Raw genomic sequence first — 72089 nt, 5'->3', positions numbered from 1 at the left:
GAAGTGTAGTGTTTGATCATATATTTTGAAGCCTATGCATGAAACAGTGAACCTTAAGTACTCCTTTGAATCTGCCCTTTTATGCAGTGCAAAGATAGCACCTAAATTATAGCATGTAGATGAGCAAACAGATGAAATATTAAAAGAAGGAAATGGTACCAAATGTAGATTATCTGAAGTTACATATTGTCTTTGGCGGGCAAAATATAAATATAATCTGTTCTGTAGGTTTTGTAGCTAAGATAGCTTCAGCTTTGTTCTGACTTTATATAGTTGATATGTTTATTGTCTCCTTTCCGGCTATGAAGTGCAAATACAGTAGAGTCTCACTTACCCAACATAAACGGGATGGCAGAATATTGGATAAGCGAATATGTTGGATAATAAGGAGAAACTTATTAAACACCAAATTAGGTTATATTTTACAAATTAAGCACCAAAACATCATGTTATACAACAAATTTGGCAGAAAAAGTAGTTCAATATTCAGTAATGCTACGTAGTAATTACTGTATTTATGAATTTATCACCAAAATATCACGATGTATTGAAAACATTGACTACAAAAATGCATTGGATAATCCAGAATGTTGGATAAGCGAATGTTGGATAAGTGAGACTCTACTGTACTAGATAAGAAGCCCAGCAATGTTGAGAAAGCTACTGCAGGCAGCCAAGGTAAGAGTTAGAAAGGACTGCATGAGTCAGTTGCCTGCAATGCAGGAATATATGAACTTAGAATGAGTCTACACAGGTAAGAAAACTTGTACTCATTCCAAAATCACTTCCTACTGTCCCCATAATGTTTGCCTACTTCTGGCAAGTACCATGGGATCCACAGCATCAAACCTACTTTATTCCACTTTGGGCAATGTTGGGGGATACAGGGTATTCCACAGCTTCAAGGCAGTTTGGACAACAACATCAGGTACAATTCACATCTTCCCTGCACTCTACGGCTAAAAAAAGCCAATGCAATTCTAGGCTGTATCAATACGAGTATAGTGTTGAGATCAAGGGGATTCATAGAGTCCCACTCTATTCTGCTTTAGTCAGATCTCATCTGGCAATTATTATTGTTATTATTATTATTTGCATCTCACTTTTGCTTTCTAAAAAAGAGACTCAAGACCTCTGAAACTGTCCAATTTTGGGCACGACAATTCAAGGAGGATATTGACAAGTTATAATGTGCCCAGAGAAGGGCAACAGAAATAATACAAGATTTGGAAGCCATTGCCAAGCCCTAGGAGAAAGGACTTAGGGAGCTGGGTATGCTTAGAAGAGAAGGCTGACAGGGGACATGATAGGCAGAGAGGGGACATGTGAAAGAATTTCATACTGAGGAGGGGAGCAAATTTGTTTTTTGTTACTCTGGAGACTTGGATGTGGAGCAATAGTTTCAAATTTTGGGGAAAACTGCATGACCATAAGGACTGTTTGGAAGTGGAATGTCCTGCCAGGGAATGTGGAAGAGTTTGTTTCTTTTAAGCAGAGGCTGGAGGGCCATCTGTCGGGAATGCTTTCATTCTTTGTTCCTGCATGGGAAAGGAATGGGACTGGATGGTCTCTTCCAATTCTATAATTCTATCTGAAAAATACTACCTGTACTCTGAGGCTTGAAAAAACGTGCTATTGCTGCTCATATGACTATCGCAGAATAGCAGCTTCATGTGCTAGTCTTTTGATAGCCAGTGCTAAAATTGTGGAATTAGAGATTCCACAAGAAAATAAATAGGTGCTTCTTGTTCTTTTCCTTTGCTACACACAGTGGTCATTCCCAAGATACATTTCAAATAAGATACTATTTGCATATGATTACGATAGGCTACAGGTTCAATAAAAAGTGAAATCGTAACACTTTAGCAATCAGCAAGAGACTAGGAATAGAAAGTATTCAAAGTGGCTCCAAATTCTGTGCCAAATGTACTTTACATTCCAGACACTTTACTGCTTGACTAAAACCTCCTCTGCCAAGGACTTTGAGGTCACGTTCACCTTTAAATTGCCTCATTTCTATATGCTCATTTCCTCTGAAAGTTGTTAGTGGGTAGCAGTTTGTTAATGCTGCATTACTTTGACACCATTTGCCAAAAGACATAATGTGCAGAAGCGAGATACATGAATAGTTTGGTGGAAGAAACCTCTTTAGGAGGATGCGCTGAAGATTGAAGGCATGGAGTGGATTGAAGACTTGTCACTCCTAAAAGAAAATGTAAACTGTCTGCAGTTAGGGCAAAATAGGCATGTCTTCAACAACAAAATAACACCAGGGAGCTGCATGTGGCCCACAGGTCACACCTTGACCTGTCAAATAGCATGGTGAAGATTTTGGTAAAGCAGCCGATGTGCCCGACTACAGTTTACCTGGTCATGCTCCTCCTTAGTTTATAAGATGAGAAGCAGTTTATTGCTAGACTGGAATTTTGCTTGTGGTATAAATATGTACATTCCCTTAGGAGGCTTTACTTATCAGGGCATACGTAATTGAGGTAGAACTTTATCACACAAAGAAGGCAAGCCAGGATTGGATAACATCCTGTTTCCAGTGTGCCACCTCTCTGCAATAAACCCGTGTCCTGCTATTAATAGTAAAACTTGTAACTAGCCAGTAGCCACAGATCATTCCAAGTTCCTGTTGCCTACCTGGTGTGAAGAGGCATTCCACTTATGTGCTAGCATGCTAATATTTTGTATTCAGATTGCTCTCTGTTGTCACTCTGCTTCCTGGGTGCTAACTGCTGATGGACACATTTAAGGTCCCTACTCTATCTTCTTATTGTTCCTTTTATTTCAATTTTTTGAGTCCTGTTTTGTTGTGGTTTGCTTTATTCTTCTGTAATGTCTGACAATTTTTTAAAATTGTTTTTGCTATTAGCACTCAGCCCTTAGATCTGCAATCAATTGAAATATTTTAATAATCTGATACATCAAATAAAGTACACTAGGCAGCCCTTCAAATGATCCAGAGCTCATAGCTTTTGGAACAGTGATGCACATAATGGAGGTTATATGCTAACCCCACTTCCTACTATAGCTGGTCATGAATCTTAAAAAGCCACTTTTAGAAATCAGGAACCCCCCCCCCCCCCAGAGCAGAAACTACTTTGAAGCATCTAGTGATTTCCATGTCTGTGGTATAATAAATCCAGGTTTCAGCCCATTGTTTAAAGGTTCTATCCAATGTGCTGAAGCTGTGGTGGGAGATATGGTACCTCATCTTGGATAGCAACTGTTAGGTATAATGTAAATCCTGTCTCTGCACATAGAGTTAGAAGGGAACACAAAGTACATCTTGTCCAATCTCCTGGCACTGGAGGGCCGGGCTGTGGTGCAACTGGTTAGTAGCCAGACGCAATAAATCACTACTGACCGAGAGGTCATGGGATCGAAGCCCAAGTCGGATTGAGTTCCCGACCATTAATAGCCTAGCTCACTGCCCACCTAAGCGGCTTGAAAAACAGATGCATCTGTTGAGTAGAAAATTCTAGGTACCGCTTATGTGGGAAGGCTAATTTAACTTAATTTGCACCAACATAAAAATGCCAGCAGCATGCAGAAAGGAATGAGGAAGTATCAAAGGACTTGGTGTCACAAGTGGACGATGAAGCAGCAGCTCCCCCTGTGGCCGGAATCAAGCATACCCTCACGAAGCCGGAAGCTGGAAAAATGTTAAATTGCCTCTGTGTCTGTCTATATGTTGTATGTCTAATAATGGCATTGAATGTTTGCCATACATATGTGCATTGTAATCCGCCCTGAGTCCCCTTCGGGGTGAGAAGGGTGGAATATAAATAGTGTAAATAAATAAATATCCATTTATAGTACTCCTGAGAGATAATCATTTTATCTTTGTTCAAGAAGAATCTACCAACCTCTGGGTCAATTATTTCACTTTCATTTGCGTCTGGAGTACCCTTCCTTGCAGTTGGAATTTATAGGCTCAAATCCTGCTCTCTGGACCAATAATGTATGTAATTAAACAATAGACCCTATCCATAAAATGGTGGTGAAATGAATGTGGATGTACTGAAACCTCCATGTGCATGCTGTCACCACTGAATAATACAGAACACAATCATTTTTTAAAATGAGACATCCTGGAACTGAAACACCATGGATCTAGAGGACTGACAGTACAGTTGGGCATCTGTTTCTAAAGATTCGGTATCCAAAGATTCCATAAGTAATGGCTTGAAGATTTTCCCAAAAGGTAACTTTGCTTTTTCCATTTTATATAAGGAGCATCATTTTCTTATGCCATTATATATAATGGGACTTGAATATCCATGGATTTTGGTATCTATGGGGGTTCTGGAACCAAACCCCAGAAGATACCAAGGACTCGTTGTACATGTCAGAGCTTTGGATGATATAATTCAGAACCTCCCCACTGACATGGTCTGGAAAAATAATCCCTTAAACAACATTTCTGAGCCTTATATATGTGAAGGCCGCTTTGGGAATTCTTGTCTCTGTTGCCTAAGAAACATCATAACCACAAGATGACTGCTTGGTGACAAATGGAGGGATGGTATTTCTAGAGTGAACAATATGATATGAAGAACCCTTTACATCTGCATGCTAAGAAAAAGCACTGCACAAGGCCATAAATGAGCTAATTCTGAGTTGTGCCTGAGATGCATCTCATATTGTACAAAATGAAACTTTCATTTAAATAGGGACTGATGTTCAAACAGTAGTCTAATCAGGAGTAATGGTTGACATGAGTGAGATGAATATTTAATAGGCGATTTCTTTCCGAATAACTTACGCAGTGTCAGCCAGACATAACCTTCCCCTGGCTTATTTTATCAGTTTTATTCCTACAGTGTCAATTTAGTTTGTGTTATTCTGACACAGACACCCCAAGAAATATAGATGTACACCCATTGATTTTAGTTAGGATAAACTGGCTTAAATACATGTATGGTAGGATATGCCAAAAGTAGATACTGGAATACTTCTGGGTAATTTGTGAAAATTTCTGTCTCTCAATTATCAGTTTTGTTTATCCCCAATTGTATGGTAGGATATGCCAAAAGTAGATACTGGAATACTTCTGGGTAATTTGTGAAAATTTCTGCCTCTCAATTATCAGGTTTATCCCCAATTGCTTCATAATAACAACAGCAAAATGATTTAGTATGTCTACATTAGCTTTCTAAAATGAAAATTGCTTAGGGTAACCAGGACCAATTTTTCTGAGGAGAAAAGACTGGAGATCGATAACACTAATTGGCTAAGTCAACAGACCATACTGCATACAAACAAGCTACAGAACATTAATCATATAATAGGAAACCTATTACTGTATATGATTTCAACAAAGATTTTCCTCTTCTTTTTTCTGTTAAACTGGCTGCTTTAATCACACAAAGAATAATGTTCTATATCAGTAATGATTAGAATAAAGTTCAGTTCAAAATTAAAAACTGTAAGATCGGTTCAGTTCTGGAAATACAAACACATTGCTAGAATCAGAATCTACTTAGAAGTCCATTAATTCTTTTTTTAAAAAAACATTCTAAGTACATGATCCAGATGGCAAATCTTGGGGCTATAATAAAAATGAAGCAGACACAACACAGCTGTTATCTGTGCAACTTTATGCATTCAGGTCTTACCTGTGACTTTGATTTGGTTGCTGCTGCAAAATGAATCCTTGTGTTCTCAACTCATAATAACATTGGACTTTACTGTGGTACAATAAGTCTGGGTAGACCATTAATTCTTGAGCTGCCACAGGACTTAGTGTCATGGATTTGCCATGAAGAAATGATAAATGTGCACAACATCTCACTCCTCAGCTCTAAAACCACAGGGATCCAGTTTCATCTTGCTACTAGGAGCCTAGATTTTATCTTCTGATATCAGCAGGCATTCAGGTTCAATTATTGTTCCCCTTGGCAAGAACTCATTTGGATAAAAATAAAGCTGTCCCCCACAATAAACAGAAAAATCAGTACTGTATAGCCGAGAGCTTTTTCATTGCAAATCACTCTCTTCCCTCTGCAGGGGTGGAACAGAAGCCCACAATGTTTGTATGAAAAGGTAGTCAGATTAACACGTTTGGTTGGTCCCCAGCTGATGAAAGTAAGTGGTTTATCAGTCTTCCCTGTATTTTCCTCCTATGCTTGTGGTTTCTCACAGCATCTCTGAACACTCATTTTTCCTGCAGTGTAAGATTAGTTACAGAAAGCCTGAGTCGGAAGCATCCTCTTCACTTTCCTCTGATTACGGATGAAGAGTGTTTCCTGCACTATTTTCCAATTTTTATTTGGGGCAGATATTACATACAATGGGTGTGGTAGGAGGACAAAAGCAGAGGAGGTATGAAAATCTACCAGCAGGTATTTTGGCAAGTTATATAAAATGGGAAGTAAATGAGAGAGTACTTAATGCTGAGCACCCAGCAGGTAATGAGAAGATGAAGGGAGGTTCCATGGGCTCTTAGTTAATGATCTGCAAATCAAAAATGTCATTGTTATGTTTCAGCAAATTTTTTTTTTTGCTCCAGTGACTAAAGTACCTTATTTCATATTCCCCTTGTTCTGCCATGCAAGCAGATTTTGGGTAGAATAAAAGGGCAAAGTTTCTTTCCCCATCTTTCATTTGCCTCTCTTTTATTATCACCTATTGCTTTCAAAAGCAACAGTGTTTCTCACATGCACATATTAATGAAAAATTTAATGGAGCTTCCTTCTATTTAATGTTCCCATTGATAACATAATATTTAGGTAAGATAGCAGCAGAAACTGACATCCCACCAGCGTTTCCACTTTGAGGGGGCAAGGTGCAGCTCATAAACTACACTCAGCCTCTTGGCCCTGCTTTGAAGTCTCTGGAGTGTCCCACCAATCTCCCAAAGCCACCAAATTCTATTTTTGGTACATCTTTCAGGTGGTTTTCACACAGACCCCGGTTTCTCCAGGTCCCACAAACACCTTTTTTTTCATTGGAGCCCTCCTCAAAATGGTTACATTAGGTGATATGACATTACTTTTGGTCACTATTTTGGGAAGGACTGAAATGAAGAATGTCCTTATTAAAAACAGTTGAAGTGACTTTTCTACAGAGAGGCTCACACTGAAAGCCCTTATTAAATATGGTCACAATTTTTTGCTCTATCTCAAGGGTGTGAAAAAAAGAAGGTGAGGCAGGAGGGAAGGAGGACATGCTTCCTTTCCTTCTCTCTCTCTGAGCAAGGGAGTGGTGAAAGCCCTTCTTGCTTCTGCCTTTTATCACTGCTGTCACAGGTGTTTTGGGGTATTTTTTAAAACTTATACACAAATATATCTGATAAGTTCCCTTTTGGATGGTTTCAGAGGGGTGTTCTCTTGCTCTTGCACTACCCACCACTAAGCAATTGTCAAGTCTCATTGCTGTCACTAATTTTGAGTGGAAGGGAGGGAAAGGGAGGCTGTTCAGATCATAGAATCATAGAATAGTAGAGTTGGAAGAGACCTCATGGGCCATCCAGTCCAATCCCCTGCCAAGAAGCAGGAAATCGCATTCAAAGCACCCCCGACAGATGGCCATCCAGCCTCTGTTTAAAAGCCTCCAAAGAAGGAGCCTCCACCACAGTCCGGGGGAGAGAGTTCCACTGCTGAATAGCTCTCACAGTGAGGAAGTTCTTCCTGATGTTCAGGTGGAATCTCCTTTCCTGTAGTTTGAAGCCATTGTTCCGTGTCCTAGTCTGCAGGGCAGCAGAAAACAAGCTTGCTCCCTCCTCCCTATGACTTCTCTTCAGACGATGAAGTAGTTGCTCCAGAGCCTTAGGAAAAGTATATGCAGGCATAGTTGATAGAGTACTTTCATTTCTTTCCCCTGACATGGCTGAAACCACCAGATTCCCTATGATCTGTATTACCTCTCCCTTCTTCCCATCTCTAATGGTAAGTACGAGACAGCAAACAGGCCCCTCCTAGGGCTTGACAAATGCTGAGTGGAAGAAGAACCCACAATTGCACACATGGATCTATGCACAATTGTAGGATCTAAGCCAGTGGTTCCCAAACTTATTTGGCCTGCCACCCCCTTTCCAGAAAAAAATTACTCAGCGCCCCCTGGAAAGAGGGGTGTGGCTTAGAGGGGTGGCCGTGGCTCCTGCTCAAGAGGGCGGGGCTGAGTCTCTCCCCTAGTCCAAGATGCAGGTCTGCGAGGGGGAGGGGGAGGTGGGTGGGGCAACCAATGGGCGGCCAGGACTGGGATGGGCGGAGTTACGAGCTCTGAGGCAGGGCTGAGCTTCTATCCCTGTCCTGCGGTGCCTGCCAGGACACAGGGGGCGGTGCTAGAGGAGGGGGCGTGGCCTCTTCCCAAGTGCCTGATGGGGCTGAACCTCTATATTCCACCCCCATGTTCTAACAAGTGCCTCAGGGGAGGTATACAGAGGCTCAGCCCTGTCTCTTGGGAAGAGGCCCCGCCCCTGCCCCTAGCCCCACCTTTTAGTTCTAAAAGGCCTCTCAGGAGAGGTATAGAGGCTCAGCCCTGTCTCGGGCTCTTGGGAAGAAGCCACGCCCACTCCTCTAGCTCTGCCCCCTGTGTCCGAACAGGCGCCTCAGAGGCTCAGTCCGCTCTCCGGCACTGGGGAAGAGGCCCCTCCCCTGGCCCCGCCCCGTGTCCTAATAGGTGCCATCACCGCCCCCCTGGATCTCTGCAGTGCCCACCAGGGGGTGGTAGCGTCCACTTTGGGAATCACTGATCTAAGCCCATAAGTCCTACCTCTGTCTTTCTTTATTCGATTTCAATGTCTTATGGTATAATCTCAGTGTACTACTAATTCATATTCTTTTTTGGAAACACAAATAAAATTGTGCATTTATTATGCTTGATTTTTTTGGTCTTGAAATAATTTCCCCACTGAATCAATTACAGCAAGCATCTGAGTATTACGCACCACGTTTCAGGCCAAGGTCTAGTTACTTTTATGTTTATTGATGCATATGTCATGTAAATAGCTGCATGTTTGTTTACAAATGGGTACAATCTCCGTACTATGGAGAAGTGGATAATCACTCCAGAGACCCTGCTTATACACCACAATTTCCTTGCTCTACGGCTCAGTTTTATTGTTCATCAATTTTTGAAAAGAATTATTGATGTTAAAAAGGGCAACCAAGATGATAAAGGAAACTCCCGCTGGAGGAAAGATTACAGTGTTTTTGGCTGTTTAGCTGAAGAAACAAACTGAGCCAAAGAAGTTTTGAAAGCGATGTATAAAACGAAATCTGATGCAGAGAAGATGGGATATGCTTTTTCTCCCACTTTGATGAAAATATAAAGAAGGATCATCCAGTTAAGATGAATGATGTGAGATTCAGAACACACAAAACAAATTACTTTTTTATGGAGCTTGCCACCACAACAAGTAATGGAGGCATCTAACCTGCATAGTTTTCAATTAGGATAGGAGAATTAATGGAGGGCAGGGCTTTTAGGCCCTGTCCATATAGCTGTATAAATCCACATTGAACTGGATTCTATGGCAGTGTGGACTCAGATAATCCAGTTCAAAACAGATATTATGGATTATCTGCCTTGATATTCTGGGTTATATGGCTGTCTGGAAGGGCCCTTAGTGGCTACTAGCTGGACTGAATATATATCCCAACTATTGTTAGTACTGTGTATCACTTACTGCAGGGGTGTCAAACTCATTTTCATTGAGAGTCACATCTGCCTTATGATTGTCTTCAAAAGATCAGTTGCAATCGTAAGAATGTATAAATATAAGACTATGTTGCTCTGGCAATGAAAACATCACAGGTAACATAAAGTGATGTGGTGGGCCAAATTCGGCCTGTGAGCCTTGTTTCTGACATGTGATTTCCTGGAAGAACAGAAAGAGGGTACTGTTCTTATGCTTCTGAATTTTCTTGAACATAAGAGAATGAATTTTGAGGAGGAGTCTGGAGGAATAAACCTTTTTTCTTTTCTTTTCTTTCTTTTTTATGCATGTATATTATCATTTTTCTTTTACACTGCATTGGGAAGTCTCTGCTAAAATATTTAAAAAAGAAGAAAGACCCTCTATCCATCTCAACTGCCACTGCCCTGGCTTCAAAGAGAGAAAGAGACAAGCAGAGCTTTATCATGCCTAGGCAATCAAGGCAATGCAGGTTGATGTTTTTAGTATATTCCAATCAGCAAGATGTGCTGCAATAAAGAATTGTGATGGTGCACTGCTTCTGACTGCTGCACCACAACTTATTGGTAGGAGAGATCTGGAAACATCAACTTACTGCACCCCAACTATGAAGGTAAATTAGGAGTTGCATTTGTGACTCTGATAATAATTCCATGATTGTAAACATGCATATCAAACAGTTGTGAATGCTGTTCATAACTAGCATCCTGTTGAGTTGTAACTGCTTTGTAGGATACTAGTCAATATAAATAAATCAATAAAAAAACTTGTGCAAAGCCTTTGCTATAAGAAAAAAAGAGACCAGGCATTAATGAGTTATGTACCATGTCTTAGCTAATGCACCTTTGAAGAATGGTCTGGAATGAGCGGTACCAAGCCTCCTTTTCCCCCTTTTAACTTCCTTCCATTACTCTAAGTGCAAGCAATTTCTTAACTGGACAAACATAGTGTTATAGTTTCTTAGATCGAGACCATTTTTCATTTAGGCTGAAAATGACACATAACTCATAAACAACTGTGATACGTCATTTAAATCAAAGATAGAAATGAAAACAGGTCAAAAACAAGTTGAATCACAAAGAACAGTCGATATACACAGGCCTGAAAGCTTTCTCATACCAAGGGTCATATTTGATGTGACCTCACTGAGAGATTTCTTATCAGAGCAAACCTGAGTCCTTGAACTGGAAAATGCAGTTGGGGTGTGGCAAATGGGCAGAGATATGAGTCTGGATTCAAATTGGGGTAGTTCCATTGATTGAAAATGAATGGGGTTGTTGTATGTTTTCCGGGCTGTATGGCCTCATAACCTCTGAGGATGCCTGCCATAGATGTGGGCGAAACGTCAGGAGAGAATACTTCTAGAACATGGCCATACAGCCCGGAAAACATACAACAACCCTGTGATCCCGGCCATGAAAGCCTTCGACAACACATTGAAAATGAATGACTTACGTGCGGGCCTAACACTGAACAATTGATGCAGTGGGTTTGCTCTCCTTGGGACTCCTCCATAGGATTCAGGCCTTGGAATGCAGAGCTATAGGAAGAGGAATTGCATTCTTTCCCACTATGTACTCACGGACCACCCAGTTACAATGCAGCAAATTGAATATGTTTTCTTTACAGTAGAAATAGCAGTTTTGGAGGAAACCAAGGATGGGAATAATGTTTAATTTTTTTAAAATTTGGCTTTGATGTATGCAATTTGTAACTTTGTCACATATAAAGGTAAAGGATTTCCCCTGACATTAAGTCTAGTCATGTCCAACTCTGGGGCTTGGTGCTCATCTCCATTTCTAAGCCAAAGAACCGGTGTTGTCCATGGACACCTCCAAAATCATGTGGGCAGCATGACTGCATGGAGCGCCATTACCTTCCCGCTGGAGCGGTACTTATTGATTTACTCACATTTGCATGTTTTTGAATTGCTAGGTTGGCAGAAGCTGGGGCTAACAGTGGGAGCTAACCCACCTGGATTCGAACTGCCGACCTTTCAGCCAGCAAGTTCAGCAGCTCAGCAGTTTAACCTGCTGCACAACCAGTGGCTCCTGTCACATATATACAATGATATATAATTATTTTTTACTCCATATAACGCATTCAATTGATTACATTGTATTCTTTACAGTTCTATAAATCTATTACTTATACCTATGCATTTTCTCCCTCCCTCTTCCTCCCTCCCTCCTCCCCCCAGGAACATTTATGACCCTACTCATTGGTTTATAGTACTTGTTTGATCATAAAGATTTTTTGGTTCAGTTCCTTATATTTTCCTTTTCCTTTCGCTCTGGCTATAAGCTCTTGCCTCTTCAACTCCCAGTTCTCCTTTGGATGACAATTTATATATTTTATTCTCCTTTTCAGTTATATAATCTTGGAGCATATACTCTGATAAATAGTCAAGTCATTTTTACAATTCCTACTTCCCTTCATATTTCCATCCTAAGGCAGCAATTGCTTGGGTAGCTGGTATCATGTATTTTACGATTTCGATCTGATCTTTATTCTTCCCATTGCCTTCAATTTGTTTGGTTAAGAATTGTGTTTTGTTTAGTTCAGTTCTTCTCCTTAATAATTCTTCCGTCTTCATCCTTTTTGTAGAAATTTTGTAGCTTTTCACAGTCTCGCCACTTATGGATAACCCTCCTGACCCTCTTCTTTAGTTCTTAGGGGAGGGAGGGGAGTCTCCCAATTAAATCACTGCCTTGAAAAATGTGTGCAATTTGTTAGAATTTGTATTTTTGGTTTAAGGAATATGCTCTGTGCAGTGATGATTAATGCGAAGGGTATCATGCTTAATGATATCTCTACAGACTTCGTCTTGGAACATCATCACAGAACCACTGTAGCAAACTAACTTTCAGTGTCATGGTGTTCTCTGGGCAGTAGTGATGATGTCATGAATGGTGACTCATCTTTTAAACAAGTTAGAATCTACTTACACAATCATAGTATTAGAGAGTTGGCAGAGACCCCAAGAGCCGTCTAATTCAAACTTTTGCCATGGAGCAATACACTATCAATGCACCCCAGACATCTAAGCCCTCAAAAGAAGAAGAAGATTCCACCATCCTCTGTCTAGCACAGGCATGGATAAACCCAGGCTCGTGGGCCAGGCATGGCCCCTTGGGCTCTTTCTCTTAGACGAAGGGTTAGAAGGCACGATCATCAAGTTTGCAGACGACACCAAACTGGGAGGGATAGCTAACACTCCAGAAGACAGGAGCAGAATTCAAAACGATCTTGACAGACTAGAGAGATGGGCCGAAACTAACAAAATAAAGTTCAACAGGGACAAATGCAAGATACTTCACTTCGGCAGAAAAAATGGAATGCAAAGATACAGAATGGGGGACGCCTGGCTTGACAGCAGTGGACAACACGTTAAACATGAGCCAACAATGTGATGCGGCAGCTAAAAAAGCCAACGGGATTCTGGCCTGCATCAATAGGGGAATAGCGTCTAGATCCAGGGAAGTCATGCTCCCCTTCTATTCTGCCTTGGTCAGACCACACCTGGAATACTGTGTCCAATTTTGGGCACCGCAGTTGAAGGGAGATGTTGACAAGCTGGAAAGCGTCCAGAGGAGGGCAACTAAAATGATTAAAGGTCTGGAGAACAAGCCCTATGAGGAGCAGCTTAAAGAGCTGGGCATGTTTAGCCTGCAGAAGAGAAGGCTGAGAGGAGACATGATAGCCATGTACAAATACGTGAAGGGAAGTCATAGGGAGGAGGGAGCAAGCTTGTTTTCTGCTGCCCTGCAGACTAGGATACGGAACAATGGCTTCAAACTACAGGAAAGGAGATTCCACCTGAACATCAGGAAGAACTTCCTCACTGTGAGAGCTTTTCAGCCGTGGAACTCTCTCCCCCGGACTGTGGTGGAGGCTCCTTCCTTGGAGGCTTTTAAACAGAGGCTGGATGGCCATCTGTCGGGGGTGCTTTGAATGCGATTTCCTGCTTCTTAGCAGGGGGTTGGACTGGATGGCCCATGAGGTCTCTTCCAACTCTACTATTCTATGATTCTATGATTCTATGATTCTATGATTCCTCCGGCCCTTCTCTGCCTCAGCCCTCATCTTAGCTTGCTTCCTATCTCCCTGACTGACCCAGTCCACCTCCCCTGGCCTGGCCTGCAATGCAGCCCCGCCACAAAACGTTTGCCCATGCCTCATCGAGCAGCTCTTACTAGCAGAGAGTTTTTCTTATTATTTTGGTGGAATCTTTTTGGGAAATGGGTGCTTCTGATCTATCTTCAATGTTTTATTTTATGTCTGATATAATGTAAGTCATAATTTGTTTTCATTTGTTGGGTTATCAATTTTTCGTTATTATGCGTGTATTGTTGTTGTGTTTGAGCATTGAATGTTTGCCTTTTATGTTTGGAATCCACCCTGAGTCTCTCCGGGAAGATAGGGTGGAATATAAATAAAGTTTTATTATGATTATTATTACTATGTCCTCGTTTCCAGAGCAGCAGGAAATGAGCTTGCTCCATCTTCCATGTGAAACCCTTTCAAATATTGAATCATGGCCATTACCATTTTCTTAAGTTACATACTATAATATTTCAACATGACAAAATAAAAACAAAACACGAAAAAGCCAAATCATGTTAATAAATTTCAATAAACACGGACCACATGTTCAAATAGGTCTATTTGTAGCTATCATGTGTACATTATTATTTCAAATGATCCAAACATTGTTTGAATTTCTATCAATTGAAAATCAAAAGTGGAGAAAAGGTTTCCAATAGTGAAATATTTAGCATTTAAAGGGATGCCAAAAAGCCCACCTTACTAGCCCGTTGTTGTTGTTGTTTATTTGTTCAGTTGCTTCTAACGCTTCGTGACCTCATGGACCTGCCCACGCCAGAGCTTCCTGTCGGCCGTTGCCATCCCCAGCTCCTTCAAGGTCAAGCCAGTCACTCCAAGGATACCATCCATCTATCTTGCCTGTTGTGGCCCAGCTTCCATTTGAGCTGTCGAGTGACCCTGAGGTAAGGTCCGTTCAGCCTGTGATTACCCCTGCACCTGCCTTGCCAGAAGTACAGCCAGAGTTTGTCCCTGCACCTGCTTTGTCAGAGGATTCTGGATTTGGGCCTGAGATGCAACCAGAGTCTGTCCCAGTGGATTCTGGGACTAGAGACAGAATGGTTGCAAGTAGACAGTTTGAACTGCATTCCTCTATGCAGTCAAGACCAGACCTTCGGATGCCAGATGGACATTCCAGTTCAGATGCTGAAAATGATAACACGGGAAGAGCTAATGAGCTTGACAGGAGAGGAGTGATAACTTAACACTGGTCAGAGAGGGAGTCTGTGTGAAGGAGTAGATGGCTGCTTTTGAAGCAAACTAAAAAGCACTGTTCTCATGCTTTGAGGTCTTGAAAAAGGTTTGCTTTCTCTGACACAGTCAGAGATGGCAACATTACTAATTCAAGAGAGAAAGATCTTTGCTCCATGTTCCTGTGTATTCCTGCAGCTGTGTATCTTGCTTCAAGTTCCAGCCTCGCTGGAAAATCCAGTTGAATGTTTCAGTGACTTTGCCGTTTGGATTTCTATTCTAGCCAAGACCCTCACCTTGTGTTCCATATTGATTTTCAATAAATTCATAATGGCTCAATAATAAATAACAAAAATACATCATTTGAGTTCCTTAAACATATGAAACACCTTGAGAGCCAATGTGGTCTAGTGATTTGAATGCAGTTCTCTTACTCCAAGAGTCCAGATCTCCATTTAGCCATGGTAACTTACAGGGTGACCATAGGCAAATCACACTCTCTCTGCCATAGAAGATAATGGTAAATCCCCTTTGGGTAAATCATACCAAGACAGGTTCATTTTAGGGTCATGATAAATCAGAAGTGCCTTGCAGCCATGGCAAAACAATGATGTATAGCCTTACATGTGGCCATAGGAAATGTTTTATATGTATGTGTGTAAGTATGCCATGTGCAGAATATCAAAATTTCTCAGCATTACAGTTATATGATTGTTGATAGACAGACAGACAGACAGACTGTTTTAATGGACTCTAATATCACATCCATTTCACAGAGTTGGCTTTGTCAATGATAAATCAGCTGCATATGCACACGCTGCTATAGAATCACATACCACAATAATAGAAAACTATTTCAGTGTAATTTGCAATGTTCTAGTATACAAATGATATAAAATCGCACTTTTATGAAAAAGTGAGCAACTGATTACTACCCACTGGGCTAAATAACTTTGCCAGAGGAGATTTCTGTAAGAATATGCTAGGTATTCTGTCCCAGAATTCATTTTCCTTCTTTAAAACAAAAGATGCCAAATGATACATCTAGAAAAGGCTATCTGAATTTCTTCGAGAGCTGCTTTCAGAAGGGCAATTTAAATTTTATCTACAAAAATAGCAATATTTAAAATGGAAATACTTGTTCCATTCCAGATTTGGCCCTGTAGCCCTAAAGTTCCTTTAATATTAGAAACTTAAATTGAAGCTGATCAAGCACGTAAACCACTGATGTGTATGGTAATATTTTTGTTACAAATTCATACACCATGTGAAGTTTATAAGAGGAATGGAATTGGAAGCCCTCTTCCAGGTAATCAATAATTAACTGTGTTCATATTTGGAACAAGTAGGGGATACATCTTAGACTGCGTTTTGTACATAAATGTCTGTTTCAGGTGTATTCAAGCCATTGTGTCTTTTAAAGAAAGGGTTATCTAAATCAGCAAATCATTAGAGATGTCCTGCTAATGCCTCCTTGTCAACTAATGCATCTTGCATTTGAACTGTGGTGTTGGAGGAAATTCTGAGAGTGCCTTGGACTGCAAGAAGATCCAACCAGTCCATTCTCCAGGAAATAATGCCTGACTGCTCACTGGATGGAAGGATATTAGAGGCAAAGGTGAAGTACTTTGGCCACATCATGAGAAGACAGGAAAGCTTGGAGAATATAACGATGCTTGTAGTGGCAGAAATCCTACACTGGGTTGCTTATTTCTGAATGTGGAATTATGGATAGCATGAGCTACACAACTGTTGTGGTGAGTAGCAAAGTGAACGATAGCTCATCCAACAATACAATTGGATGTACACCTAAATTCTAATATACAAGTACATGTACCTCTGCATGCACAGAGAAACTCTGCATGTGTCATTTGGCTTTCACAAACTAGAACTGAATTCATTTAGCTAGATGCTCCACATAGGACAAATATGTCCAGCTAAACAAATGTTTGCATATACGTTTGCTGTATTTCATGGTGTTGAATCTTGTAACTTTTTGATCTTCATTGACAAATATATAGCTGTTAGTATCCCATGAATGTATTGCAATAGTGTAAATTCAACATATGTATTTATAATCCAGTTTTTTGTTTGTGGAGGACTGTTCTCACCACACAATTCCCCAAATATCTACAAACACACCTTTTTGGTGGAATAAACCCCCAGAGAAAGCCATTTTTATGTTGTTTATTTGTGGAGGGGAAGGTTGTGGAAGAGAGAAGCAGAAATGCATCCACTATATTCCTTTGACTGGGTATACAGCAATAACATAATATTCAGGGACTTCTTGTGTACTTCTGAGAGCTCATCAACAATTATGTTACTGTGTGTTCAGCTAAAGGAAAATAAATGCATATATCTCAACTGCTCCTCATCTCTACTTTTAGTTGTTCTGTTTCATGATGATGCAGCTTTGGAAGCCTAGACCTATGATAAGTGTCTTAGGGAGCTGGGTAAGTTTAGCTTGGAAATAAGATGTCTAAGAAGGAAAATGATAGTCATATTTAAATGTTTGAAAGGATACCATATTGAGGAGGGTTCAAGCTTGTTTTCTCCTGCTCTAGAGATTAAGGCTCCTTCCACACATCTGGATAAAATCTCACATGTTATGCTTTGAACTGGGTTATATGGCAATGTAGATTCAGATAACCCAGTTCAAAGCAGATATTGTGGATTATCTGCCTTGATATTCTGGGTTTTATGGCTGTGTGGAAGGGCCCTCAGACACAGAGCAGTGGATTCAAATTGCAGGGGTTGAGATTCCACCTAAACATGAAGAACTTCCTAATGGTCAGAACTATTAGATAGTGAATTATGTTGCCTTGGATCATGGTGGAGTCTCCCTCTCTGGAGGTTTTAAGCAGAGGTTGCATGGCCATCTGCTGAGAGAACTTTGATTGTATTTTCCTGAATGACAAATGGTTGGACTAGTTGGCCGTTGTGGTCTCTTTCAACTTTATGATTCTATTGACAAAGAAATGTTTTGCAACATGAGTTGGGGAAGTTGGTCTGGGAGTAGAGATGGGACAGCTTGGAAAAAACCTAGAAAAATTGATAATTTTTTTTACCCAAAGCCATTTTTTTCTGAAAAAATTCAAAAATATATAGAATATGTTATTATCCAACGATAAATAATATATCTATGACATGCTATTCAAACTATATAACATGAAGACCTAAATGAAAGATTTCGGAGACTTTTTGTTTCTACATACTTTCCTCCCCCCATTTTAGGTGTGAGAGCTGTTCGGCAGTGGAACTCTCTGCCCTGGACTGTGGTGGAGGCTCCTTTGGAGGTTTTTAAGCAGAGGCTGGATGGCCATCTGTCGGGGGTGCTTTGAATGAGATTTCTTGCTTCTTGGCAAGGGGTTGGACTGGATGGCCCATGAGGTCTCTTCCAACTCTACTATTCTATGATTCTATGATTCTAGGTGAAGGGTGGCTTTGTAAAAAAAAAAAAAGGAAAAAAACCTCCCCCCCCCCCCAATTTTTTTCCAGGTATCTAAGAGGCGTATGTGGAGGAAACATCTTGTGTAGACTTATGGAAATCATGTAATGGCACTTTCCTAGCTTTAGGTCTTTTGGACACATCACTGGCACACATCTTGCTCCTAATACCTTGGAATTATATAATTTTATGACTGGAAAAGGCTGCAAAATCCATCTAGACCAGCTTCCTGCCATACTGGAATAGACAATTACAGCACTCCTAAAAGACACACATTAAACATTTGTTTAAAACAGGGTTTCTTAACCAGGATTGCTTGGAAACCTAAGGTTCCACAAAAGATGGTTAGGGCTTCCTAAGAAAAAATGTGATTGAAAAAAATATAAATGTGATGATGGCAGAACTTTGATAGCAATTACATTCATTCACAAGGAAATCTTGGAAATTTCTTTAATGCAAGGTTACTACTATACAACAAAGTTACGAATGAAGAAAACACAGGAAACTTCTTAGTTCAACACTCCCCAAAGCCCCACTCCTTAGCTCTTGAAAGCTGAAGGTGCTTTGATGGAATTGTTTGGTTTATATCTTTACAAGCCAGTAATGCAACAATCCTCTCTAGGAACAACTCTACAGAGTTATCTTTTTTAGGCAATCATTGCTTATCAAGTGATCATATTTTCTGTAGTAGCACGAAGATAAAATGCTCAGAAGATGTAAAATAATATATGACAGATGCCATATTTTAGCTCACAGTGTTGTGGGGAAAACAGGATTTAGTTCAGTAGTTCTTCCAAAGTTGAAATCCTGATATGAATCTGCTATTCCATTTTGTTTGGAAGAATAGCTCAAGTGAAAAGTCCTTTCTACCCTGATAATCTCTACACTTGTTATTTAAAAGAGAAAGATATGCTTTTAGGAAATATATCCACGATTTGGATTCAACTGAGCAACCTGTATGGGGTGGGAAGTACAAGAAAATATATACTCTGTAATTAAACCCTGCTCATACTGAGACCAAGAGCCCACCTTAATTATATAGGTTGCTCCTTATCGATAGATAGACAGACAGATAGACCGATAGATAGAAATGATGCTGGTGATATACATTTATTTTAAATAATTAATTTGCTTATGAAAGATACACTGTAATTGAAAATAGATTTGCTCAGAAATCAAGCCAACTAATTTTTAATGAGATTCACATATGTACTCATAGAACTGCATTCATGCAGTTCATTTTCTTCCTATTTTTAAATAAGTGAAAGCATTGTATTTATTGGTAAAAATGGCTAAAACTGCAGCATTAGTCTCTTTCAATTAAACATTTCCATCCAGAATAGTCAAACTTAGAAGTCTCCACATTTAACACTGGTAGAGATGAGAATTAAGCTAGTTGCAGCTTTCCAAGGACCAATCATATGATGTACCTGTTGAAATTCCCTTTACTCTATCAATGTGAAAAGAAGAAAAGCCCTATTACAGAAAAGTACATCATTTTCTTTTCCACACATTATCTGAATGACTCTTTAATGTAAACTTATGCAATTCTTGCTGCTGTTTTCACAACCTACATAAACTCAAATTGAATAAATACCCTCTTTGATAAAGTTTCTACTGTAAAGCATAAAAGGGGAAGAAAAATCACAGCAGTTTCCCCTTAACACTTTCTAGTCTTTAAGCCTTTCTTTGATCATTGCTAGAAAAACCTCTATTTTCTCTTTGGACCATACACATTTGGCACTATATTTGGGGTAGCGTTTAGGATATTTTGCTTCAGAGTGGACCTTGTTCAATGTCTTTAAAGACAGTAGTGGGCTAACACATCAGAGCAGATACTATCCTGAACTCAAGCCGAAGCAGCAGCAAACCATTTCCTTGAAGGTCTTCCGCATCTCCAGACTCCGGAAAGCATAAATGATTGGGTCAATGACTGAGTTGCACATAATAAGAACCAGGTATGTGTTAAAATGTGAGATGTAGCAAAAACAGTGTGGGTTGGTGGGGCAAGAAATGATGAGAATGAGATGAAGGAAAAAAGGTCCCCAGCAGACAATGAAGACCCCGAGGAGGATGGTGATAGTGACAGCCCCTTTCATACAAGTACGCTGCTGGGGCACATCATCCACTGGGAAGGCTGCAATGCGCTTGATATGCAGACGTGCAAACATGAACATGTGAACATAGAGTGAGGCCATGAGGAAAAGCATGGTAAAGAACATGGCAATGAGGCAGATAATAACCATTTTGCTCTCAGAGTAGATGATGAAAGTGATGCCACAACAGATACAAGCGATCCAGATCAATCCGATGAGGGCCAGAGCTTTCTTCACTGTCATGATGCTGTGGTAACGAAGTGCATAGAAAATGGTGATGTACCTGTCGATGGCTATGACCAAAAGGTTGCATATGGAGCCAATTAAAGAGATGCAGATCATTGAGTCAAAGACATTGTCCATTGGCTGGATGTAGCGACTATTAATGTTTAAATAGCCCTTCTCCAGGAGGACAATCATGATAGTTTCCAGGCTGTTAGATATGCTCACCAACATGTCAGCTGCTGCCAAGCTGCAAAGGAAAAAGTACATGGGGGAATGAAGGTTTCTATTTTTGATCACTGCAAGGATGACAAAGATGTTCTCCAGAAGGCCGACGATCCCCAGTGACAAGAATACATCAGCTTTGATGAAAACCAGTTCGCAGACTCCATCCTCATCTCTGCTGTTGTAAAGTGCCGAACCGTTAACCTCTTCAGGCTGGAACGTCAAATCCCAGTGTATAGTCGTGTTCATTGTTGAGTTAGATATTCTGGTTTACAAGCAGTTGTGGAAATAGTATCATTGAAACAGAAAGTTCTTCATAAATACCACAGGGCTTTTCAGTGAATGAAATCAAACAGGAGACATCTCGCAAAACGTCCTCTATTCAGTTTGGATGTCTGAACCAATTACTCCATGGAGTTGTTTGTTGATCCACAGAGTTGTTTGTTTCCTCTTCAGTAAAATCAGGCGATACAGCAAATGCCACAAATAGTTCTTGAATGAAGATGAAACTGTGGCAATGACAGCAGCCTCTCTTTCATAATTCACCTGTTGATCTCAAGTGAGCACTTTGCAAGCTGATCCTACGTCCTGGGACTCCTGCTGTCCTGGAGGATCAAAAGCACTTCACAGCATCTTTTCCTGATTCATCTGTGAGGCAAGAACAAGAACAGAATAAAAAAGCGCAGGGTTTTATACATTCATGAATGAGGGGAAAACACTCCTACTTAATCTTCTGTGTCTTACAATGACCACTGGAGAACAAGTACCTCTTTGAGTGACAGTTCAAATTGCAAGCTACAGAACTCCCATTGATGGGGATTCTATAGTTCATTACAAAATCATATGGCGCCCTCTGCAGATCCAAGAGAAAATCTGCAGACATTTTCTAAAGTCTTGTGTTGGTTTACAATACACATTACAATCACAAGCATATTAAATATAAGAAGATGACATGTTAGGATGCTTCCAGTTAGACAGTTCCTAGCTATCAATCAAGAGACACTGCAGCTATCCAGTCTTTACCTATTTTTTTGTGGCAGCAAGAAGCCGTGGGAAAAAAATATTATTGCTAATTGCCATCATGTAGACTCTGATAGAAATGGTGATCTGCAAGCCTGAAAGGATGATTTGAGAGATGTGCTGCCTTCCTGGGGCAAAAATCTGTGATATAAAAAGAGAATGAAAAGCCTTGTCAGTCTCACTAACTGTTATCAGTTTCTTTTGGTCCACCTCAAGGGAAAGCCGTTAGAAATATGTTTTAATATATTATTTTATATAATGTTTTAGATGATTATCTGTTTATAGTAATGTTGTAACTTGCCTCGAGCCACGAGGAGAGGCAGTTAAGAAATAAAGTTCTTCTTCTTCTTCTTCTTCTTCTTCTTCTTCTTCTTCTTCTTCTTCTTCTTCTTCTTCTTCTTCTTCTTCTTATACACACAACAAGATTAGTACACAGCAAACAAGATCATTATTCTGGCTGTTGTATTGAATCACATGTCGGACACTTCCCAAGTGCAGATCTGAGTAGGGTGGCCTTTTGCAGCTGACAGATAGTAAATTATTATTATTATTTGCTGCACATAGCAAACAAGATTACTATGCTGGCTTTTGTATTGGTTCAGACACTTCCCAGGTGTCTAGGACTATGTGCTGAATTGGCTAATAATATGTGCGGATCCAAGTAGGGTGGCCTTTTGCAGCTGACAGATGGTAATTTTGTCAGTGCTGATTGTTTTCAAATGCTGGCAGGAATAATTTGGCTTTTTAGATCATGGTTTGTGGTCTCATGAAGATGAACTAAGCTCTCATCTTTTGCCATTCTATTCAGAAAAGGGGGTGGTTCCTTTTTGTTTTGTTTTGATAAGGTAGGACACTAACAGTGGTCTATATATAAGTCAAGCCAAGATGTTTTGACTAAAATTTGTAGACTTATACATGAGTACATACAATAATATTCCAGGAAATAGGATCAAATTTCAAATGTCAGTAGGGAGCTGGGCCAAATGAACAAAACTGATTCCAATGTAGAGAACTGTAAGGTACTATACTTAGGTAGAAAAAAAATGAAATGTATTGATATAGAATGTGTGACACCTGGATTGACAATAATATATGTGAAAGGGATCTAAGAGTCTTACATGAGTCAATATCTGACATGACACTTTAAAAAGTCAATGCTATTCTAATCTGTATCGACGGGAGTATAGTATCTTGGCTGATGGAAGAAATAATTCTACTGTATTCTGATCTGGTCACATCTCACCTGAAATACTCTATCTGATTTTTGGCACCACAATTCAAGAAAAATATTGACATTTTTGACTTTGTCCATAGGGTGGAGACCAAAATTGCAAAAGGTCTGCAAACCATGCCTTATGAGGAGTGACTTGGGGATTTGGGTATATGTAACCTCGAGAAGAAAAGGCTAAGAGATGATAGCATTTGATGAATATTTGAAAAGATATCATATTGAAGATGCAGCAAGTTTTTTTCCTGCTCCTCCAGAATCAAGAAGCATTCTGCTTAAACACTGGAAGAACATCCTGATGCTTGACAATGAAATACGCTGCCTTGAAGTATTTGTGAATGGGGAAAGGGATGGCACAATAAAAGTCTCATCTGGGAGGATCTGTAATGTAAACTGATTACATTCAATGTACATCTGTGACCACGTTTCTTCCTTGACATTGCTTTTGCTCCAGAAAGCTGCAAAGCATTGCGGCATTCCCAAGAATAATATTGCATTGTCTTTTTACTGCCCAAATGCATCTGCTTGACAACAGTAGGCACAGTCATTAGTGTATTGTACCAAACCATTCCTAATGATTGGTTTGGATTTTTTTTTTTTGCATTTTGTTGGCATTGAATGTTTGCCATATATGTTGGAAACCTCCCTGAATCCCTTCGGGGAGATAGGGCAGTCTACAAATACAATTATTTGTGGCTGTGGCGCAGGCTGCAGCCAGCTGCAACAAATCACTCTGACCAAGAGGTCATGAGTTCAAGGCCAGCTCAGAGCTGCGTTTGTCTCTGTCTTTGTTCTATGTTAAGGCATTGAATGTTTGCCTTATATGTGTAATGTGATCCGCTCTGAGTCCCCTTCAGGGTGAGAAGTGCAGAATATAAATATTGCAAATAAATAAATAAATAATTATTATTTTATAGCCACTTGGACAGTTACTGAGAAATTTTCCTGTAACACTTTTGCATTTCTTTGATAATAATAATAATAATAATAATAATAATAATAATAATAATACTTTATTTATACCCTGCCACCATCTCCCCAATGGGGACTCGGGGCGGCTTACATGGGGCCACGCCCAAAGCAATACAATGTAAACAGCATATAAAGAACAGCACAACACAATACAATAAACAATACAGTAAATAATATCCATTACAAAATAAAACAAGGAGACAATAAAAACAAGGGCAGACCACATGAACATTAAGTTAAAACTCGGGGTGAGAAAGACATAAAAATAAAAACCACAGCGAACAGGGTCATAAGGGACCCTGTTTTTTTCAAGGTCTCACAACAAAGGATAGTGTTTCAAATTTGACACTTTATTTTCTAGATCACATTAAACTAAACTCTCGGTAATTTTCTATCTTGATGTCTAGCTGTGACTATTTATAGTATGTGCTGTTATAGTCAAGGTAGCATAAACATATTCCTGAGAAATAACAGTATGCGTTTTCACTCTCATTTCACCTTTAAATTGTCTTCAAAGGTGATAACATCTGAAAATAATCAAGAAGGCTGTTCACATAAAGAGGTGCCAGCAACCTATACTTCTTTCCCTTACAACTTCATAGAAGTTTAGTTTAATATAACTTAATGCACATTCTGAGGCATTTTCAATGTGTTTCCTCACCTCCACCTCTGTTATTTGCTGCTGGCTGTGAGGGTGAGATAGTGTTAACAAAGAGCTATTATGAATGCAAATACACACTAGATAAAATACTTCAACAATAATGATCACAACAGCAAGTTAATTATAGCACATTTAAAGGCACCATAACAAGTGAGCACAAGAGACCTGAGGCTTAACAATTAATGTCTTTGCTTGTCATTGAAAAACTCGGACAGAAACTTTTAACAGAATTTTCTTGCCAAGATATTTTATAGGGATGGAACAGCTACTGAGAAGACAATGGATGGATCTACACTAGGCTTGAGCGATCCATGAAAAAATTGATTCTAAACTCGTTTCAAAAGTAGGGGGCGCCAGCGTTTCGTTTCTGATGTCATTTCCGAATTTTGCCCCCCAAAAAATTCGAAATTAACGAAAATTCGTTAGTTTCAAAAGTAATTCGTTAATGGCGGACGCGCATGCGCAGTGGCCAAAAAAAAACAGCACGAGGGGAGATTTTACAGGACTCTCCCGCCCTCATTTTTTGAGTGATCTTCTTCAAACTTGGTACAGTGGTAGAACACATTTAACACTTTCCCTTATCCTCTGATTTTTGGCGAATTTTCATAGCTTTTATAATAAACCATTTTTTAATAATTGCAGAAATCTGTTCCTGGTTTGAAAGTCTTATTTCCTGTTAAATTGGGTTGTCTTTACTGTGAAAGTCATTGATCTACTTCAGAAACTTTGTTTTTGTGGCTGAAACTTTGTTAAATTGGTGTGTGTGTGATATATACTGTGTGTATATATATATATATATATATATATATATATATATATATATAAGTCCCTGCATATGTGTGTGTGTATAGGTAAAGGTAAAGGTATCCCTTGACGTTAAGTTCAGTCATGTCTGACTCTGGGGGTTGGTGCTCATCTCCATTTCTAAGCCCAAGAGCCAGTGTTGTCCATAGACACCTCCAAGGTCATGTGGCCGGCATGACTACATGGAGTGCCATTACCTTCCCGCCAGAGCGGTACCTATTTATCTACTCACATTGGCATGTTTTCAAGCTGCTAGGTTGGCAGAAGCTGGAGCTAACAGCGGGCACTCACTCTGCTCCCGGGATTTGAACCTGGGACCTTTCGGTCTGCAAGTTCAGCAGCTCAGTGCTTTAACACACTTCGCCATCGGGGCTCATGTATATAATATACATACACATACACACAATGTGGAGAATATGTGGAAAGGTAGATAGATAGATAAGTTGGGAGCCACAGCGAAGGCACCTTCCTGGGAGCAAGGTCTAATAATAATAATAATAATAATAACAATAATAATAATAATAATAATAATAATAAATCCCTTACAATATCCAAGATGGCTCACTGCTACAGAATCTTGGGAGCTTTAGTTTGGTATGGTACCATTATTGGCAGAGAAAGCTAAGCTGTAGGAGTTGAAATCCAATAATTTATCCTCCCTATAGAATCAATTTTATATGCATTTTTAGCTACAGAAAAGCTAAAATCAGGACAGTAAAAGAACAACACCCAGAAAATGGGAATTCCAGACAGGAAACAATCAGGGCCAGCTAATACCTCCCAACAAAGGATTCCCCCAGGTAGGAAGCAGCCAGGCTTTGAAGCTGCAAGGCTATTCAATGCTAATCAAGGTGACCAATTGCAACATTCACACTTGCCTCCCACAGACAAGAGTTCTTTCTCCCACCCTGGACCTTCCACAGATATATAAACCCCACTTGCCTAGCTTCGCACAGACGTCAAAACCTCTGAGTATGTCTGCCACAGATGTGGGTGAAACGTCAGGAGAGAATGCTTCTGGCACATGGCCATAGAGCCCGGAAAACTCATAGCAACCCAGCCAGTAGGCTGTTGCTGAACAACCTATGAACTTTTAGCATTAAAGGAAAAAAATGCCCAAGATTTTATCACTTAATACTGTTGGCATGTCTGGAGAAGAAGAATAGAATGCTTCTATACCAGGCAAGGGCAAACTTTGCCCATGTCTGGAGTTAGGAATTGTAGGAGTTGAAATCCAAAACAATTTGACAGAAAACTGGGAGTTGTAGTTTGGCATGGTACTGGCTCTCTTCTGCAGGGAAGGCTAGGGACTTTGTAAAACTACAGCTCATATGATTACATGGCACTGAATCTGTTGCAATTGAGCTGGTGCCATAATCCTTTCCGGGAGATCTCCTCAGTGGAGATATCTCTTAAAGGGATATCCTCTGGCTCTAAGGATTCCGTTTAGGAAGGCTTGCCTGGCTCTGGTATTCCCCTTTAAGCCAGTGGCTGGAAAGTCTGGAAAGAAGCAAAACCAAACACGTGGCTCCAGAGGAGAAGGCCAAGCGCAGGCAGGCATGTCTCTTCTCTCTTCTCTTCCCTCCCTCCCTGCTTCTCTCTCTCTCTCTCTCTCTCTCTCTCTCTCTCTCTCTCTCTCAGAGAAGCAGGGAGGGGAGAGAGAGAAGGGAAGAGAGAGCAATGCGGAAGGCTTCTACTGGTGGTGGTGGTGGTGGGGGGCGTCTCAATGGCATTTTTAAAATGCTAGCAGATCGATGGCCATGCCTCTCCCTCCCTCCCTCTTCCGCTCTGATTGGCTGAGAGGCATGCCAACATGGCTTCTCCTCTCAGAGGGGCTACAGCTACATCCGAAGACATCAGAAACAAACGAAAAAAAGGTACTTTTATTATTCAAATTCGTAATATTTGTAAGGCAGTGAGCAGATGGTTCAATATCAATTCAAAAGTAATTATGAAACGAATTTTAAACGAATTTAACGAACTAACGAAAAATTTGCTCAAGCCTAATCTACACTGTAGAATTAACGCAGACTGGGACCACTTTAATCGAACTATGCCAATTAAACTCCCATGATTTCATAGCTTTGAGGCATGGCAGTTAAAGTGTTTTTTTTGTGTGTGTCAGGAGTGACTTGAGACAAGTTGCTTCTGGTGTGAGGCCAGGAAATGCCCAGGGGACACCTGGATGTTTTGATGTTTTTGATATCCTTGTGGGAGGCTTCTCTCATTTTCCCTCATGGAGCTGGAGCTGATAGAGGGAGCTCATCCGTGCTTTCCCCGGGTTGGATTTGAATCAGCCACCTTCAGGTCAGCAACCCAACCTTTAAGTCAGCAGTCCTGCCAGCACAAGGGTTTAACCCAGGGGTCCCCAAACTAAGGCCCGGGGGCCGGATGCGGCCCTCCAAGGTCATTTACCTGGCCCCTGCCCTCAGTTTTATAATATAATATTTTTATATCATTTTAATAATATATTGTATTTACATATATTATTGATAATAATATTATAATGTTATATAATATAATACTAATACCATATAAAATATTAATTATATAATATATGTTACATATAATATTACAGTATAGTGGTATCATTCAATATTACTATATTGAATATATAATGCTAATATTGTGCTATGCTAATAATATAATATATTGTATGTACATACAGCTGCTCTGAGTCCCCTTCAGAGTGAAAAGGGCGGGATATAAATGTCATAAATAAATGTAGTAAATGAATAAATAAATAATTTTAGACTTAGGCTCGCCCAAAGTCTGAAATGACTTGAAGGCACACAACAACAACAATCTTAATTCACTTGACTATCTCATTGGCCAGAAGCAGGCCCACACTTCCCATTGAAATCCTGATAGGTTTATACTGGTTACAATTGTTTTCATTTTTAAATATTGTATTGTTCTTTCATTGTTGTTGTTTTGCACTATGCAGTGTGCATAGGAATTTGTCCGGTTTTTTTCCCCAAATGATAATTCGGCCCCTCCACAGTCTGAAGGATTGTGGATCGGCCCTCTGCTTTAAAAGTTTGAGGACCCCTGGTTTAACCCATTGTGCCACCAGGTAAAAGTGGTACCAAACTGTATTAATTTACAGTTGGAGGCATGAGGTTTAGTTTGAATTTTAAAAGGATTATTGAAGGTGTTTAAACTACTTTGGTCCAATATCTCAGACTTTAATGTTTGGATTCAACTCAGTGAAGAGTTGTAGTCCCACTATATCCTGGATTGGTCAGGACTTGTCTGGAGTAGAGTTTCCTTTTGGACACCTCGTTTCGAGAATGCTATAGACAAAATGGAGCAGGTTCAGAGAAGAGCTACAAGGATGATAAGAAGTATGGAGAACAAAAGATTATGAGGAAAAGCTGCAGGGAATGGGCATGTTCAGCCTGGTGAAGAGAAGACTGAGGGTTGACATGTCTGCATTCTTTAAATACCTCACAGAGAGGAAGGGACAGGTTTGTTCTCTGATGTGCCAAATGGCAGGACTATGGTTTTACGTTGCAGGACAAAATATTTTGATTGAGCTTCAGAAGGAACTTCTTGACAGTAAGAACGCTTCTCCTTCTCTGGACATCTTCAAAAAGGGGCTGGACAGCTGCTGCTGGAGATGCTTTAGCTAAAGATCATGTGCTGAGTGTTGTGACTGCGCCTTCGGGGATTATGGTTGATGGTGATGGGATTCGAAGAGGAAGAAAAAACCCTCGTGATGAGGGTTCATTGGAGGAGTTGCGCAGGAAGCGACTTAGAGAGTTATATGGGGGATCTTCTGAGGAAGATTCAGATGGGGAGTTTGGGGAAATGGATGCTGAGGAACAGGTGGTGGCTGGGGAAGTGGGCACTGAATGGGCACAGCCACCGGAGATGTCTGGGGATTTGGGGCCTATGGATACTACTGAACCTGGGGTTTCTGCAGGAGCTGATCCCAGTTGGGATGCTTGGAGAAGGGAGGATGGTTCTTTAAGTGTTCATGGGGCTAAGTGTGGGCAGGATGATTGGGACTCCGACGAATTGCTAGGTACTCCGGATCCACGAGCTCTAGCTGTGTGGAGTTCGGACTCTGAGTAGATTTGGGACACCTGGTGTTTGGGTGTGAGTGTTTGGTCACCCAGGAGGAAGGGGAATAAAATGGGAATGTTTGGCCACTGCGTGTGGCAAGGTGTTGCTGAGGCGCCATTGGGATCTCTGTGTTTCCGTGAAGACTGGACTTGGACTGTGATTCGGATCTGCTGATACCATCTGGCTTGGCTCTCGCTGTGTCTTATCGTGGACCTGGTTTGGATGACTGCACCCTCTTCGGACTTTGGATTGAATTTGACCTGGCTTCTGTCTACGCCCTCTGACTGACGACTACTCCCGGCTTCTGACTACTGGTTTGCCTTTCGGAATTTGCTGCTGCCTCCTGACCTGACCTTGGATTCTCCTGATGACGGCTATTCATCATCCCTTTGAAGCTTTCGGCTTTATCTGCACCGTGGAAGCAGTTTACTGCTCTTCTAGTTTGTTTGTTTTCAAGTCAGTTTGCTGTTTTTCTTTTGGGAACTGTCCCTTTAAATCCGCAGAGCCGGCTGTCTGTTTTCAGAAACGGTTTGAAGCCAAAAGAGGCTTTTGCACTTTCAGTTATACTCTGCAGCTTCTGGAAGGTTTCAAGCCTTCGTTTATTTTGCATATTTCTTGCAGTCAACTCTATTTGTTCTCCAAAGCTGAATTGAAGCGTCTTTTAGTTTTATTGAATGCCAGCATGGGAAAATAGCGTGGCTTGTTTTTGAGTTATTTTTGTCCAAACTACTCTTGAAACACTGATAAGTGAAGTGTTTCAAGGATACTTTCTGTGTTTATGTTATTTTTGGCTTATCTTCGGAATAAACTCTGTTTTTTTGTTAACTGGCGTCTGACTCTTGACACTGAGCACCATCAATAAAAGTAAAAGAACGAGACCTACTTACCTGTGGGACCCCATTTTGAACTGGCACAATAAGGAATACTATGATTTAAAGGAAGAACCCCAAGAAGGGGAGTGCTAAAGGGGTAATCAGATATATTCTGTAAAAGATACTTAAGTGGAAAATACAGGGAGTTAAGGGGAACCAAGGACTAGCGTCCACCCTCTCAGCTCTAAGGGAAATTACACATTTCAGAGGTTAATATAGTGAGCCCCAAATCAAATAAATAAATAGATAAATAAATAAATAAGAGCCCATACCAGCGACAATCAACATTTAGAAGCTATTCTTTCACCCAAGTACCAAAAATATTCCTATTTGACATAACACAAAACAACTTACCTAATTTTATTAATATCTCAAAACAATATTTTATTCTCCAAAATTAATTTAAGAGATTGTATTCAAACAACTAAGTAGGGTCCAGTAAGGAAATAGGAATAGGCTTGAACGCAGAAATTGATAAGGGAATTAATATAACCCTGTATAACAATAAATCTCTACTCCAGCATAACTAAAGAAGATGTCAACGCAAAAACTGAAGATGGAGGAAAAAAAATCTACTATGAGAAAAGGGTCTATATCGGAGGAAATAAATTTGAAAGATGTGATGAGGGAACTCCAAAAAATCTCTGAGAGCCAAAAAAACTCTCCAAGAGCAGATGATAGATATGAGAAAAGAACTATCAGATGAATTTGTAGAAGTTAAGAAAGAAATAAAAGACCTACAAAAAGAGATGAAAGAAGTCAAAGAAGATAAACAAAAGATGGAGAAGAATAACATCTTTTCATAGGGATTTGAAAACTTGGTGGTTCCAACAGATTTTTGGAAATGATTAACCTGAAGCCTTAGGCATTAAATGGAAACCGGGATCGAAATTGGCTTTTGGAAGTGCTTACTCTGTAATTCTAGACACCACACTTGATTATTATATGACACTTGTCCTGAATTTTACCCATTCTTTTGATCTTGTTAAGGTGTTTATTCTATTAGTCCTACCTGATAGCTATACAGTAGGCTGGTGTGGAATTTTGGCCTAGATTCCTTGCTATCAGTCACACTTTGCCTTGGCTTCATGCTATTTTTACCATATGAGTCCTATTTCGGTCATACTGCCATCTTGCCTGTTTTATATATTTTATATATTACACTCATTCGTTGTACAACCACTCAATGGAGTGATCTGCAATTGCTCTTACTAGGTATTATATTGTTTTAAAATGTTGGAATTTTAAACATGTTTGTTAATTGCTATTATATTGGTTTCTTGTATTTTGTATTATGTATATGTATTGAATGTTTTTATGATGTGTAAACCACTCTGAGTCCTTATCGGAGATAGAGCGGTATATAAATAAAGTTTTGTTGTTGTTTGTTGTTGAGCACAAGTGGACTCAATGGCTCAGTTATATGATTCTACAAGGGGCAGAGGGAAGTGCCTTTCCAAGACATCACAAAATCTGTTCTGGCTCATACGCTATATGTGTACAACCAGCACCTTGATTGTATTTTAATAGGGCTTTATTCTACCTCACAGTTTTAACTATGTTGTATCCTGCCCTGAGTCACAAAGAGAGGTGGGTAATAAATATATTATTTGTATTATTATTATTTCTCAAAGGCTTCAATAAATGCTATGTTGTGGCTTGGTAACAGAGGAAACCAATGCTGCAACCAACTGTCCCTTCAAGAGAAAAATATTCCACAAATGGATTGTCACAGCTGTAAAGATCCTTTAAATAAGGTTAAAAGTAAACATGAGTACCATTTAGGTTTGTGCAGAGGTGCATTTGCCCCTCAAAAGTAGAAACGTCATCTTGTGCGTATTATAGAAAAAAGACTCCAAATAAAATGATAGCCATTAATCTTCTAAAGCTTGCTTTCCCTTACTCTCTCTCAAAATAACATCTGGTAAGCACTTACTTGAGAAAAAAAAGTTTTCTGCTGATGCCAGCTTTTAAAAAAAATCATCAGCAACCTTCTAATTGAAAGGAGTGGTGGGCTAAATCTTACCAAGCAGGTTTCAATTAATTAAAAGCAATTACGCCATTAAAAAGATAACATTGAAATACATATATAGAGAGTCTTCTTAGTATTGATGACTGCTGCCTAGGCTTCCAGGTCTTGGCGCTATCATAAACACACATACACACACACATACTTTTATTATTATAGATACGTCTCTCTGTTAGTGTTGTTATTATGACTTGGGTCAGCTGCGACTGAGAGTTGAGGTTTTTGAAGAGCAATCATAGAAAAAAATGGGATAGATGAGCCAACAGTCTCATCTGGTGCAATGCAAACTTTCTACATATCTGTTCATCTAGAACAGGGGTCCCCAAACTTTTAAAGCCGAGGGCCGGTCCACAATCCTTCAGACTGTTGAGGGGCTGAATTATCATTTGAAAAAAAATACAAACAAATTCCTATGCATACTACACATGTCTTATTTGTAGTGCAACAACAACAACAACGAAAGAATACAATATTTAAAAATGAAAACAATTTTAACCAACATAAACCTATTAGGATTTCAGTGGAAAGTGTGGGCCTGCTTCTGGCCAATGAGATAGTCAAGTTAATTAGGATTGTTGTTGTTGTTGTGTGTCTTCAAGTCATGTCAGACTTTGGCCGAGCCTAAGTCTAAAATTAATTATTTATTTACTGCATTTATTTACTACATTTATATCCCACTCTTCTCACCCCGAAGGGGACTCAGAGCAGCTGTATGTACATACAATATATTATATTATTAGCATAACACAATATTAGCATTATATATTACTATATTGAACTATACCACTATACTATTATATAATACTAGCTTTGCCCGGCCACGCGTTGCTGTGGCTTATGCTTTCAGGGTGTTGCTCTTTTTTTACTGTCCTGTTTTTTAGAGATTATATTGTTCTGTATTATTATTAATCGCTTTGAATGCGATTTCCTGCGTTTTGGCAGAATGGGGTTGGACTGGATGGCCCATGAGGTCTCTTCCAACTCTACTATTCTATGATTCTATATCACAGTAATTATTACATATTATATTTATAATCTTATATTATCTGCTTAGAACTGGATGATATGAGGCCCCTTCTTCACAGCTGTATAAAATGCACACTGAAGTGGATTATATGGCAGTGTGGAGTCAAGATAATCCAGTTCAAAGCAGATAATATAAGATTATAAATGGGTTATATAGCTGTGTGGAAGGGCCTTGAGTCTACACTGCCATATAATCCAATGCAAATTAGATAATCTGTGGAAGAAGCCGAGGCCTAAGTCTGCCTGTCCCCTGAGCTGAGTTGGTTGCTAGGAGACCAAGTGGGCGGAGCTTCTAACTGGCAGCAATTGGATAAAAACAATTATTCCTTTCCCTCTAATTAGGACTTTATTTTTCTTTTCTTTTTGTTGTATCAACCTAGAGGCGTGGATGATGGGTTGTGTTGTCAAATTTCGAGGTTGGGGGGGCCTGTAGTTTTGTTGTTTTGTTGGTCGCCGTGATGCCATCACTCATTTATATATATATAGATGTAATATATACCATACAATTAATTATATGGTATTACTATTAGTATTATATTGCAAGATAATAATAAGATTATTATCAATATTATATGTATACACAATATATTATATTATTAAAACTGATATAAAAATATTATATTACAAAACTGAGGGTGGGGGCCAGGTAAATGACCTTGGAGGGCCGCATCCGGCCCCCGGGCCTTAGTTTGGGGACCCCTGATCTAGAATGTACTGTTTACAAAGGTACTCTAAAGAAAAGTAATTTAGAGCATAATGGTTTCTTGGTTTCTCATTACCAGGGGAACAGACTGATGAGATTGATATGTTCCTAAGTTTTTGAAAAACGTTTTTGCTGTTTTTCTTGGAGTCATAGTACATCAGTGCATCAGTGAATTTTAAAAAAATAGCATGTGAGTACAAAAGTACTACTGCAGTGGTTCTCAGCTTGGGGTCCCCAGATGTTTTCGCCTTCAACTCCCAGCTGGTAAACTGGCTGGGATTTCTGGGAGATGTAGGCCAAAAACATCTGGGGACTCCAGATTGAGAACCACTGTACTACTATAACCCACTATTTCATGGATACACTTCACTGATTTCCACTTGGATTTCAATTCAAAAATGTTATTTCACTGTTTTGTGATGCTAGTCATTGTGGTGTAGTGATTTGAGCATTGGACTATGACTCTGATGACCAGGTTTTGAATCCTTGTTCATCCATAGAAACCCACTTTGTGTCCTTGGGCAAGTCACATTTTATCAGTCCTAGATCACATCTATACTGCCATATTATGCAGTTTACAATTGCATTATACCAGTGGTTCCCAACCTTTGGGCTTCCAGGTGTTTTTGAGTCCATCTCCCACAGTTTCTAACAGCTGGTAAACTGGCAGGGATTTTTAGAAGTCCAAACCACCTGGAGGCCCAAAGATTGGGAACCACTACATTATATGGTCAGCATAGACTCATAATAAAGTTCAATACGATTGAATTTTTATTGAAGCGAGGCAATGTCTCACAATTAATACAACGAAAGGTTAGTCCTAGTGCAAAATGCAAAACATTAACTTAATTAGTTGGAATATAAAATTGATAAATGTTATGTCCAGCCCTTTAGGGATCACCATACTGCTAAGGTTTATAACCCAAGAAATTATAATGTTATTATTAGAATTTTGGATCCAGAGATGACAGGTTGCTATTATGAGTGTGGAAAGAGCTTTGCTGCTATCAGCCATATAAACTGGAGTCTGAAGATTTAGGAGACAAATAAATTGCCAACTGGCACTTTCTTGAACTATCTTAAAACTTCAAGTGCGAAAGTTAAAAGGAAACATCTGAGTTTATTGTGCACCTTGCCTGGGAAACATGTACTCTGTCTATTTGACTGAGATTCTTTTAAAAGCCTTTTCATCATCCACATGGAAAATAACTTTATTTGTTGCTTTCTCAGCTCAGTAGATCAGTGCTCATGATTCACTTTTTCTTGCTATTGATGTTGCAGCCTCTGTAAGCTTTCAGTGAACTTAAAGTTCTGCCATTCATCTTTCTAGATAACAATAAATCATGGACACACACACAGAGTAGATTTTTGTTCCTTAAATAAAGTTTGTGCTGGGTCATATCCAACACTAAGGTCACAATTCTTATAGAGTAGGGAGTATTTGTGTATGAGAGAGATTTTCTATATTGCTTTGTGGTGATTCTATGAATGTGAGACCTTCGAGAGACCATGCTGTTAACAGCTCTGCTCAGATCATATAAATTGAAGGCCATGCCTTTCTCAATTGTGTCAATCTACTTGGGCTATAGATTTTCTCTTTTCTTACTGCCTTCCACCTTATGGTCCTTGCTAATGAGTCATCTTCTCCCATGATATACCGAAAGCACAAAATATCAGTTAAATCATACTACAAATTCAGGATCAATTGACTTTAGAACTAATTCATCAGTCTTTTCAGCAGTCCACAGTATCCATATATGTCTCCTCAAGCACCACATTTCAAGTTAGCCAATATTTCCTACCATGAGCAGTTTTAGCCATGTTTTAATTACTTTTTTCATTGACTGCAATTGCAGCTAGATTGTACCCAAGTTCCCCTTGCCCTACTGGTCCCTTGTTGGCCATAGAGATGTACTCCAAAGCTACCAACTGAAGTTGGGTATAAGACATGGATAACCTCCTTCTTCAACATTTTAAAAATATGAAGGCATAATAGCAGGTTATGTCAGCATTTATCACCAATAGAATACTGGCTCTGGTCTACATTGTGGGTCTTGTTCTTTGTGGACTGGGCAACAAAATGTGTCTCAGGGGAAATTAAATGAACGAGGGTTAAATGAACACCATCCCTAGCAATTATCTGTTTGCTTAGATGTCCATTTATTTCCCTACTCACCATCTACCACATTAGCAAATTTCAGCCAACTTCCTCTTATTGACATATAGAAGTGTACCCTCCAGTTGGCTATATATATATTCTGTTTTGTTTGTTCATTACGGCATTGAACGTTTGCCACTTTTCTCTTGGAAACCGCCTTGGGTCCCCTTGGAAAGAAAGGGTGGGTTACAAACAAAGTTTATATATTTATATATATTGTTTGGTTATTGTGGAGGTTTGTATTCACCTCCTTCCTTCAAAAAGACATTCTCAACTCAGTGATATTGTAACAGCTCCTTCCATTCTATTTTTTATGGAAACAGGAAGGGATCACAGAAGTGATGGCATTGCCTGGTGAGACTGCTGAAGGATGCCAACTGGTCTTGGTGAAGGATACCATTGATTATGGGACCATAGTGAGACATTTCTGTGATTCCTTCTGATCTCCATCAGCAATGGTATAGGCAAAGAAGGCTGCTACAGAGTACAGCCCTGTGGGAGGCATAACTGTTCCACGTTGTAATTTTATTTATCTGAAGGTGTTTCCATGTCACCTAGTGCAATTTAAAATGCCATTAAAGACCTATTTCTTCTGGAAATTAAAGACCTATTTTAATATTGGTGTTTTAATCTTTGTTCTATGGTTTTAATACAGTAGAGTCTTGCTTATCCAACGTAAACGGGCCGGCAGAACGTTGGATAAGTGAATATGTTGGATAATAAGGAGAGATTAAGGAAAAGCCTATTAAACATCAAATTAGGTTATGATTTTACAAATTAAGCACCAAAACATTATGTTATATAACAAATTTGACAGAAAAAGTAGTTCAATACACAGTAATGCTATGTGATAATTACTGTATTTATGAATTTAGCACCAAAATATCACGATGTATTGAAAACATTGACTACAAAAATGTGTTGGATAATCCAGAACGTTGGATAAGTGAGTGTTGGATAAGTGAGACTCTACTGTATGTACTTTCACTATGTAGTACCCCATCTCAAGCCATGAGAAGAGGCAGGTAAAAATAAAATGTATTATTTCAGTAGATTCTCACTTAACTGGAACTCTGAGGCAACCTGTAAAAATATCAAAGAAATAATACTTTAAATAAAAATTGAAACAATTCTATAGGACAGTGAAGAAGAGGCCTATGAGGCTTAAAGGAATTTGCAGTTGGTGCACCCAGCTATAACGGTGAGCTGTTAAAGAGCACACTTTGTTCCAGACTTAACTACTCAGACACTGCCATTGAGTTTGGAAAGTACAAATTAAATGTTGCTATAGAGATACATGTTTATGATATACAAAGTAAGTAAAAAGGGTGCAGAAACAGAGGTATTTATTATATCTCAATATGTCTCTCTTGTAGCAAATTCAGGCCCCATCTACACTGCCATATAAAATCCAGATAAGCTGATTTGAACTGGATTATATGGCAGTGTAGACTCATATAATCCAGTTCAAAGCAGATAATGTGGATTATCTGGTTTGATAATCTGAATTATATGGCAGTGTAGATCCTGCCTCTGTTATTCTTCTCTGGATCCTTTCTCTTGGGGAATGTTGGAGGTGTCTGGATGTCTGTGAACTCAATGGCACTTTATGGAACTACAGGAGACTGACTGTTCTTCAACTGAAGTATCCTTAGGCCTTGGATTACAATGACTTACACAGTCTAGGAACTACATCTTCCAGGAATGAAACGTGTGGGAAAACAAAAGAAAGACTTCCACTTAGTTGTATCTTGCTCAAGCAACAAAGTTCTCCTGAATGGTAGCATGCACCATTGTTTATGATCACGCTTTGGTCCTAATGTGCCCTTTGCTTCTGGCTTTGTCCTTTGTCCTCTGATTTTGTCTTGGAGCCCAATTCTGACTGGTCAGGGCAGCCAGGAGAAAACTGAGCAGACACTATGGATTCATCCCATGGTCTTTGGACTCTGTTTCCATATGCTTCTATACGTTACCCAACACCAAGCAAGGAGAAGGTTGGGAAAGTCACACTAAGCATGTGGGACGGCTGGCCATCTCTGAAGAAGGGTAAAAATGGGAGGGAATGATGTAAGATGGTTCCCTCCACTTCCCCCTGCATTTCCCTGCCCCCCCCCCCCCCAATTTGATGAAGCCCTATGCAAGGTAAATATGTCTCAGAGCAAACCATCTCCCAGCTAAGGAGGTTTAAAAATTATGTAGGGTGCATCTATACAATCAAATCAATGCAGTTTGACACCACTTTAATTGTTATAACTCAATGCTATGGAAACTTGCCTTGAATCTAGAATGTATTCATTCATTATCTTGTTTTCTTCCATTTTTTTCAAGGGGAATATGAATAAAGTTCATGACAATATCCATAACTTTTTTGAATCCATTATGTGTTTCCTTTGAGTGCATTCATGGGTGGATTTATTTATTTGTTTAGGTAGTTTAATTACCATGCTGCCTTTTCCCAAAATGGGACTTAAAAAATCTTAGGACAAAAGTTAAAACAAAATAGCTAAAGCACTATTGTGCTGTGAAAGTTAAAACAGAATTTTAAAAACATATTCAAAGCATTACTTTAAGACATTAATTTCTAACAGTTATAAACAAATGAAATTCTTATGGCATTTTAAATAAATGCATACGGGATTTGGGGTGTTGGTGGTGGTGGTGGGGACTGTGTGTTTTAAAATGTATTTTTAATTGTATTTATTATATTTTAATTGTATTTCTAACCTAACCCACACAGGATTATTTAATTGTTTTTTTTCTCCATTTTTGGCTTTGTTTCTTTTTAAAGGGGCCAATACTATTTTCCTCCAGACCACACATTTCTAGCATTGCAATCATTTAACATTTCAATTGGGCAGTTAGAAATTGGATCTAGGCTTCAAAAGAAAAGAGGTTAAAAAGTTACAAATGAACACAGCTAATATACATAAAACTATGAACTCAACAAAGGATTTTTTTGAAGGGGGCAGAATTCTTATTTGGGGAAGCAAAGCCGTAATTCTACCCCCTGCCCACAAGTAGCTACACTTCTACAATATGTGTGTTTATATGTGTGTGTGTGTGTGTGTGTGTGTGTGTATGAAGGAGGAAAAAGTCTGAAATAAGCGCAGCACCCATTATTGAAAATTTAAAACACATTTACTTTCAAGGATATTGAATGTAAAAATGTAATTAATGTTTACTGTGATACTCAGACCTTTCGTTGCCAAGCAACACAAGCATTTGCATTTTCTTTTATCTCACCAATATTGCATGGTTGTTTATAAATAAAAGCTTTCTATCTGTGAATTAGGGAAGAGGGATGGGGGAAAAGACCAAAACAGATTTTATGTATCAGGTGCAAGAAAAAATATCACATAGCTAACTATATACACATTCGTTTTTGGCGTATAATAAATGGATAACATATAATAGTAATTGAATTTAGCCGCCCTTTGGTATGGCAAAGCAATTTTTCGAAAGGATAATTGTCTCCTGTTCTGAGAAATAATTCAAGGACATGAAATAAGCGCTAAGAGGAAGGCAGAGAGCAATATAATGGTTGCATGGATTACATGAAGAAAATTGATAGAGGATGTCCTTCCCTACTTTCTGTAAAATTAATGCAGTTTGACATGATTTTAATTGCCATGGCTCAATGCTATGAATCATATTTTGGGGAGCCACCAACCCTCTTTGGAAGAGAAGACTAAAGACCTTGTAAAAGTACAACTCCCTAGATTCCATAGCATTGAGCCATATTAGCTAAAGTGGTGTCAAACTGTATTTATTTTTCAGCATAGATGCACCCACTGCTTCCTTCAAAGCAACAGACCCAAATCCCGTTGTTCCCCAAAAGTCGGCTTTCACCATCCAATTTCAAAAGCAGGTATAAGCTTGTTTTCTGCTGCCCTGGAGACTAGGATGAGGAACAATGGCTTCAAACTGCAGAAAAGGAGATTCCACCTGAACATTAGGAAGAACTTCCTCACTGTGAGAGCTGTTCAGCAGTGGAACTCTTTGCCGCTGAGTGTGGTGGAGGCTCCTTCTTTGGAGGCTTTTAAGCAGAGGCTGGATGGCCATCTTTCAGGGGTGCTTCTTGGCAGGGGGTTGGACTGGATGGCATGTGAGGTCTCTTCCAACTCTATGATTCTACTCTGTGATTCTATTTTAATGTCAACACCTGATGGGATGGGGCAAGTGCCAATCACACCTGCCAAATACCAAGAATACCTGGCGTTAACGCCTGCCAAACACTAAGAACGCTTTCTACTGATACCTCCTACCCTTGTAGCTCTCTTCTGTGAAGAAATGAACTGGGTGAGGTAGCTGCAGCCTAGCCATGGCTGTAATTTCAGCAGAATGCTCCTGAGACAGGTGTACATTTAGGTATGTATGGGTATATATTCTCAAGCCACCCTTTGACTTATGGTGACTCTGTGGATTTCACAAGGTTTTCTTAAACAAGGAATACTCAGAGATAGCTTTGCCAGGTCCTTTCTCTGAAATATAGTCTACAGCACCTGGCATTTGTTGGTCATCTCCCATCCAAGTATTTACCAGGGCTGATCCCACTTAGCTTCCATAATTAGATGGGATTTTGTGCCTTTGTGATATTTAGATCCTCTTTTGCAAAATTACACCATATTTAAGGCATAAACTCTGTTTCTAAATACTCAACTGCAATGCTAGGAATTTGGAGAATGAAGAAATTTGAGGGCAAGCATTTTTTTTAATGTGGGGAGGCAGTGCTTCTATTTGCTTCCATCCCCCAGGTGCTATACTGCTGCTGTGGGCTCTGGTGTAAAATCATAGCTGTTGCAGCTGTTTTTAGATAGTATTTCTGTTTCCAGAGTTACAATGCCCCTATCTCGTTGTCCTTTCACAGGATATGTGTACTAGCAATACCTGTCGTAGTATGGAGCCCTATTCTGGAGCACTGCAATATCTCAGAGGTGCCACGTTATTTCTCCAGTGCTCTGTGCAACATTAGGGGCTTCTCTTGTGAAATTTTGGGAGCTGCATTTTGGGAAATGGCATTCAAAATTCTTAGTCAGAAAATTCTAGTGCCTTTTCAAACTACAAATCATGTCAAGATTTTGTAGCATGCTGCCATGACAGTTAAAGTGAAATCACAGTGCGATAATTGTGGTATTTGGAAAGGTCCTTTGTTTCATTCTTGGTGGGAAGGTTTGCTCAGCAATACACCCATGGCTAGGGTGGCATAAGAACATGTTTGTTCCAAGTTGTGAAATTACTTGCAATGAGTTTCATCTTGTTTGGTAATTGGGGGTGTAATGCATTTACTTTTCAACAGTAGCATAACAATAGAGATTAGGATAAGCCAACTGATGTTTGGAGCAATAAGATTTCAAAGTATGTGATAATCTTTGGTTATAGTTATTATTAATTTTAGTAGGATTATTTAGCTGGATCTCTAGTGGTAGAATAATATTTTTTCATTTTAAATTTTCTTTCTATTACACTTAGGATTGGAAGGGGGGTCTGACTTCTGGTGTGTTTTAGTTATGTGTGATTTTCTTTTTCTCCTGCTTCTTTTTTATTTTGAATGTACATCAATTTGATTGCATAACAGATTATTACAGTTAAAAATTAATTGGTACATTTAAAACTATTGAGATCGACACTGCTTTATTAATATAATAAGTTACAATTTCTAGACATTTTAACATGTATGGGTTAGTTTAGTACAATTCAATTAGCACCCTGCTCTTGGGATTTCTTTGTCTTTTTTTCTAATTTTTTTTACTGGGTGTAGAATTGTGTGTAGATCCTGTTTTCCTTTGTTACCTCCATTATTTCATTACTTTCATTATCTTGGGAGCACATAACAGGAAGCCCCTTTCAGTATGAAAATCAGCTTGATACGAAAGCAAGAGGGAGCCAATCCCGGCTCCTCACCTGCTTTTTGTGAGCATACTCCTTGTGTTGAAAAGAGTATGTGTGTGGTGTGCAGGCCCAGAAATCACTGTGCTATATACAGATTGAAGTCTTTTGTAGTTTATTAGGGAATAGGGAATAAATAGTTCTTGAAAAGCAAAAGTGAAGATCCAAAAGATTGTTGCAAAACCAAGGCTATAAAGAATAATCCAAGAAAACCTTAGGCATAAAACAAGGTTCCATTACTACATGACATAGTCCCATGAACTTGAATACACAAAGCTGCAGGATAATCCAAGAAAGCAAGAGTTGCTTCTAACTCAAATGAGACGTTGCTTTTGACAAAGATTTCTCTCTCAGCACACCCTTTAATATTCCCTGCATAGCATGAATGCATTTCTTTGGCCTCTGTCCTCTTTCTTATTTGCTATTCTGACACCCCTGCGAACCCAAAATTCCAAACGGCCAGCTTGATCCAGAGATTCCGTTTCATCAAGGCCAGATAGCTCGTTAGCAGCAGCCTCTGTCTGCTTGCTGTCTAACTGGGAGCTGTCCTCCCTTTGTACCTGGCTAGCTTCAGTATCATCTCCAGTATCATCAACACCATTCCCTGCCATGGGAATGCCTCCCTGCTCCTCATCTCTCATAGCAGGGACACTCTGAACCTGAATCCCATAATTCCCATCAGAGTCATCTTGAACCTGAATCCCGTCATTTTGAACATCTAGGACATGAATCCCACAATCCCTCTGAGACTCCAGCTGAGTAACAACACCTTGCTTTGGAGAGTGTGTGTGTGGCATGCAGACCTAGAAAGTGTGAGCGCCTGCCTGCATGCAGCCAAGCACCTCTCCTCTAGAATAGAGAAACAGGTAAGAAGCCTTCTTAAAGCATGTCACTGCCTGCAGCTGAGTGCTTCTCCTCTAGAGTAGAAACAGCTTAAATGCCTATAACAGGAAGGGGATCCTGGGAAGCCCCTCACCCACCAATAATGGGCCAATAGAAAACAGATATTTTGGCACCCCAAAGCGAAAACAGATATTTGCCCTCTTGATTTAGGGAGGCTCCCAAAAATCAGATTGGAGCCCCCACCATAAGTCAGGGCATGAAACAGGTCAAGGTTTACCTGGATTGCACAACCCTACTGGAGAGATGACATGATGGTCACCATACACTGAGACTTGCTTTTTAAAAAATGGCTGATTCCCTAGCATAAGATAAAGCAACCTGCTTTGGTTTTACTTGATATGCTTTGCCTGTTCCATACAGGACCCAAACCAGATAGAAGAAAGCACAGTTCTCAGAGGGGGACACTTCTTCAAACAGAGAAGGCACTCTTTCCTGCCTTTGTCTTACCTTTTTTGTTCCCAGTAAGCCTTTGGACACAGGCTTTGCTTTTCAACTACTCATACTTTCTATTACCTCGAAAGCAAGAGTATATATGCTGGGACCACAGCACTGTTCCTTTTCTTCCCTGCATACTGTTGTTTTATTTTTATTTTTTTGCCTGTGAGCTGTGAAAGCTAATATCATGTATTTTGTATCTTTTGGATGCTCCAGTAAAGGTGATCGACACACAAGGATTTTTTCCCCCAGTTAATGAAAATCAACAAAGAAGTAAGGATTGGCAAGTAATTCCAATAATAACTTGTAAACATTGCAACATGCAATGACAACAAAATTTATTCCAAATAAATACTATAATGTGTAACAAGAACAAATTTCATTTGTACAGCAACTTTGCTATTTAAATATAGAGCATTTATAATATGTATAATACTGTAAGTGTGAAATCACTTTTAAATACTTGTTAGAATTCTAAGATTAACCACCAGGACAAATAGCCAAGGATGGAAGCCTTTTTTGGTCATTGTTTCTTTTACTTCAGCAAACAATTATAAATTCATAAAAGAAACCTTTCTTTCTCTGTGTTTTTCAAATCTCAAAGCTATAGTACTTCCAGCTAGACAACAACTAGCATTATCAGCCAAAACACACTGTGCTGCTATGTTATCTTTCTCTCCTTAATGAATTTTCTGTGGTGAGTAAAAGGCACAGGAGGACTGGGAAACCCAAGGAAAGTTACAAGTAGAAAACATCTTCTGGTTTCCTGCAAAATTCTGTAAACAAAGCAAGACAAGATTGTACAACACGGGTCTTGTGAAAGGGTCTCTAGCACAACAGAGTTCTCCATCCAAAATATTTGAAGCAATTTTTTTTCAAAATAAGTTTCTTAAGATAAAAAGTGTCACGACCCAGGCTGCAGAGCACCAATAACCATACACAGAGGCCAGAATCTATCTAATATCTTTATTGAAGGGATATATAAAGTTAATAAAAACAAGTGTAGAAAATAGTTCAGAATTAGACCTTTCAGGAAAGGTCAGAATTAGTCCAAAAAAGCAATGTCCAATAAGAAATATTAAGGTCCAAAGTTGTAATCCAATAACCGAAACACTCACTTTGCCAAGCAAAGTGAGGGGAGATGACAAGGTCCTTTAGTCCATGAAACTTGAGCGAGGCTAGGAAGTAACTTGATACTTAAAACAAGGCTTGAACGTGGAACAAGGTAACTAAGAACAAGAACAAGGTCCGTGGAATAACTTGATAAATCCGTGGAACAAGGCAAGGATTGATCCTGGGAAACAAGGCAAAGTCCGTAGATAAACAAAGGCTGGGAAGCAAGGCGAAGGCTGGATAGCAAGGCAAGGCTTGAGCAGGAGCGAGGCTTGAACCGGAGCGCGCTGTCCAGACACAACTCGCTCCGTAGGCTGACGAATTGACTCCGCGAAGTTACTACGCGGGTAAAACACCTAAATAGAGTCTAGCTTTCCCGCCGAAGCAGTTCTCTGGGAATCAGAACCGAAAGCTAACTCTGAGACCAGATGTGAGACTCCCCAAAGATTCTCACGAGAAGCAGTCTTAATTGGCCACATTCTTAGCTGCAATCCTCGCACTCCTGCGCGAAGCTGAATCCAAACTTCTCTGTTGTTTACAAAACTCCCGGCGCAAGAATACGGGAGAAGTAGGCTCTGGGCTTGTTTGACATACTTCTGGGAGACAACTTTCTTGCAGGTGCAAGGTTCCCAGATCTGCCTGGGAAAGATCTGGCTGAGAGGAATCCAGTTCAGACTGGGAAGGTAAAAAACCCAAGTTTTCATCTTCATCAGGAATTACAATGTCCTGAGCAGGACTACAAGGCCCATGGGTCATCACACTATCCCCCTCCTCAAGGCCCCTCCCAAACTGGGGCCCTCTCCCCGAGGCGCGAGGTCGTGGTTTGGTGGGATAGGTCTGATGAAAGCGACGGGTTAGATCAGGAGCATGGACTGTGGAGGCGTCTTCCCAAGAGCGTTCCTCAGGGCCAAAACCCACCCAGTCAATGAGATATTGTAGGCGGCGGCGGTGAAAGCGAGAATCCAAAATGTCCTCAACCTCGAACTCCTCCTCCCCATTCATCAAAACAGGAGGGGGGGCCGGTTGGTCTGTATCAGGTCGCACACCATCCGCCGGAAGGAGCAGGGAACGGTGAAACACGGGGTGAATGCGCATTGAACGCGGAAGTTGGAGTTTGAAAGTCACGGGGTTTAATTGCGCCACCACTGGATAGGGACCAATGAAACGGGCATCTAACTTCCGGCAAGGGCGGTGGGAGGGCAGAAAGCGAGTGGACAGGAAAACCCGATCTCCTACCTTGATTTCGGGGCCCGGCTGGCGATGTTTGTCAGCGTGGCGTTTATAGTCCTCCTTGGCTTGGTCCAGTTGCTGGAGCAAAAGTTGTTGCACCGCTGTGAGTTCCTGCAGCCAATCCTCTGCTGCGGGAACCTCTGAAGTTTCAATGACAGGGGGGAAGAAACGTGGATGGAAGCCGTAGTTTGCAAAGAACGGCGTTTCTTTTGTAGAAGCTTGAACTCCATTGTTGTAGGCAAACTCAGACAGTGGTAACAGAGAAGCCCAATTGTCCTGTTGATAGTTTACATAACAGCGAAGATACTGCTCCAAAGTGGCATTGGTGCGCTCCGTTTGCCCATCTGTTTGGGGATGATGAGCTGAAGATAAGCGAGAGTCTATGCCCAATAGTTTTTGTAGTGCCTTCCAAAAACGAGAGGTGAATTGAGATCCACGGTCTGTGACTAAACTCTTGGGCAATCCATGTAGTCTGAAAACATGTTGAAGAAATAGATCCGCAGTTTCCTTGGCCGTGGGGAGGCCTTCGCAGGGAATGAAATGGGCTAACTTGGTGAATAGGTCCACCACCACTAAGATCGTGGTGAATCCACAGGAAGGTGGTAGGTCAGTGATGAAATCCGCGGAAATTATTTCCCATGGGCGAGATGGGGTAGGAAGGGGGTGTAAAAGTCCTGAGGGCTTCTCCCTTCGTATCTTGGAGCGCTGGCATACTGGGCAGGTGTTGACATATTTTTCCACATCCTTGCGGATCTTGGGCCACCAAAAATCCCTTAGGATCAAATGCATAGTTTTAAATAGTCCGAAGTGTCCTGCTGGTTTGCAGTCATGACACAGACGAAGCGCTTTTTCCCTGCCCGGTCCGGGTGGGATATAAACATGATTTCTATAGCAGAGCAGCCCATCTTTAAGCGAAAAGGGGAAATGCAGACCTTGGCGAAGTTGGTCCTGCGCCCAGGCATCTGCTTGCTGACTAGCCCTGATTTCTTGAGCACAGATGGGTCCTGGAGTAGGGGAAGTTGAACCAATGGGAATGGATTTGGTGTTCCCCACCGTGAGCGTGGCAAAGTTCTCAGGTTGTAGCAGTTGGGATTCAAAGGTCTCCTTGCGTCCTGCAGCGTATTCCGGTTTACGTGACAGGGCGTCTGCTTGCTTGGTTTGGGCTGGGGTCACATAATGGATCTGAAAGTTGAAATGTTCAAAGAATAAAGCCCAACGTTGCTGCCTCTGATTTAGTTTGCGGGCAGTTCTTAGATGTTCTAGATTACGATGATCAGTGTGGACTTCAATGGGAAATTTGGCCCCTTCTAGCCAATGTCTCCAAGTTTCAAAGGCTGCCTTTATGGCCAGTAGTTCTTTTTCCCAAATGGTGTAATTCCTCTCTGGTGTGGTTAGTTGACGAGAATAAAAGGCACAGGGGTGGAGGTGATCTCCCACCGGTTGTAAGAGTACAGCCCCAATTGCCACATCAGAGGCGTCCGCTTGCACCACAAAAGGGGTTCCAGGATTTGGGTGCTGTAGAATTGGCTGGGAGGTGAATAGTTTCTTTAGTTGCTGGAACCCTTTCTCTGCTTGATCAGTCCAGCGGAAAGGCTGCTTTCCACGGATGCAGCTAGTGATGGGGTCGGACCAGCGGGCAAAATCTGGAATGAACTTGCGGTAGTAGTTCGCGAACCCCAAGAAACGCTGCACCTCTTTCTTGTTAGTTGGCGCCCGCCATTCCAATACTGCTGAAACTTTGGCTGGATCCATGGAAAGCCCTAGAGGCGAGATGCGGTAACCAAGGAAATCTACCTCTTGTAGATCAAAAGCGCATTTTTCCAGCTTGGCATAAAGTCCATGATCCCGCAATCGTTGTAACACCATTTTGACGTGGTTCTCATGTTCTGATTGTGATCTGGAAAACACCAAAAAATCGTCCAGGTAGATTATCAAGAACCTGTCTAGATAGTCCTGAAAAATGTCATTGACAAAATGCTGGAACGTTGCGGGGGCTCCGCATAAACCGAAATTCATAACTCGGGACTCAAATAATCCGAATTTGGTCTGGAAGGCGGTCTTCCACTCGTCCCCTTCCCTGATGCGAACTAAGTTGTAAGCCCCCCGAAGATCCAGCTTGGTGTAAACCTTGGCTCCTCGAAGCCGATCCAGTAGATCCGAGATTAAGGGCAGGGGATAGCTGTTCCGCTTGGTGATATTGTTCAATGCTCTGTAGTCCACCACCAAGCGTAGTTCCCCTGACTTCTTCTTCACAAACATCACTGGGGAGGCGGCTGGGGATTGAGAGGGTCTGATGAATCCCTTGCGAAGGTTTGTCTCTAGGAATTCCCTGAGAGCTTCTTGCTCTGGTTCAGTCAGGGAGTAGAGATGCCCTCGCGGGATCGGGGCCCCCTCCACCAAGTCAATGGCACAGTCATAAGGTCTATGTGGGGGTAATTTTTCAGCTTCTTTCTCATTGAATACATCCCAATACTCGGAGTACTTCTTTGGCAAGGTGATGATGGGCTCGGTGTCTGTGGCATGGCATACCTTGGCTACGAGGCAATGGTTTTGGCAGTACGGTGAAGCAAACTGCAGTTCTCTGTTGGACCAGGAAATGTTAGGGTCGTGGAGAGTCAGCCATGGAATTCCCAAAATCACAGGGAAATGGGGGACCTCGGTAACAAAGAAGGAAATCTCTTCCATATGTTCCCTTATCCACATCCTGGTGGGTTCCGACCACTGACTTACGGGGCCCGTCTTGAGGGGACGGCCGTCTATGGCTTGCACCACACGGGCATTCTTGAAATCATGATATTGTAATCCCAGAGAGTCGGCATACTCTCTATCGATGAAATTGTTGGTAGCTCCAGAGTCTATCATGGCGTGGATCATGACGGGTCCCCTTTTTGCTGACCATAATGTGACCACGAGAAGGAACAGGACCCCGGTTGGCGGCTCTTGGATGGATTTTTTGACCGGGTTGGCGAGCCTCTCTACACCCGGTCGTTGGCTTCCCCCGCCGGCTGTGTGCCAGTCGGCTCAGACGCCTTCGTCTCCGTGGAGGACGCCGCCGCAAGACGGGCGGCAGGCTTCCCTTTGGCTGGGCACTCTCTGGCGAAGTGGCCCCCGTTCCCGCAGTACCAGCAGAGGTTTAAGCGTTGACGACGGGCCTTCTCGGCGGCATCTAGTCTGGGACGCACATTGCCCAACTGCATCGGCACCTCCTCGCCTCCTCTGGGGTATGGGGTTGGCGGTGGGGGTCTCCACACCGGACGTGGCTGAACGCTGGCGGGAGCGGGGGGTTTTGCCCCGGCTCTACTGCCCTGGCCTCGAACCCACTGTTTTCTGTTGGCAATCATGACTTCAGCCCGTAAACATTGATCAATGAGTGCCTCGAGGGTCTGGGGAGGATCCACCTTGGAGATTTCTTCCAGCATTTCAATGTTGAGACCCTCCCGGAATTGTCCCCTGAGGGCTACATCGTTCCAGCCGGTGTTGTGGGCCAGCACTCGGAACTCGGCTATATACTGAGACATAGGTCTGTCTCCTTGGAAAAGGCGACGGAGTTTGTGACCGGCTGCCTCCAAATTGTCCTCGATTCCCCAAGTCTCCTTGAGGTGGTCCAAGAAGTGTTGCGCTGATCTTAGGTGTGGAGAGGCTTGGTCGAACAGTGCCGTCGCCCAGCTGGCCGCTGGCCCGTCTAGAAGACTGTAAACCCATGCCACTTTGATGTCTTCTTGGGGAAACTCGGCAGCACGGGCCTCCAGATAAGCTTGACATTGGCGACGGAAGACATGAACCTTAGAAGCTTCTCCAGTAAACTTGGTTGGCAACGCCATGGCCGGAAGACGAACTCCGCGTTCCTTCAAACCCCTTATTTCTCCATCCTGTGCATTGAGCTTATCACGGATTCGGTCCACCTCTTCCTTGTCGATGGTGTAGGTAATCGGCTGGCCGCTCGGCCCAGGTACGACTCCGGTAGACATTCTGGCCGAGGTTAATTGGTGCTTAGGGCGGCGGAGTCAAACTGTCACGACCCAGGCTGCAGAGCACCAATAACCATACACAGAGGCCAGAATCTATCTAATATCTTTATTGAAGGGATATATAAAGTTAATAAAAACAAGTGTAGAAAATAGTTCAGAATTAGACCTTTCAGGAAAGGTCAGAATTAGTCCAAAAAAGCAATGTCCAATAAGAAATATTAAGGTCCAAAGTTGTAATCCAATAACCGAAACACTCACTTTGCCAAGCAAAGTGAGGGGAGATGACAAGGTCCTTTAGTCCATGAAACTTGAGCGAGGCTAGGAAGTAACTTGATACTTAAAACAAGGCTTGAACGTGGAACAAGGTAACTAAGAACAAGAACAAGGTCCGTGGAATAACTTGATAAATCCGTGGAACAAGGCAAGGATTGATCCTGGGAAACAAGGCAAAGTCCGTAGATAAACAAAGGCTGGGAAGCAAGGCGAAGGCTGGATAGCAAGGCAAGGCTTGAGCAGGAGCGAGGCTTGAACCGGAGCGCGCTGTCCAGACACAACTCGCTCCGTAGGCTGACGAATTGACTCCGCGAAGTTACTACGCGGGTAAAACACCTAAATAGAGTCTAGCTTTCCCGCCGAAGCAGTTCTCTGGGAATCAGAACCGAAAGCTAACTCTGAGACCAGATGTGAGACTCCCCAAAGATTCTCACGAGAAGCAGTCTTAATTGGCCACATTCTTAGCTGCAATCCTCGCACTCCTGCGCGAAGCTGAATCCAAACTTCTCTGTTGTTTACAAAACTCCCGGCGCAAGAATACGGGAGAAGTAGGCTCTGGGCTTGTTTGACATACTTCTGGGAGACAACTTTCTTGCAGGTGCAAGGTTCCCAGATCTGCCTGGGAAAGATCTGGCTGAGAGGAATCCAGTTCAGACTGGGAAGGTAAAAAACCCAAGTTTTCATCTTCATCAGGAATTACAATGTCCTGAGCAGGACTACAAGGCCCATGGGTCATCACAAAAAGGTATTCTTGTGATTATGTGCCTTTAAATCATTTCCAACTTATGGTGATCCAAAGGCACCTCTACCATGGTGCTGGAAGGAGGAACTGGGCGATTTAGGCTGAAGACAGCTAATCATAGCTTAGATGAAGGGGGACCTGAAGGAAAGAAATGTTAAAAGCTGAGTCCCAAAAGGGTTTTGATTAGAGAGGATAGGGGAAAGCTCTCAAAAAGACAGAGAACAAGAAGACAGAGACAGGACAGTCAGTCTGATGGAAGAATGGACTTTGGTTTTGAGGAGCCACAATTAAATACTTCAGGAGAATGTGTTATTCAAATGACTCTTAATAAGCTACTTATAATTGTTAACAACTCTGTCTGGCTGCTCCTATTACATTTATAGAAGGTCTGATTATGCTTACCATAGTGAACTCACAGAACAACACATTCACTGGTTCACATAGGAGTCACCTTGAGGCCCAATCTAGGGATGGATGAAGAGTCGGAAAGGGGCAAAGTGGGGAATATGAGCCCAAGGGTTGGAACTGTGGGGCCAGCCTGGAAAGCAGGAATCAATTACAGAAGGGTTTCTCAGCAAGGTTTGTACAGAGCAGGTTTTTCATTGTCACATTTTGAGCCTGAGAGTATTCCTTGCCCAGGGTCACCAAGTGGGGATTTGAACTCTACTCACTAGAATTCCCAGTCCAATCCACAAATCACTATACCTTACTGGCTCTATGAAAGCGCATTTGTTGAATTCTTTTTAAAAAGTAAATGCTTATGAAAGTTGCAGTGATATTGCATCAAAATATATGTATATCTTAGAGAACACCATGTCACAGATAAGAATGTGGTTTCAATCACATTAATAGGGGAGAAAAAAGGAAGATATAAAAGTGCCCAAAAGCTTTCTGTCTGTGCCTCCTTTATTATTAGCTGACTCACAGCAGTGAGCAGTACTTCTCAAGATGATTGAGAAGTAGTGCTGAAACTAATCGATGAAGGAAACAAGGAAACTCAACTGTCAAGCTTTTGCCTCAACACAATTCCCCTTTTCCATCATCTTCTTTGAAATGGAGCCAGTGAGCTTGATTGAAAGAGGAGAAAAAACACACTTGACAGCCCCTACAGAGCCTCTTGTACAACTCAAAGGTCTCTTAAGTGCTTTTGAGAAACAAACGTTTGGAATGTATTGTGGTCTCTTGTTTACTTGCACAGAAGGGGGGATGCTCAGCAGAAGTACTTTCTGAATGTATTCCCTATTCTTCATTAAAGTCAGTTATGGTATTGAACCACAAGATTTTGCTTCAGATAAGGACAATCTATCTGTAATTGGGTTAACAACTTTCTTGTTGACAGTGCTTTCATGTTCCATTTAATCTCCCATTTATGTCTCAGACCAGTGGTTCTCTATCTGTGGGTCACCAAATGTTTTGACCTTCAACTCCCAGAAATCCCAACAGTTGGTAAACTGGCTGGGATTTCTGGGAGTTGTAGGCCAAAACACCTGGGGACCCACAGGTTGAGAACCACTGCCTTAGACAAACTTGATCTGAACCATATTTACTCACAAACACAGTGCCCTAATTTCAAGTGCTCCTAATAAGTGTCTAAAGAAGGTTCAGAATGGTGGTGAATAATTTGTGATGAAAGGATGAGAAGAATGAGGCCTATATGCCCTACATGCAGGTAGTCCCTGGGTTATGAACAAGGTAGGTTCTGTAGGTTTGTTCTTAAGTTAAATTTGTTTGTAAATCGGAACAGGTACCTTTTTAAAATGCAACTTCAGTCAATTTTTCAAAGTTTTGGATAGCATAGGGAAGGGCTATCACCCCCGTAAACTTTGTTTCACAGTCTGTGCCCCTGTTCAGAAGATTTCATCTCGCTTTCTATCTCTGTGACAATTGGATTTTGAAAATCTTGGGTTGTTGTGGAAACAAGGATTGATGATAAAGCTTCTATGGAGACATCTTTTCCCCATGATAACTCTTTCAGGAGTGAATTCTCATTCCAAGGGTATATTTCCACTCATTTCCTATTGCCTCACCCCTGCTTGTAACTTGGATGTGTGTAAATTTGATGTTTGTAAGTCTAGAATTTTTAGTCAACAAATCAAACCAAAAACCCTGGGTTGACTTTTCCATGGACCAATGTGTGTAGAGTATGGTGCTACTTCTTGTCTAATGGGCAGGGATATTTTTTAAAAATGTTAGCACTTTTCTCTCTTCTTTAAAAGTAAGAACATGAAAAATAGCATTTTCCATTTCCATTCAACCATCCCGTAGAATGGAAAAACCCGGAAATGTGCCTTTTAGGATTATCCAGAAAGAGAACAGGGAAAGAGATAAGCGAATTTTGCCAATACAACTTTGTCGCAGCAATAGTAAAATCCTGGAAGGGACAAAAAGAGTTATTAATTAAATAATAGTTTGAGTAGAGTATTTTAATTTTAAAAGGAACCATCCTCTTCTTTGAACAGTGGTGAAAGAAAAGAGCTTAGTCTGTCCCTGAAAAAAACTTAAAAAGCAACTATTCCCCTCTATTTTTTCTGCCACTTCTGGAATTTGAATCCCTGGATGGGGAATTGGCAGCAGTGGCCAGGGGTAGCTGGTCTCCTGAGGCAGAATTAATACTTTGGCCTCTCCATGGATTTATCCTTGACTTATCTATGGGTCAAATAAAAATCCATAATTTTGGCCCCAAACCCTGCCATTGACATATACATGCATTCTACTTCTACATGAGTATATGCAGCAGGCATAGGAAAACTTTGGCCTTCCAGGTGTTTTGGACTTCAACTCCCAAAAATCACAGCCAGTTTACCAACTGTTAGGAATTATGGGAATTTAAATCCAAACTCCTGGAGGGCCAAGGTTTTCCAGTGCTTAATATTCAGTATTCATCTCTTCCATTCTCTCGTCTATGATCATGAGGAATAGACAAAGTTTCCAGATGCTAGGCCCTGGTCCCTCTTTTCCAGTCCTCAACCCATGTGAGAAAGTTGCCATGAAAAGCTCAGTTTTATTCTATTAGATTGTTGGCTTTGTCTTCTTCCTTTTTTATGTTGACCTGAGCAAGGTTGTTTTGAGCTGTATCAAACTATTGAAAATAGTTTTAAAGCTGCTCTTATTGATCATGACCCAGATCAAGATAGAAATGTTTGAATGAATAAGTGAATAAAAATAGATTTTTCTATAGTTCTACAGAATATATATAATCCTATAATTGAATGTTTTGAAATGTATTTTTTTTTTAAAAAACCAAGGGTAATAAGCAGACTACACAAAACATTTCTGTTTCCTGTCAAAAGGCAACATACTCTGTCATTTACAATCAGGCTATAATTATACAACAATCAATTGTTAAATGATCCTACTCAGATCTGATGGCTATTATCCCGAGAAGGTTACTTGCCCTGAAGTCCTGTTACAATCAATAAGACAACTTCAGCAAATTGATTTCTATGGGACGTGAGCATGACTAATTTTATTTTGATTGGGAATTTAAGCACCATTAACAGTGTTTTTGCAAGACACAGGCGGAATTGCAAAATGGCACTGGAAAACAGAATGCTTACTTCTTGAGATCATGAAAACCGTTCCAAAAGCACAATATGTGCACATTGACTATCTATGCATGGGGATGCTGAAATGATAGATTTTCTCAGAGCTCAGGTCTTGGACTAGGGGTGCATCTACACTGTAGAATTAATGTAATTTTTACTTTAACTGACCTGGTCCAATGCTATGGAATTACAGGAGTTATAGTATTACAAGGCCTTTCACCTTCTCTGCCAAAGAGTCCAGTTGCCTCACCAAACTACAAGCTTCAAGATTCCATAGCATTGGATATGACAGTTAAAAGTGGTGTCAAGCTGCATTAATTCTAAAGCATAAATGTATCCTAGAGGTGATGACTCCATTCAGATTTAGTCTGAATGTTAAACCATCTATTCATCATGCTACATCCATTCTGAAGTTAATGTTCAGCATCTTGAACAGATCTTCTAAGTTAAGACTAAACCCAAAGCAAATGTGTGCCACCAATGACACCAATTGCCACTTTTCTCTCCTTTGCAGAGACCATTGAGGTTCATCCTGCCTTTCATAAAAAGCTAAGCATATTTAGAAAGCAAGCAGGTTCCCAAGGCATCTCATATCAAGCACAGACTAATATTCCAGAGCTGCAAAACTTTCAGGATAAATTATACCAGGTGCCCATAAAATCTCTCACCAGAGTCTCTTTATCTGTTGCCTTTAGGATATTCAAAGCCCCACAATCTAAAAAAGTCCAATTTCCAAAGAAAATACAAGTTCCAAGATGCTATAGGCTGTTGCCACGACAATTAAAGTAGAATCATAGCACTATGTCAGTGTGATGTGAAAGGGCTCTTATAGTGGGGGCTCCAACACAATAACCTCACAGTATGTCTGGAAGGATCTACATTGCCATATAATCCAGTGTAGCATTTTTATTAGGTAAATTTCTAGTTTGATTGATAGGAATAAATAGAGATTGCAGACTTTTTCATTTAAAGCACACATATGCCCATTAAGCATGTTCTTCAGAATTCTGCATTCAGCTAAAAGCACACTGATCCTAACTTCATAAAATACAAGCAAAAGAAGAATAAAATGAAGAAGAACAGAAGCAGGTTTCTGTTCTCAGCAGTTCTCTTAGTTCTAAGATAGGAAAGTAGAGTTTGGTGCCATCTTCTGGTTTTGTTATCACTATGTAACAACATTTTTAAAAATGTCTGTTTCTGGTTGGAAAGTGTTATTTCCTGTTTAATTGTGTGGTACTTACTTTGGAAGGAGTTGTTATACTCCAGAAACTTGGTTTTTGTGGCTGCCACAAACTATGTTGAATTGGTTGAGACTCGGTGAGATATTCATCAAAAAACTATAGCAAAATATGCTGCAGGATAAACTTTTTCCATGTTTTTATGATAGAATCAATTAAGAAATGACATGTATAACACAGGAATAAAAATTGTGTTACATAGTGTAATTATTTTGAGAACTAACTATTCAGAAACAGAGGCTATATTGAAATAATGGCTGCATTACAGCTGCAGAATGAGAAAAACAGATGGCAAAACAGTAACCATGTAATAATAATGCTTACACCTAAAAAAATAACTGGACACTTGTCGTAACAGTTCAGTTTCAACACACACTCACACACTTACACACACTGATTTATAAAGTAGAAATATTAAGATTGTCCACATCTTTAAGCTGGAGGGTTTGGGAAGATTGTAGTATTTGAGGCCACAGGCTAAAGAAGGAAGATGTAAGAATAGTGATCAGGTCATAGAAACAGCTTGGGGATAAAAATTTTTTTTACCTGAAACTACTGAAACTTTGATGTTAGTAATGAAAGCCCACTTGTGTTCCCGAATCATGCTGAGAGGTTTAGATTGATGGCACATGAAGTATAGTCTTTATTCTACTTCAGATATGTGTACACTTCTACCTATAGCCTCTAACATTTCTCAGATGAAAACCAGGTCAAAGCAAACATCAAGTGTAGTCAAGACAGAAAGACTTACCAAAGAAAAAGAACATCCAAGGTAGGAGAGTCTGCAGCGGTTTGCTTTTTCCAAAGTCCATAGAGAAGTGCAAGATCCCATTTCTCCTCCTGCTGCTGAACTGAGTGGAAATTACTTTTGCAATTTGAAGTCTGTTTGCATCAAATGAAATGAAGGCAAAAGGGGAAAAGTGGGAGTTGAAAAGAGAAACTGGGGAGCATCTATACTGCAAAATTAATGCAGTTTGACACCACTTTAACTGTCATGGTTGAATGCTATGTAATCATGGGAATTTTATTTTGGTGAAACACCAGCTGAAAAGACTAAAAGCCTTGTGAAAGTACAACTGCCAGGATTCCATAGCATTGAGCCATGGCAGTTAAACTGGTGTCAATCCAAATTAATTGATGCAGCATGGGATATCTAAAAAACAGCTGAAAAAGTGGTAGAAGGCAGGATTAATCAGGACTATTTTTGTCGAATCTGGAGAGTAATGGGGACATCAAATAGTACTTGTAAAGGAAGTCAAGCTGATTTCATATTTACTGGAGTGCCGAAAGACCAACAAAGTTAATATTTTGTTTGAATTTTGGCTTTTTAAATGGTTTATAGCCTATTTTTCAAAGAATGCTTTCTTTTTGTTCTGTTTTTAAATTTCACTTTTATAGTACGTCACTTTGGAGACTGTGTTGGGAATAAAAACAACCTGTCAATATTGATGATGATCAATAAAGAAAGGTATAATCTGGTTTGGGCTGAAAAATTCATTTTTGCATTTAACACGGGCTGAATACTGAAAATTACAGCAGGATATAGCAGACAATGGCCAGGAGAACTCAAAGGGCCACACGCTGTGTTCACTGTTCAGACCCTCTTTCCTCCCGGAATCTTTTGCATATCTCCATAGCTTTGTTCTGCAAATTCAAGGAATTCTCTAAAACAGTATTTGATGTCACAGGACAGTGTGGACAGGGATGATTGGCAACATAATATGTACACAAGCTGTTCTTTTGATCCCTGCCAATGTTAACAAATGGTACGTCGATTGATCAAAGTACGTAAGCTTTCACATTTTGGAATAAAATGGGCACAGAAGTCATGAAATGCAAATAAAAATACGTACTTATAACTATGTGATTGCATAAGCATTCTGTCCTTCATTCAAGAAGCTAAGCATATTCAGAAGGTAAGCAGGTTTTAAAGCTATTTCCAGTGAAGCACAGGCACATATTCTCCTGCATTTCACAGATGAATAATGGGGCATATGGCCAAGCTAAATGATATTGGATTGTGATCAAAGGGTAAATGTTTTTAATGAGAAGGAACATACAATCTAGGGAAGACTACAGCAGGTTGCTTTTGCCCTATCTTACTGGAAAGGGCAGGTTTCTGCCTTTTTCTCTTCTTCATCTGCTAGTTTAATACTTTTGCACTTTGAATTCAGTTTTTAGCAACTGAAGGAAGGAAAGGGCAAATGAAGAGATTAAAATTTTTGTTGAAAAAGTTAGATGACAGGAATATGGCAAAATAAAAGCAATCACTCCCAGAAGTGCTTGAAAATCTATTTCTGAGTTTGAAAAATAATAATGGTATGATCTAATATTAAAGAGGGCAGTCTGAAACCTATTTGAAAGGTGAATTATTGTTCTGGAAACTTCAAGGAGATAGAATCCCCCTTTGTGGAAAGCAGAAAAGGGTTGGTCTGTTGGGATTGAGGGCCATAAAAACACACTATAGGCCACATATGGACCTAGAGAAACTCTTTGTCTATCCCTCATCTAGATCCAGCATGTCTTGAGTTTTTTTTACACTTAATATATTTGACTTTCATGAATGTTCAAGGGAGGAGAAATGGCAGAGTTGTTCTTGGAACTCAAAAAAGGGAAGGTTTTTTGACGATCACTCCCACAATCTCCCAATGTGTATGCGCACTGAGATTTAAATTCCAGGATGTGTCCTCTGAAAAAAGGACATTCTCCAAGCTTTGGTTGCTAAATGCCTTCGTCTATACAATTGCTAAAGTGCATCCCTCAGTACTGTTTTCTTAGAATTTGTCACTGCACTTAATTGCCATCAAGTCAGCTTTGACGGGTAGTGACAGTATGACTAAGAGACCAGAAAGACAGTGTGTCATCAATTGCCCTGTTAAGGTCTTGCAAATTCAGGGCCATGGCTGCTTTGATTGAGTCAATCCATCTATAATAGGGTCTTCCAATTTTCCTACTGCCATTGACTAATCTTTAACTAATGATACATGGAATAAAGCCCATTATGGATACTGCAAACCACTTAAGCAAACATGTGCAGAGCTAGGCTATTAATCACTGGCAAGATTGCACAGGATTTGTACCTGTTTCCTTTTACAAGTAAGGTGCTTTAAAAATTGTATGGAAAGTCATGACCACTAGATGTCTCTATTGGCTTTCTGTATTCAATCTTACAAGTTTTGGCGAAAGTTTTGTTAGATTTTATTTTATTTTTAAATACCCGGGATTAAATAATTAATTGCCAGCTTCGCACTGCCTCCCCTCATTTTATTCATTTCTTTTTAAAATGCAAACAACAAAAGAATCTCTCCCATGAAGATACAATACAAAGTATTACTTTCTGCTTTTAAAAATGGAAATCATGGGTGAAGAACTTTTGGTTCCCCAGATGTTTTTGTCTACATATTCCACTGGCTGCACCAGTATTGCCAATGGTAAAGAATTGTAGAAACTGCAGGAAAAAAACTGTGCTGAAACCAAATAATCCCTAAATAGTCATTGAAAAGACAGGTCACTGCAATGAAATAAAATAAATCAAAATATGAGTTTTGATAGAGGTCATTCTAATAATTGTAAGATAGAGAATCTACTAAAGTTAAGCTCTGTGGCATTTTTAAAGAGACATACAGCAGAAATAAACATGTTTGGTTTGAATTACCAAGATGTCCTGCCAGGATAGGCAAATATTAGCACAATTTTCAGTAGGGTTTAATGATGACGCTACATTGGCAAATCATCATTATAAAGTAGATTTACATAACATGTAACTTACTGAACCAGACATAACCTTCCCATTATGTTTTGTACCCTGGTTGACAATTGGCAACCTCTCATTAAAAGCAGCCTATGTTCTGAGTGATGGACTAGGATTCTTGGAGGCTGGGGTTCGAATCCTTGTTCACAGGATATCCTTGGGTAAGCCATATTCTCTCAGCCTCAGAGGAAGGCAAAGGCAAACCCCTTTTGAACAAATTTTGTCAAAAAAAGCCTAATAATAGCTTGGCCTTGGAGTTGTAAGTCAGAAATGGCAAGTAGCAACAGCATGGCAAGTAGTAAAATCAAGACATTTATGAATTTGCTGCTGAACAGATTGGTGTCTGCACTGGCCTTCAACATTGACTTCAGATTTTTGTTTTCATACTTTGTAGTCAACATGGCAAAATTTGCAAATTTTGTTCCATCATGGCAATTAAATAGGGGCTTCCTATATATGAGAAAGTAGACTGTATTTCATTAAACACTGAGATCTGTTCTAGCTGTTTATTCCCTACAACACAAGGCAATGGAGTTAAATTGCCTCAAATTGATTTTTTTTTACTATTCTAAAGCCTAATTTGTTCCCTGCTCAGACCTGAATGTGTGTGGAGGCTTTCCCCAGAGATTAACTGCACTCTGCCAACAAAGTGGCCCTAGTGCCTCATAGTAGGTAGAAGACAAAAGAAAGGGTGCTTCATGTCATCAAATGGAGAAGCCATGCATAACTGTCTTTTTACTGTCTTTGTCTCTACGCCAACTCCTGGCCTTAGGAATTTGTGGTCTATCCCTACAATTCAACTTGGCAGAGTGAAAACTAAATAAGGTTGGCAGAGTGAAAACTAAAGAAGCTCTAGCTCCTCATGCAACCAGGTAATAAACAACTCCCTTCTTCAATTTTCAGTCTGATAACCTTATCTGCAATTGTTATTTTTATTACTGCTTGCTTTTTATGCACAACCACACATTTTCCTAATATCCTCGCTTACACAATTCAGAGACATATGTATTTACAGTCAGTATTCTCCTCGCTGATTGTATTCTATTCAGATCAATGGAAGGAGATATAGTAACTCCTTTGGTTATTTCCCTTTCATCTTGCATTGAATTTAGGAGATCTGAATTGCATTTTATCTTAGAATATCTCTTTCTCATCCCAATATTCTAGCAGCTATTTGCACTGATTTCCCTTTTCTTTGACAAAAAAAAATCTGCAAGTAGTCACTTCTACTCCCAAGGTTTTGAAAAAAGGATCTAGGATTTTGGGCTTATCTAATAATAGCCTGTACTCACTGGGCTTCTGGCTGTCTTCATGCATATTGTGGGATAAACCAGGTTAACAGTTAAGAAAAGCCAGGGGATGCTCCAGAGTTTGGTTGAAACTCCAGAGCAATCCTGTGACTTCGGCACAGTGTGGATAGCAGGACTAGATTAGATTTGAAGTGGACCTCTGTCCACGTAAACTCATTGCCATGCCATTTCCCCTGTACTGATGAGTGCAGTAAAGACAGAGGCCCATGGGGTCTGTGCCACCACTGTAGCCACTGTTAGACAGCTGCAGACCTTTGTGAGAACCCACCCTTTTCTTTGTGGTCACGTAGGCATCTCTGCCAATTTTGCCACAGAGCACTCATGATGGCCTGGAGCTCTCATTGAGCTCTGTAACTATCTGGCAGCAGACATGGCAACACAGACAGTAAGATAGGTAATGTTTCAGTGAAGCAAAAGTGGTAAGATGATGATCTAGTGCAGAGTTTCTCAAACTGTGCTCCTCCAGATGTTTTGGACTTCAGCTCCCACACTTCCTAACACCTGGTAAGCTGGCTGTGATTTCTGGGAGCTGAAGTCCAAAACACCTGGAGGAGCACAGTTTGAGAAACACTGGTCTAGTGGGACCTAAGTGGTATCGGCTTGCTGCCACCATGGTTGGAAATCGTATATTCTGGGGTTTGTCTGAAGCATTTCTGTGTTGGACTGGTTTCAGATTAGGTGAACCACATAGATGAGGCCTTTGTGTGCATTCATTGCAAAAGAAGCTTCCTGTGAGAAAGACACGATGGCCAGATTGAGGTATGGATACTGAGCATACCTTTCCTGAAAGGTAAAAGCTGTTTGGCAGTGGAATAGTCTGGATGGCCATCTGCTAGGAGTGCTTTGATTGTGTATTCCTGTATGTCAGAAAGTTGGACTGGATGGCCCTTATGTTTTTTTCCAACTCTTTAATTCTATGATTTTACCACCTGTATTATTTACTCTGGGATGCCTTTTGAAAATTTGCTTGCCTCTCCTCTTCTGTTCCCTTTTCCATTCCTGCCCTTCATTATATGATCTGCCAGCAAACTGGAAAGTGATCCTCTCTAGCAGACCAGTGGCCAGGATGGTTAGTAGATTCTGGAATTTGCTGTCTGAAGAACTCATGTCTTCCAAGCTCTGTCCACTACTCCTGACTCGCTCTGCCCATTATACAACTGGTGGCTGCCATGGCTATGGCATCAACAGCCAGGGGCCTTGTTGTCTCTGGCACAAGGAGTGCTTGGAGTGGCAGCATCCCAAGTACAACAGATTCCAGGAAATGCTGATTTTTGCAGGGTATCAAAGGACTCCATAGTGAACACTGGACTCTGGAAGCCACATCAAGGTTAAAGGAGTTTAGATCATCCCTGATTACTGATAAAAAAAGTTATGAGAAAATGAAGAGGACTGTTGGGAAGGTTATCAGTGATGTCTTATAGCATTTGTGGCTAAAACCTTCTGTATTAATTTAGAGGTGACTGAACACTTTTTTTCAAAAATGAAATCTCAATAGAAGAGCATGGAAGAATGCTTGGTTGAAGCAAACGTATATGTAGAGTTTTGATCCCCCCCAGTTCAACAATTTCTAGGTAAGAGCAGTTTGAACAGAACTATTGCACTTCTTCATTTCTAAAGAAAGAAACAGATACACACGTGAATAACATAAAGGGTGGGAAAAAATCTGTCAAGGTGGTTTGAATGCAATTTTCCTGCTTCTTGGCAGGGGGTTGGACTTGATGGCCCACGAGGTCTCTTCCAACTCTTCTATGATTCTATGAAAAGTAACTTATTACAATTGGCTGTATTACTTGTAACTTGTTATTTCCAAGTTGTACTTCTATGTAAACAAACCTATCTGAAACAACAAATAATGTTTAAAAGTAACTAGAAAATTTTATTTGCGGCACTAATAAATTAATACCCATATACTACTTGTAACTTGTTCCAAGGTTTGCTCTTAAATAAAAACAGCCCAGAATAACAAGAAACATTTAAAATACTAGATAATGTTACTGCAGCACGGGTAAACTAATACTATCCCTAATTACTGGATTAATGTTGTAATACAATATGATAGCCCTTGGTTATCAAGAAAAATAATTTATTACAGTTGATTATTTTACTCAGCAGTGCCGTGATTTGGGCACTGAACAACAATTTTGGGGAGTGGAGTTCTAGTTTCTGACATGGAAACGTACTGGGGGATGATCTTGAGCAAGTCACGCTCTCTCGGCTTTAAAGGAAGATAAAGCGAAACCCTCTTTGAAAAAATCTTGCAATGAAAAACAAAAAGCTGTGATCGGTTGCCTTAGGTAAAGTTAAAGATTTTCCCCCTGACATTAAGTCTAGTCATGTCCGACTCTGGGGGTTGGTCCTCATCTCCATTTCTAAGCCGAAGAGCTGGCATTGTCCGTAGACACCTCCAAGGTCATGTTGCTGGCATGACTTCATGGACCGCCATTACCTTCCTGCTGGAGTGGCACCTATTAATCTACTCACATTTGCATGCTTTTGAACAGCTAGGTTGGCAGAAGCTGGGGCTAACAGTGGGAGCTCACTCCTCTCCCTGGATTTGAACCACCAACCGTTCAGTCTGCAAGATCAGCAGCTCAGCGGTTTAACCAGCTGCACCACTGGTGTTCCATTAGGTTGCCTTAGGACTGTCATAATTCAGAAATGACTTGAAGGCACACAGGACCAAATCAGAATACTTCTTGTAATTTGATGTTTCCAAATTATACTTTTACATAAAGGGAAACAGTTTACAGCAAAAACAGAAGCATATTGTATGATATGGTAGGAAGGATCAATGAACTGATGAGAGCCAATTCATTGATAAATAACAAGACGGCAATTACCCTTTTAAGAGTTGATTTCTAGTATCCTTTTTAATCAAATGAATGTTTGCAAGACTTCCTGGAAGCCAAGCCTTCAGGAAAACCACCATGAGCCAAACCTCTCTAAATTGCATGTTCAATGAAACCATTGCTAGCCTTTTAAGGCATTTTTGTGACAGGGAAGCACACAGAGAGTTCATTTTTTAATTTAATCAAGTGTAAAATTCAGAAATGACCTCTCACCAGATGCAAGTTACAGGTGCCATGGAAATATTGTAGAGCACTGCACATAAATCATTTTGAAGAATACACTTAGGTATAAATTGAAGGACTGCCAAAGCTACATATTTTTCTCGACCTTGATTATATAACCTAAAAAATTGCTCTTGATCTCAGTCAGCAATTCTGTCAAATCAATGCCTCCCCAAAGGTGCAAATGTACACATTATACATGGTGTTTGGTCAGTGATCTTACAATGGTCTCACTTAGAACATAATTTGAAAGGGCTCAATGAAATTCACAATCTGGACGTGGGAAAGCATCTCTTTTACAGTATGGTTCCCCAGTGCTTGAATAGATATCTGTGATCCTTGCAAACAAGCTGAGACCTCTCTTGGACTTTCCATCTGGGTTGAAAGGAAGCTCTTTGAGGTCTTTTTCAAGCCTCTCCTTTTGATGCCATGTTTGCAACAACAGTAAACATCCAACACAGCAGAGAAATCCTAGTCATGTCCTCTTTCCATAAAGCCCACTGTTCTATATACTGGTCAACTGAAAAGAGAAAGAATAATTGTACAGTTCTAGGATTAGAATTAATGCAGTCACCACTTTAACTGCCATGACTCAATTTATGGGATCCTGGGATTTGTAATTTGGTGAAGCACCAGCACTCTTTGGCAGAAAAGGCTAAAGACCTTGTAAAACTACAACTCCCAGTATTCCATAACATTGAGTCATGACAGTCAAACTAATATTAAACTGCATGATAATAATAATAATTGAAGACTGAACTTCAAAGACCCTGGCAGAAACCAGTACAGGTGGTCCCGGTGGTGATGGGCACACTGGGTGCCAGCATTTGGAAACAATAGACATTGATAAAATCATGATCTGCCAACTGCAAAAGGCCACCCTACTGGGATCTGCGTGCATAATCCGAAAATACATCACACAGTCCTAGACACTTGGGAAGTGTTCGACTTGTGATTTTGTGATACGAAATCCAGCATATCTATCTTGTTTGCTGTGTCATACTAATAATAATAATAATAATAATAATAATAATAATAATAATAATAATAATAATAATAAATAGATGCTGACATAGATGTCCTACTACATTCCATGGGATTCACCTTTAAACAAGAGCATATAGAATTGCAGCCCAAAGGATGGGAGGGAAGTTGGCATTTAACAGTTTTGTCCTTCCCACCACTTAAATATATATTTTATCCAAATACATTGTTATCTTTCAATATGGGATAGGTTACTTTTGGGATTAAAAACATGTAGTTGTTAACTTGGGGGGGGGGAGGTGGGAAATACACCCCCCTCAGTTTGTGGTGACCATGTTGGCAGTTTTTTATTCCAACAGTAACTTTTCCAAGATCTATTCTAGTCCCCCCTCCCCATCCTTCAGCTTCTAGTCAGAGCCTGAGATTAAGCTGAAAATCAATGTTGTCTTAGGTGTCCTGAGACTTCCTTTTGAAACAATACCTGTGAAATTGCGATTCTCTTCTCCTTTCCCCTCTTTCTTGAATAGACGTTCACTGCTTCTTCCTCATGTTGTCCTGAGTGAATTGGATGACTGGACTTGTGCAAGAGGGGGAAAGGCATAGAAATTCTCCTGGTCAATGAACTCACATATCACAGAGCTGGATGAACCATGCTTAGTGTTGGCTGTGTTAGAGGGGGGAGTTCTCTACCTATATCTCTGAGGAATTAAAGACAAGTTAGGCTGATACAAGAGACACTATTGGGAGGTCCCTAAAGTGTGGGACTCTGGCCAGTTTCCCAATGGTATCCGTCATCACTGTGATGCTTGTTGCTGTTGTTTTGTTGTTGTGTGCCTTCAAGACAACTCCAATTTATGTCCACTGTGATGACAATTTCTTAGCAAGATTTATTCAGAGGAAGTTCACCATTGGACTCTTTTTTTGGTAGAGTGTGGCCCCATCTACACTGCCATATAATGCAGATCAAACGGCATTAAACTGGATTCTATAAGTCTACCTGCCTTATAATCCAGTTCAATCTGCATTGTAATAGCAGTGTAAATGGCCCCTGTGTTGTATGAGCACTTGGGGGACTTGGGTTCAAATTCCCACTTAGACATTGTGTGCTTGGGACAATCACAATCTCTCAATGGTATCCGTCATCACTGTGATGCTTGTTGTTGTTGTTGTTGTTGTTGTTGTTGTTGTTGTTGTTGTTGTTGTTATGTGCCTTCAAGACAACTCCAATTTATATCCACTGTGATGACAATTTCTTAGCAAGATTTATTCAGATGAGGTTTACCATTTGACTTTTTTTTGGTAGAGTGTGGCCCCATCTACACTGCCATATAATGCAGTTTGAACTGCATTATATGGCTAGTGCAGACCCATATACTACGGATTGAACTGCATTGAACTGGATTCTATAATTCTGCCCTGCCATATAATCCAGTTGAATCTGCATTGTAATAGCAGTGTAGATGGGCTCTGTGTTGTATTAGCACTAGGGGGACTTGGGTTCAAATTCCCACTTAGGCATTGTGTGCTTGGGACAATCACAATCTCTCCACTGAAATTATTTCACAAATATATTATAAATGAATGAAGCAGACCACGTGCATCACTTTAAGATCACTGGAGAAAATATAAGATATAACTGTAAGAAAACCCCTGAAATTCACTATGCTAGTAGTAAACCTTTCCATATTTACACAGCATGGATATTAAAGAGTAAGATCACATCTACTGCCTCCACTTCAGTGTTTGTATATAAACAGCACACACACATTCAGTTTATGTACCAGGAATGTAAATCACGCAGCCTTCTAGATTTTGTTGTACTGCAGCTTCCAGCACTCTTCAGTTATGCTACTGGGGCTATTGGGAACTGCAGTCCAACAACATTGGCTACATGATTCCTGCCCCAATTCTATACCATCTGCAAAATCCCTGGTTGTTGACGCTTGTATGTGTGTTGTACTTTAGTAATTCATATTGTGTTCTTCTGTGTACAAAGGCATCACAGAAGGCAGATAAACATAAAAACACAGTGCACATCATTAAAACAACAAACAAAACAAAGTAAAATGAATGCATTGGAATGAATGGCAGCTCTAATGCTATTCGTGTTTTTATATTATTGTTAACTCACTCTCCACGGGGTTGCCTTTGAAGAGTGTTCTGAAACTACAACTCGGTCCAAGGAGTTGCAGACAGACTACTAAGCATGATGGTAGTTTTAGAGATCATACAATTCTTTGTTCCATTTCTAGGCTCCATTCAGTCTTCTGGTTATGATCTATAAAGCCTATATAACTCAGGTTCACATATCTGAAGGAACATATTCTCCCATTTGAGCCTGTCCATTTTGGGAGATCTTCTGGGGAGGTCTTCCCATTGTCCCACACTATCATATGCATTTTATTCTGATTGATTGATTATTTGGGCCTATGTTGATGTAGGAGAAGGGGTGGGGATGAAGAAGTGGTGGTGTAGTATGTATTTAAGTCCCTCATCCAGTCTGATCTTGCACAATATAGCTTCAAAGGCTACACAGAAATAAAATTAAGGAGTAAGAATGCAAGTCATGGTTTGATTGGTGACAAAGAGATGGAGAAGGACAGCAAAGAGAAGCATTCTCACATCCCTTTGGTCCATTGCTAACAGCCTCCAGAGCAGATGATGCTGTGGTCCATAGGGCTGGAAATTAACAATGTTTTCACTCTGGTTGTGACATCAAGTTCTTGGTTTCCCCTTCCCAAGATGGAGACACAGGAAAAATCATGTGGGGGTTGCATACCTCAAGTTGCCTTTGGAAGTTACAAAATGATAGTCATAGGCTTGAGGGAGATACCGTTCTTACCTTCTTGTTCTTCCCAAGACTGATGAAGAAGAAACTTTTTGTTAGAGAAAAATATCTTCTTATCATATCCATCTCACACTAGCTGCATCTCATGTTTTCCAATTTGGCAGGGATAGACCTGATTAATCCTCTGTCATCCCACTTTTCAATTTCTTTAAAAAGGACTCATTTTCTCTCTACTCCTTCTGTTTTCCCCTCTGTCAACAACTAACTTCAATTGCTGCAAACTTAATTCAAAGTACATAAGAAGTTTGCATTCAATTAACTCAGCAGGGTGGAGAGAAGCAGGTGGGATCTTTTCCTTCTCCTTGGGCTCCAGCCAAAGCAAATTACTACATCTTCTCCGAACTTATATGACCTTCCTCATTAATAACTTCTGCTATTTTGATCACACTGTGATGTTGCTTGGCCACACATGTCCTGGTTTTCATCTGTGAAATGTTGGACAATATCTCAGTTTACCTTTAAACTTTGCAGAGTACACAAAATTTAAGCACAGTAGAATGAACTTATGAAAGAGTTAAATGTGTGGGCTTTAAAGCAAATGTTATAACAAATATGAAAGCACAGATGAAAAATCGAATTACTAAACTCTATGTTGCTTCCATAAGCTGACTACATAGCAACAGTAGTAAAATGGCCACAGTTGCAATGAGGGATATGACAAAGGTAACAGTGAAAGCTGGGAGAAAAAAAATAACAGTTCCTGTTCCCTTAGCCCACTTCTTCACTGCTATATAATCCAGATTATCAAAGTAGATAATCCACATTATCTGCTTTGAACTGGATTATATGAGTCTACACTGCCAGATAATCCAGTTCAAAGCAGATAACCTGGATTTTATATGGCAGTATAGAAGGGGCCTTACTGGTGCTATGCCCTGCTTGGGAAAGATCTTACAGTAGTATAACAAGCAGCTATGCATATATCTACATTGTAGAATTAATGCAGTTTGAAACTACTTTAACTGCCATACCATAGGGGGCTGTATTTTGGTGAGACACCAACATTCCTTGGCAGAGAAGACTAAAGACTTTGTAAAATGACAGCATCCATGATTCCATGGCACTGAGCCAAAGTGGTGTGACACTTCTCTAATTCTGCAGTTTAGTCACACCCTATGCCAGTGTCAATAATTCCCAGGTTCCTGACTATACAGTAGAGCAGGGGTCCCCAAACTAAGGCCCGGGGGCCGGATGCGGCCCTCCAAGGTCATTTACCTGGCCCCCGCCCTCAGTTTTATAATATAATATTTTTATATCATTTTAATAATATATTGTATTTACATTTAATATTGATAATAATATTATAACGTTATACAATATAATACTAATACCATATAATAATATTAATTATATTTTATATATTACATATAATATTACAGTATAGTGGTATCGTTCAATATAGTAATATATAATGCTAATATTGTGCTATGCTAATAATATAATACATATTGTATGTACATACAGCTGCTCTGAGTCCCCTTCAGGGTGAGAAGGGCGGGATATAAATGTAATAAATAAATGTAGTAAATGAATAAATAAATAATTTTAGACTTAGGCTCACCCAAAGTCTGAAATGACTTGAAGGCACACAACAACAACAATCCTAATTCACTTGACTATCTCATTGACCAGAAGCAGGCCCACACTTCCCATTGAAATCCTGATAGGTTTATGCTGGTTACAATTGTTTTCATTTTTAAATATTGTATTGTTCTTTCATTGTTGTTGTTTTGCACTACAAATAAGACATATGCAGTGTGCATAGGAATTTGTCCTTTTTTTTCCAAATGATAATTCGGCCCCTCCACGGTCTGAAGGATTGTGGACCGGCCCTCTGCTTTAAAAGTTTGAGGACCCCTGCAGTAGAGTCTCACTTATCCAAGCCTCGCTTATCTAAGCCTCTGGATAATCCAAGCCATTTTTGTAGTCAATGTTTTCAATATATTGTGATATTTTGGTGCTAAATTCGTAAATTCAGTAATTACAACATAGCATTACTGCGCATTGAAGTACTTTTTATGTCAAATTTGTTGTATAACATGATGTTTTGGTGCTTAATTTGTAAAATCATAACCTAATGTGATGTTTAATAGGCTTTTTCTTAATCCCTCCTTATTATCCAAGATACTCGCTTATCCAAGCTTCTGCTGGCCCGTTTAGCTTGGATAAGTGAGACTCTACTGTATTAGCATTGGACTGCAGTGCCCATCAGCCCAAGCCAGGATAGCTAAGAATAATGGAAGCTCCAGTCCAACAAAATCTGAAGAGCCATTTTTAATGGAGGCACCCACTTACAGTCTGAAGTGGGATTTACACAGGTTTATTACTGCACAGAGGATAACAAGGCCAACATTTATTATTTTTTTTTAATCAGGCTGCTGTACTGTGACAGTTAAGTACAAAAGGGAATGGAAGGTTGATTGTCCCTTCCCACCCCCAGCTTGATACTCTCTCTGCCTGTAAATGTTTCTTGACTTGCCTCTTTATCCGGCCCAGGAGATCCATAGCAGCTAAATGTATTGCTTTCCTCTCCTTTGTGTGCTGCGGTTCAATGCAAAAATTGCTGCTTTATTTGGCACGGTGTCCATGTCAGTCTTTCCTTGTGATCATGTTGTCCTCAGGGACCCACACTGTCACGGTTATCCAGCATCTCAGCAAGTACCCATTAGCTTGGGCTGACTCATGGATTCATTCAAGTGCAATATGTGAGGTTTTTTGTTGTTTTCTGGATGCATGCATGCTCGCAGTCCTGATCTTTGCTAGCCAAGCTTCCGTTTACATTGTCACACAGAAACAAACACAATGGCGAGCCTCTCTACTTTTAACTCTTGTGCAGTGTCTATTTTAATATGAGGTGGTGCATTGAACACGATTTCTCACTTCATGGTTCTTTCTAAAAGTGTTTGTGGCTGAAAAAAATGCACATTTTTTGCTTATAGAAAATTTTATTTTTAAACAGTCAGTCCCTGAGTCCTAAGCAAGGATTCTTCTAGGATGAAAGGACCGAGAGAGGCTGGCTTGGAAGTATCATGCAGATAAAGAATATACCTACATTGAAATCTCTACTTAACTCCTAATTTTGAGATAGTCGTCTCATTTCTCTAAACTACTCAGTGATGGTGACTTCTTCGTCAGTGGGACAGTTCGGGGTTTTAATATAAAATTTGAGAGGTGATATTAAACTGTATTCCCCCAATAGCTTGAGTACTTTGCATAACTCCTTTAAAGTTAAGACTGAAATCCGGAGCAAAGTATTGCTTTAAAGTTTGGTCTTGAACAGGTAATATATTAATTATTCTACTAGCATGGGAGACAATAGCTCACACTTACCTTGCAGGGCTACGTAGTATGAGAATAAAATGGGGAGTAAACAATCAGTTTCTCCCTCCCTTTTACATTCTCCCTTTCCTCCAATAAAATCATGGTGGCATATAGGCTACCATACCTCTAGGATATTCATGCCAACAACAACTATCCTGTGGGATAGGTTAGTCAGTAGTTCTCAATCTGGGGTCCCCAGATGTTTTTGGCCTTTAACTCCCAGAAATCCTAACAGGTGGTAATCTATGATTCTATGATTCTAGGTGGTAAACTGGCTGGGATTTCTGGGAGTTGTAGGCCAAAAACATTTGGGGCCAGGCTGAGAACTACTGAGTTTGATGCAAAGAGAGTGAGTGGGTCAAAGTCACCTGTGAATTCACCTTTGCCTGAACCTACTAAACCCTTTACTTACTATAGCACACTCGCTTCCCATATGCCACCTGAAGTACCTGGGAATGAAGATAAAATATGCAATAAATACATAAAGAAATATGTGATGAACCATGATGCTTGCTGATCCGAAAGTGGGAGAAATATAGGAGAGGTTTATCTTATACAGTGGGCACCACACAGCCGGGTGTCTATGCACAAAACTGCGAGAGTGACATTTCATCCATATTTGGAGGTTCATTGCACAGTTCACATCCCTGTCCTAAACTACCAAAATTCAATGTCTCCTCCTGAAAAAAATGCTCCAGCCAGCAACTATCACTTCTTTTAAATAGACGTTTGCTTAACACTTGTCTGTCAGGATCCATGTTTCCTGGGCCTTCGCATTGGCGCCAAGAATCAGGCCCCTGACATTCCCACACATTCCTGGACTGATAAGCAGGCCAGAGCCGGCCTTGAGACACCAACGGACAAAGGGGGGTTTTGGCGGGCACTATGCGCGGGTTTTTCACCGAGCGGGAATTGCATGTTTGAATGTGGGAGGAGGGTATATAAAGGGGGCTGAGGGCATCACCCAGTACTCTTGACTTCTTGTGCATCAG

The 72089-nt window shown here is 40.3% G+C and overlaps 1 protein-coding gene across 4 annotated transcripts; it reads right to left on the bottom strand.

The window, feature by feature from the left end:
- Nucleotides 1-18828: 18828 nt before the first annotated feature.
- mc3r (melanocortin 3 receptor) lies at nt 18829-65573 on the bottom strand. 4 transcript variants are annotated; one of them, XM_062978953.1, is made up of 4 exons: nt 65410-65573; nt 56564-56694; nt 21959-22096; nt 18829-21583 (listed from the first exon to the last, which is right to left on the bottom strand). In XM_062978953.1, the coding sequence occupies exon 4, from the start codon at nt 21182-21184 to the stop codon at nt 20231-20233; it is 954 nt and encodes a 317-aa protein (XP_062835023.1). In that variant the 5' UTR covers nt 21185-21583; nt 21959-22096; nt 56564-56694; nt 65410-65573; the 3' UTR covers nt 18829-20230. The 4 variants fall into 4 exon arrangements, with proteins under 4 accessions (XP_062835023.1, XP_008113468.1, XP_008113465.1 ...); XM_008115261.3 differs by lacking the exon at nt 21959-22096; XM_008115258.3 differs by lacking the exon at nt 56564-56694.
- Between the last annotated feature and the right edge of the window lie 6516 nt (nt 65574-72089).

The sequence above is a fragment of the Anolis carolinensis genome, chromosome 4 (genome assembly GCF_035594765.1).
Source record: "Anolis carolinensis isolate JA03-04 chromosome 4, rAnoCar3.1.pri, whole genome shotgun sequence".
Classification (NCBI taxonomy): Eukaryota; Metazoa; Chordata; class Lepidosauria; order Squamata; family Dactyloidae; genus Anolis; species Anolis carolinensis.
Note: the sequence above shows the minus strand (reverse complement) of the source record. Positions and strands in the feature narration are given on the sequence as shown.

Excerpts from the sequence above, each read along its gene's own strand:
- mc3r (XM_062978953.1), bottom strand. The coding sequence starts at position 21,184 with ATGAACACGACTATACACTGGGATTTGACGTTCCAGCCTGAAGAGGTT.